This window comes from Pseudonaja textilis, chromosome 4, assembly GCF_049901715.1.
Source record: "Pseudonaja textilis isolate UNSWEBS1 chromosome 4, rPseTex1.2, whole genome shotgun sequence".
Lineage (NCBI taxonomy): Eukaryota > Metazoa > Chordata > Lepidosauria > Squamata > Elapidae > Pseudonaja > Pseudonaja textilis.
In genome coordinates this window covers 19,067,765-19,128,620 of record NC_141993.1, presented here as the reverse complement: position 1 = coordinate 19,128,620, position 60,856 = coordinate 19,067,765, and the positions used below count along the sequence as shown (strand labels likewise).

The window sequence follows — 60,856 nt, the reverse complement described above, 5'->3', positions numbered from 1 at the left end:
CTTGAAAAGCGTCTGGAAGAGTCAGTTGGTTCAAACTGCAGGGGCCTGCATGGTTTTGTGCAGACCCCGGTGTGCACATGTGTCATCTCTCCTGCAGGAGCTGCATTGGCTACTAATTTGCTTCCAGGTGCAATTCAAGGTGCTGGTTGTCACCTTTAAGTGGGTTATCTGAGGAACAGTCTCTTCCCAATTACATCCACCCAACCCACTAGAGTGGAGAGGCAAGGAATGTTGCGGGTCGAGTCTCCTAAGGAGATACATCTGGTGAACCCAGAAGAAGAGTCTTCTCTGTGGTGGCTCCCTTCCTTTGGAACATCATCCCTGCAGAGATTAGACTGGTCCCTCACTTTAACTCTCTTTTGCAAGGCTCTGAAGACCTGGTTCTGCCAATGGGTCTGAGAAATCCAGAGTGGGATAGAGCCCATCAAGTAGTTTTGTTTGATTATGTGTTGTCTCCAGGGGATGGATGGGTGGCAATATTGTTTTTTATTCTTTTATATTGGGTTTTTATTGTTTGTAAGCCATCCAGGGACACTGAAAATGAGGGGAGACCATATAAATCTTCTAAACAAACAAACAAACAAACAAATAAATATCTATTTGTAGATTTACTTTTAAATCTATTCCACCTAACATCACCTTTAGTCTTACAGATTCCCACAATGGAAGAATGGATGAAGTTCATGGAACTGCCTGGGATGACAAAATTAACTACCTCGGTTGACGAAAAACTTCTCTGTTTCCACCTGGAAACCACATTTGATCTTTTTGATAAAAACCAGAGGAAAGGCTATATCAATTTTGTGATTTGATGAAATGTTTATGATTATAGAAATAGAGGGCGTTATTGAATTTTAGATCTAAACATTAATGTATTTCATATTTGTACCTGTACCGAAGAAAGGTGGAAGCTAATCAGAATCACTGCGGTCCAAGAGCCGAATGAGGGCCAGAAATACTTTCAAAACACGCATAAAATATTCATGTTACTTATATATAAATACAGCAATACTATCCTCATGCTGTTCAACTTTCCCAGTGTCTTAGCACATCAAGCCAAAACATTAGAAGGGAAGAGAGCCTTTGGCTGCCAACATACCCATATGTTTCTTCAGTATCAGCCCAGATCAAGAGGAACAAGAAACTGAAACGTTGATGTTGACTTAAAATAGGCTGACCAATATCCACAGATGTTGAATTGATCATTGCAGCGATGACCACAAACAGTGTTTATTAATGAAAGCAATTGTTGCCCAAATCCAGTTAAGTGGGATTACGTCAAAGCAGAATTTCTCAACCTCAACTCTGAAGATGTGTGGACTTCAATTCCCAGGGTTCCTCAGCTACGGTTGTTAAAGCTGAGAAAGGATCGTCTAATGCTGTGATGGTGAACCTATGGCACGCGTGCCACAGATGGCACGCAAAGCCATTTGTGCCAGCACGCGAGCTGCAAACTTACCTCACTGCGCATGTGTGTGCCTCACAGCTGATTTTTGGCCAATTTAAGGCCTTTTTCAGCCTTCCAAAGGCTTGAGGAAGGCTTCTGCAGGCTTCTGCAAGCTTTGCAGGCTGAAAACGAGCCCTGTTTCGTCACTTCTGGTATTTTCAGAAAAACAGGAAGTGACAAAATGGGGCTAGTTTTCGACCTGCAAAGCTTGCAGAAGCCCTTCCTCAAGCCTTTGGGAAACCGAAAAAGGCCTCAAACCCGCCGAAAATCAGCTGTGAAGCACAGTGCACTTAAGGGGGTGGCAGGGGGGTGGATTGCACGTGCATGCGTAGGGGGGCATGGGGGGTGCGCATTGCCTTCTGGGTGCTGGCACGCTAGTGCGAGTGTGCAAGTGCACACACAATTTTTGGCACAGGAGCCGAAAAAGGTTAACCACCGAAAAAGGTCAACCACCATTTGAAGACCTTGGCAAGTTTAAGACTTGTGGACTTCAACTCCCAGAATTCCTGAGCTAACATGACTGGAGGGGAAATTCTGGGAGTTGAAGTCTACAAGTCTTAAAGTTGCCGAGTTTGGACTAAGGGGTACCAGGAGAGCTGCTACTAGGTTGCATGCATCTCTAATACAACTTGGGAAAGAACAAATTTCCTACGTTTAATCCTTCCAACTCTTTCTTCTTCCCGCGTTAGCAGCGCAGTTTTTCTGCCATTTCAGAGCTAGAGGGAGACACACACACACCCTCTCTCAGCCGTAGATATTATCTTTGCACTGCCGGGCTATTGGCGAGATTATGACATCCTGCGGCGCGGCTATTCCAAACAATACGGCAAAGTTTGCCGCCTGACAATTAGGGAGTTTCCAGTAGGGGACGCTATGACCGTATCATCGTGCGCCGGCGCCTTCCACCGCTACCGCCACCATGGAATCCAACAGGGACGAAGCGGAGCGTTGTATTGGGATAGCGGTAGCCGCCATCAAGGCCAACCAGACCGAGAAGGCCCGCCGTTTCTTGGAGAAGGCCCAGCGGCTGTACCCGTCTCAGCGGGTCGGCGGTGAGCGGGAAAGGGGGCGGGGGGGGGAGGCCTGGACGACTGAGGCCTGTGGTAGCCGGTCTGACCTCTCACCCGTACTGCGCGTGAGCAGAAGCGAGCGTGGCGTGAGGCACTCTGGGATTTGAAGTCTCTTAACTCGCCGTGAAAGGAAAACGCGCGTTGTGAACGGGGGTCTTCGAGGGAGATTTTATGGCCGGCGCAGGGAACAAAAGGAACCCCGACTCAGTGAGCCGGGTTTATGTGGTGCACGAAAAGAACACGACGATTGTCTTTCCCTAAGCTGAACTGAGGAGACTACAACTCCCAGCGAGCATTGCGCCGAGGGTGAAGGGGGCAACCCCGCACCTGAGTGATAGGCATGGCCCCTGGAGTATTTCCTTTTGCCCCCCCCCCCTCCCCCCCAATTGCAATCGCTGCCGATCCGTGTAGCTTCTCTCCTTCTCCCCTTCCCGCCACGTTCAGGGTTCCCTCCCCGTTTGGGACAGGCGCCGTTTAAGCATTCTCCTCTCCCCCTCTCTCTTTGGCCTTCTCTGCTGGGGATCCGTGACCCACTTTTGCCAGCTCCTTGCCTAGATCCGCTGGAGGACTGTGCCCTCACCCACCGCCACCTTTAGCCTCGGCCCTGGCTCCTTTCAGATGATGTGGACTAAGCTCTGGGCCTGCTGGGCATTGGCCGGGGCGGTTGGGTAGGCGGGAGTCAAGGGAAGACTCTCTCCAGCTGGGTGGGCAGGAGTCAAGGGAAGACCATCACCAGTTGGGTGGGCAGCAGTCAAGGGAAGACCATGTTCAGTTGGGTGGGTAGCAGTCAAGGGAAGACTCTTTCCAGTAGGGTGGGAAGGAGTCAAGACCCTCTCCAGTTGGGTGGACAGCAGTCAAGGGAAGACCCTCTCCAGCTAGGTGGGCAGCAGTCAAGGGAAGACCCTCTCCAGCTAGGTGGACAGCAGTCAAGGGAAGACCCTCTTCAGCTAGGTGGGCAGCAGTCAAGGGAAGACCCTCTCCAGGTAGGTGGGCAGCAGTCAAGGGAAGACCATCTCCAATTGGGTAGGTAGCAGTCAAGGGAAGACTCTTTCCAGTTGGGTAGACAGCAGTCAAGGAAAGACCCTCTCCAGTTGGGTAGGCAGCTGTCAGTTCAGTGAGCAGAAATCAAGGGAAGACCCTCTCCAATTGGTTTGGTGGACATACCAGTGTAATGTTCATGGTAGTAGTTTGGAAACTATTTGCTGTTCCCTTCTTGCAACGTATTTTTTTGAATAGCCCTCTCTAGCTTACAACTGTTTTCCTAGTCTTCTGTTCAGAGACTTCTCCCAACTTTACAAAAGTTTCAGGGTTAGCCAAGATGGGCTGGATGCTGTCCTCCCTACACACACCCTAGATGGGTTAATGGCAACAAGGGATCCAAAAGTTGTGCTCAGCTGCCTAACCCTGCTTAGTTTTTATCACTCTAATCTCTTACCACACTTGAGTGTCCTCATTCCACTGGGGAAGTATTGGAACAGCATTCAACCTAATTGGACTTTCTGTATCCCAAACTATACTGTGTATTGTACCTTTTGAGTACATGATGTTACAGACATTGTAGGAAGTTGTTGTTTGTGCACGTCCCAGAGACAATTCGAAGGATGCTGGAATATTTCAACTCTCCGTTTGTATGCAGCCTAGATTTGTGAAGATAGGTAGTTTTCAAATAAATGCATTGTTTTGTTTCAAAGTTTTAATAGATGCTCTAGTGTGCCGCTTCCTTCCAATTGATCTTTTACCTCAATGCCTCAGTCCTCCATGTGGATTGTCTGAATAACAGAATAGTAGAGTTGGAAGGGACCTTGGAGGTCTTCTAGTCTGGTGACCCTAATTCTGCCTTATCTTCCCCCTTTCCCATCTTCTTTGACTTTCCTGCTCAATTACTCACTTCCACTGACTTCTCATAGCACAGTTATTTTTGTGCCGTCAACTAAAGAGCTCTTGCTGCAAGTTCTTAGTTCTCTAAATAAACCTTCCAGTCGTAACAGTAATAAATGCAGACTTACATATCTCTGATTAACAGCTATAATAGAAAAATTAAAAAATATAGCCTTATATGAGAAAATATTTAAACGCATTGTATAAATGCTGCCTTTCAACTTCTCAGATACCTCAGGAAAGACAGTGATAAGTGCCTCCAGAAAAAGGGCTGTGCTCTGAATACTTATTCTTTTTTTGTTAGATTTATATTCTGCCTTTAGGTGAAGAGCTGAAGTTGGTGCCCTGTGAGATAGGCCTCTCCGGCAGTGAGACAGTGACTGTCCCAAATTAGTCAGTGAGCTTCTGTGGTTAAGGGTGGACTAGAACTTGGATCCCACTTTAACCTCTAATCACACAGGCTTATATATGGATGTTTTTTGATCCACTGGTATTTGCAAGAGCAGTTAGATTTGGCTGTTACAACTTTAAAAAACCTGAAGGCTGCTACATCCAACAATTCATTTTATTTATTTCTATCAAGAGAAATACTTCTGTCACCTTTCCACTTGCAATTATGAGAGAAGGTTCATCTGCATGCAGAATTATGCATATTTACAAATTTTAACTTGGATTGTTTGGGGTGTAAATAAACTAGGAAGGCACTGTGAATCGCTGTAATTCTTTGTTGTATGTTCATGGTATAATGATTGTAGGATTTGACGGTTAAGGGTTTTTTGTGCTGATTCTTTGGAAGAAAATATTTTATTTTTGAAATTCAGGAGAGCTGTAATCTCTAAAAAGATAATAGCTCATTGAAATGAATTTTAACTGATGTGCTTTGAATGTCATAAATATATGCTTACTCTGCCTTTGATTCCTGCTACTAATGCTATTACTACAATTATTATTACTGTTTACTAGCACATTTTTTAAACATATACTTTTATACTGATTATTGCCTAATTGAAAATTAGTCGGTTGGCAAAACAGCTATGAAACATTGTGAAGGCTTTAATAAGATATTTTTATTCTGTAAAGGTATAATTATATGTTGTTCTTGAACAAACAAAACCAGTGTTGAAACCTTTGGAAGTAACATGCAGTACAGAGAGATTTAAAACAATCTGATTAATCCCTTGCATAACATATTATTGCAAGACTTTTTACAAATGGGTTTTTTAAAATCACTTTCTAAGGACATGAAAACTCCTGCGTTGTGCCTCTCTCAGTCATCCTCAGAATCAGCGTGTTAATTTAAACTTTTTGGGGATGCTATTTCCAATTATTGATGTAAAAAAAGCCTGTAGAATCTGGCGTAAGCAGAATTGCCTGGAGTAATGATCACAGTGCTTGGACAGGTTTAAAGTTGTACAGATTAATATCAAAACTTGAAGCCTGCCCATTTCCAAATCAACAGGTGGCTCAGTATTTTCAGAAGACATGTTTGTGGCAATGGCTGAATTTCACAAACCAGTTTTCTTGCTCTTTCCCGTTGCAGCACAGGTGGACCACTTAGCGAGTTAACAACAGTTCGTTTAATGAATATTCAAAGCTACAACAACACTGAAAAAAGTGACTTATGGCCATTTTCCACAGTTACAATCATTGCAGCATCCTCATGGTCGTGTGATCAAAATTCAGATGCTTGGCAACTAACTCATGTATGATAGTTGCAAGTGTCCCGGGATCATGGGAACATCTTTTGTGACCTTCTGACAAGCAAAGTCCATGGGGAAGCCAGATTCACTTAACAACTCTATAACTAACTAAGCGACAGTGCAGTGATTCACTTAACAAGAAAGCGATTTCACTTATGGCAAGAAAGGTTGTAAAGTGGGAGGAAATTCACTTAACAAATGGCTCGCTTAGCAGCTGAAATTTTGGGCTCAACTGTGGTCATAATTCAAAGGTTATCTGTAATTGTAAGTTCTAGACCTGTGGTGGCTCACCTTTTGGGGCTCCTGTGCCAAAAATTGTGTGCGTGCTTGCATGATCACGCTCGTGTGCCAGCACCCAGAAGGCAATGCATGGCCCCCCACGCCCCTTACGCATGTGCGTGCAATCCCCATCTACTCCCCGCTGCTCCCTTACCCGCACTGTGCCTCACAGCTGATTTTCAGCTGATTTGAGGCCTTTTTCGCCCCCCCAGAGGCTTCAGGAAGGCTTCTGCAGGATGAAAACTAGGCCCATTTCGTAACTTCCGGTATTTCCGGAAAAACAGTAAGTGATGAAACGGGCTAATTTTGGGGCCCCGCAAAGGCTGCAGAAGCTTTCCTCAAGCCTCTGGGAGGCTGAAAAGGGCCTTAAACTGGCTGAAAATCAGCTGTGAGGCATGCGCATGGGCAGTGAGGTAAGTTTTCCTGCAGCTTGCGGTGCTGGCGCAAATGGCTCTGCATACCACCTGTGGCACACGTGCCGTAGGTTCACCACAGTTCTAGACCATATTTAAGAATAAGTCTCACCTAAAGTACATAGCAGCAATTGAGACCTTACTGAGTCAGCAAGTCTCAGCTGTCCTTTCATGGAATGGCAACAGGTGATGTTCCAAAAAGGAGGGAAAATGTGTTCACATTATTAGCTCTCATTATGAGTGGTGCAGTGGCCTTGAGGTGGAGCTCTCTCCTCACAATCAGGAGGCTGTGAGTTTGATCCTAGGTAGCGGCCGATATTTCTCTCTCGGCACACAATGAGTAAATACCATCTGCAAACTCTGCACTGGCGACAGGAAGGGCACCCGGCTAGCAAACACTCAGCTCCATTCAGTTGCTCCGACTCCACCCCGATGCAAAGGATTACGGGGCCAAAAAGACAAACATTGAGCCTGTCAGACATTGGCCCTCCAATCCTCGAGTCCTCTTCTGACCCGTACACAGGTAGTTCTTGAGTTACGACCATTCGTTCAGCAAAGTGCCAGGCTAGGTATGCTTGGTCAGCCATGAGGACAAAGAAAATGGTAAAGACCAGCTGGGCTGGCAGAGCACAGAGAGGCATGGGCCTTGGAGTACAGGGTGTCGAGGGGCACCACGTCTTAAGTCTCTGCATTATGGTGTTGGGCTAGATTGGGGGAGCCAGGATTGAGCCAGGGTCAAAGGCTTCTTGTAGCTCCAAAGAAGCTCCTGGACCACAGTGAGGCAAGCAACCCCTCAGCCAGATTTTGGGGCTTCCTGCTGCTCCTAAGGGGGATGTGGGACTGCCCAAAAGGGCAGTGATAGAAGTCCATAGGCAGTTGAGGGGAGTTGAAAGGGAGGCAGCCCCTTGAAAGAACCGAGGCTCAAGGCTGAGAAAGGACCAAGCCCGAAACGGCGTGGATGGGCGTGGATCCTCAGCTAATGACCAATATGATTTGGTTTATGACAGCAACAGGGAGTGCCAGGATCACTGTCACTGTGCAATGCAGTCAGGTGATGTCACATATGATGACTCCATCACTTAACAATGGGAATTCCAGTCCTAATTGGCACTGTAACTTGAGGACTACCTGTATCAAAGAGAAATACTTATGGCAGTGGGCTCCAGATCTCTTTAATGACTCTTTCCAGCAAGCTCCTGCAGGCATTAAATAGCATTATAGACAAGGTGGCATTTTGTGTGGCCACCAATCTAAAACTAATGACTTTAAAAACGGTGCTCTACATCTTTATAGATTTATAGTTCAGTTAGATGCCATGGTTATTTCCTTGCCAAGCTTAAAGCATAAAACTCTGCTATTATTTTAAGAAAAGGAAGAAAGTGGCAAGCTTTTTTTCATGACATTGTGCTACCTTTAACTGATCTGCATATGCATGTTGCTTAGTAAAGTAACTGAGTAACATATCTTGCTGGAAATGTTGAGTAACCCTTTGGAGTATGATAATACATACGGCAGTGCAGTGGAGGCAACAAGGACAAAATAATCCAAGCAGAATACAAAATGGTGTGGGTTATTTCAAGCCCCCCCATTGGAGAGTTGCTACAGACCAGTCAAACTCTGCACAACTTGTGGTTCCATCTAGTTTTTAATCATGCGATAGATTTGTTGGGAAAAGTCATGAGAACTAAGTATATTTTATATAGTTTCACTTCCTTTAGCCAGGGAGCATTGTCAGGGGTCAGGTATGTTGGAATTGTAATTCAGCAGCATATAGAAAACTTCAGCCTTCTCTATCCCTGATACTATGCCATAGTATCCACCTGCAATTGTAACTCTGTTGGAAGAATTAATGATGAATGGTTTGCGTACAGTAGTTTATTTAAGTCAGGGACCTCCAAACTTGGCAACTTTAAGACTTGTGGACTTCCAACTCCCAGAATTCTCCAGCCATCTGTGCTAGCTGGAGAATTCTGGGAGTTGAAGTCCAGAAGTCTTAAAGTTGCCAGGCTTGGAGGTCCTTGGTTTAAGTGAATCGGGTACTACAAAGTGAGAAAAATACTTTCTCCAGAACTCTGGAAAATCATAGCCAATCCAAATAGACAAAACTAGATGATCTGTCTCTGAATAAAGCCATTTCATATAGACTGGTTAGGGTTTTGGTTTAGGGCCATGATTATTGTTGCCAATTAATAGGGAAAAAATGAATTTTTAAAATTGCTTTAATTGTTGTCTTTGAATTTGGCTCTGCAAGAACATTAACGTTATGGCAAAGCTGGATCAGATGGGGCTGTTATAAACTCTTGAGATTCATGTTCTTTGCTAAAGTGGAATTAAAGTACTAGAATTTCTCAATATTACATCAGGCCCTTGTGCATTTAGAGAGCTGGCAGCCACTGAGGTTTTGGAAATGGATGTAGCTAATATTCCCTCTGCGATTATTCCATTATACGTGCTCTCTTTTTCCCCTTTATTTTAAACACTCCCCATTGTAACCTATAAAAATCCAGAAAACCATTAGATGGTAGCAAAGAGATACAGAAGACTCATTGTTGTTTTCTACTGGTCATCCATATTTTTGCCACCCAGATAAATGTCTTCTGTTTACAATTTGTTTACAAGGTTTACTCATAACATTAAGCCAGAATGTAATTAGTTTCTGATGTGACATGAATTCACCCTTGATAGTTTAGTGTTACAAGTTAGCCAAATCATTATGGTTTGTTCAAAGAAATGTGATTTCAAACATCCTAATCACTGTTATGTATAAACTCAACATAATTCTTGGCTTCAAATAGGATAAGTGAGGATCTTACCAGCAATATTAATTTAGGTGTTTTGTTTGTTGCTGAATGCTAGTTGCTTATTTGTTCTGATTCCCAGTTTTTACTATGCAGGCTTTTTTATTAATTTTAAAATTTATATGTTGCTTAAACACATTTCTAGCAACTAACACCCTATCCACAAAAACCTGGATATAATAAATATCACATGAAATACTAAGCACAATTAAAATATTCATAAGGATTAAATATTTTAACATATGTATCCAATTTTAATTTTGGAAGGTGTCCTATTTCAAGAATGTAAAGGAATAAATATTCTGAAAATACTGTATTGGTTTTAATGCAAACGAGAAATTTTAGGGTATCAGAAAGCAATCTTTCTGTTTTGAGTTTCTAATGTTTTTCAAGAAATCTTGAAACCTGCCCATTTATATCATGCACATCTTTACGCTGCTCAAAAAGAAATGGAGAAACTTCTGGAGTCTTCTGGATGAAACCAAACAAAAGCTTAAGGAATGGTTGATTGGTTGCAATGAAAAGATTTGTCAATAAATGATACATATTTTATTTATTTATTTGTCAATAGCTTACAAGATAATAAACCTAAGTATAAATACAGGAAATGGGTAGGAGTAATTGGGGACAATAGGACAGGAACGGTAGGCACGACTGTGTGCTTATGCACAATCTTTCTGTTTGGGTATCCGTGCAATGTAATTCAACCTGATTGACACTGATATTATTGGAAATGGATGAAGTCCAGCAAAATGTATATTTGAGGTGTGGAATGAGAAGTTTTGGCAATGACTGGGCGGGGGATGGGGGGGGAGAAAAAACATAAATTTGTGAGAATGGAACCACTGGATCTATGCTGAATGTTTTTCCTTGTAGCACTGTTGGACTCGCTCATCAAGGGCAAACAGTCAGCCGATGACCATTCGCAGCCCAAGGAATCCTCCAACCTCGGCAGTCAAAAAAGGACCGAGGATTTTGCTTCGGCCAACGGAGAAGCTGGGGGTGATACCAGCAAAGGTTACACACAGGATCAAGTGGATGCTGTGAAGAGGTAAGCCTTAGTTAAGATTTTGACCAACAGACCACAGTTGCAATCATAGAACAACTTGTCACTCATAGTTGGAAGTGCAACTGTGGGACGTAGTGGCAATCTCATAGAATAGACTACTTTATTTGGCCAAATGTGATTGGATGCACAAGGAATTTGTCTCCAGTGCAGAAGCTCTCAACGCACATACAAAACAACAGAGTAATAATAATCGTAATGATGATACCAATAAGAGAAGATAGTAGAAAAGATGAGAAAGTTAAAATGCAGCCATACTAAATGGGTAAATATACACAAAGCAGGTATTACATGTTGATCAATGGCAGCCTCAGTCTCTGGGGAAGGGAGAGGGAATTCAGAAGACATCTGACAGGATGTGTTTCCTAAACAGGAGTTGTCACTATGGGTAACTGACCAACGGATTAAATAGCAATAGTAATAGCACCGCTTCACCGTGCTTTTTACAGCCCTCTCTAAGCGGTTTACAGAGTCGGCATATTGCCCCCAACAATTTGGGTCCTCATTTTACCCACCTTGGAAGGATGAGTCAACTTTGAGCCTGGTGAGATTCGAACTGCCAAATTGGAGGCAGCTGGCAGTCAGCAGAAGCAGTACTGCAGTACTGCACTCTAACCACTGCCACCATGTTTGTTCCTTGTAAATGATTTGTTTTGGCTTCTTATAATTTGCTTTTTAAATTATAATTAATGTGGTTTGAAGTGGAAAATACACTGCTGTTATAGAGGATAATAATTTTAGTGGTCTTTTAATCTAGATTTCCAGGGTGGGTAGGGGTGGGGGATAATGTCTAAGGGTATTTTTTTAAAAAAGCTTTCCACTCCTGTTTATATTTAGTTCCCCAAGTTCTTTAAAGTAATGTAGGTGTGTGCCACTTGAGGGCACCGTTTTCACAGAGTTGAGTCTGATCTTTAATATTTGAGTTCTATCCAGAAAAGGGGACCAAGGGACTTTATTGCTGTGAGTTTTAATTCAGGAGAAGCAGAACCTGTAATTTTAAATACATTGTCAAATGAGGTGTTTTGTCTGTCTTTTCAACTTTGAGGGTGAAACAATGTAAAGACTATTATGAAATTCTGGGCGTCAGCAGGGATGCCTCTGATGAGGATCTGAAAAAGGCCTACCGGAAATTAGCTCTAAAATTTCATCCTGATAAAAATCATGCACCGGGTGCCACAGAAGCATTCAAAGGTAAAAATATCCTTTTTCTTCCAAGAGGCGTGTCTTTATACCTTGAAAATGGTACCTTTTAGTGACAGAAGTCCACCAAAGGAGGCTGTTGTTGGTTTGTGTAATCGTTAAAAAGGAAGTGGAAAGTGTATAGTAAATTGTCTCTTGCGTTAAATGGTCTTTAAAAAAATCAAGTAAAAAGTTGTAAAATAAATGTACATGTGATTAACTTATTCACTTCATGCATTTGATACAGAGACTTCTCAATCACTTTTAATAGCTGCTGCACGAAAGGGAGCAATGGGATCTACATAGCCTTTGAATGGGTTGGTGCAGGGGAGGGATTCTACAGGTTCGCACCTATTCGCTAGAACCAGTTGTTAACATTCTAAGCAGTTCGGAGAACTGGTTGTTAGAAGAAATTACTGGCCTAATCCTGTAAGGAAGGCAGGAAGGAAACATTCTGGTGTTGCTTACAGAAACTGCCTCTCCGTTAACCCTTATTACATTCTTGGCAGGACTAGACTTCCTGTCTCTGGAACCTCTCTGGAGTTTTTTCCCCCTCCTTTGCTGGTACTTTGCTTGTGTGGAGTGACTGTTCAAAGTTACAATGGCACTGAAAAAAGTGACTTATGACCATTTTTCACACTTACGACTGTTGCAGCATCCCCACAGTCATGAGAGGCCAGGCGAGGAAATGCGTGCCTCAATGTGAGTGATGTTGAGTTGGCCACGCCCAGCCAGTCACATGACCACCAACTAAACCACACCCACAGAACCAGTTGTTAAAAAAATTGAATCCCACCTCTGGGTTGGTGGTATTTATTGCAATCCTTAATAATTTGGTGCATAAATAAATAAATGAAGACTCCGACTTATCTATAAGTGCTTAAAAGAAACAGATACCCAACTGATTGAAAGTTTTATTTCTGTGCTAAAGGCAGACACATGATACTCCCTTCTCCCAAGAGTTAAGCTCCATTGCAAATTGATAGGTCTTCTTTCTAAAGAGATGACGAAAGACACTCAGTCTGGCTACAGTTTTAGATGCATTTATATTTACAAGTGTGAGACCCTGAATGTTCTTGTCATCAAGTGTCAATCAATCTGAGTGTATCCTGAACACATGGACATTTTTTGTCTGAAAAGTTATATATGGGTTTATGGGGCAAAAACTCCTTGATTTTGCTATAACAGTTAAGATTATGCCTAAATAGTAAAATGCTGAAATGTTCCCTCTGTGATCTTCATACTTAATTAGTGCCATGGATTGCAAGTAGAAATTGGTAATCAAAATTAAAACACAGCTTTAAAATTGAATTTCAGTTTGTCACCTGAGGAAAATATAATTTTTTTCTTCAGACAGAAACTACTAATTTTTGTTTGTGTGATTGTACCCCACCTTTATTATGTTTACAAATAAAGTGGTGAGAATATCAACACACCTTCCTGCTCCTATTTTCTCCACAACACCCCTGTGAGGTGCGTAAGGCTGAGAGAGAATGACTGGCCCAAAGTCATCTAGCTGGCTTTCATGGCTAAAGCAGAACTTAAACTCAAGGTCTCCCACTTACTAGCCTGGTGCCTTAACCACTAGACCAAACTGGATGTACTTTTTGACTAATAATACCGAAGGGTTAATTGCAGCCATGAAATCGGGAATTTGGATCAGGATTTTGATCACAGCACTGTATTTGTCTGTTCTCTTTCAGGTTTTAGACTCAGCTTCCAACTCTTCTTAGTTGGAATTAGATTAAAACTGTCCTTGTCTAGACATCCACAGTATATCTAGCACAAAGCTAACACTTGACAGGTTTCTTCATTTGTAGACTTTATATTATTATGTTTATTGAAGGCTTTTCGAAGATCCGTATATCACAACTGTGATGCACGAGCTAAATAACACTTTAGCCTCCTTTTACTGGACCATCTTCCAGGACTTTATCTTTAGCTAAGCATGTTTTATTCCTTTTGTTTAATCTTCCAAGAGTTTAGTATTCTCTCTCTGGAGATGCCTTGGTTAATGTTTTTCAGTCACTGATGTCAGTTGATCCTTTAATTTTCCATTTTGCAGTGCCAGGTGATAATGGTGTTATTTTTATGTTTAGATCTTGTTTAAATTAAGCATGCCTCTCAGTTTTGCAGAGTAAACTCATGTAAGCCAAATTCTGCACGTAGATAGTTTCAGCATCTTTTAAATAGCTGTATTTTTAATAAATAACAAGAGTGTAAGAATGCATCTAGCTTTGATAAAATGGAAATATCATGTTTTACATTTTTAGCACATTGTATTTTGAAGTTTCAGGCTTCTGTTCCCTTTTATAACTCCTTTTTCAGTTAAATTTGATCATTCAGACAAAGAAAATTAATAAGTCTTACCACTCCATTGAAAACAATGAGACCAGACATGATATGAGTATGCACCGAATATATTTCTTAAAGATATTTTTGTTCTTTTTCATCAAATATAACTAGAATTTCTTTTACACAGGTACTTAATCCCTGGCATTTTTCATGTTGATTGTTTTTAAGTTTTGTGATTATAATTTATTGCATATTCCTCTTCTGATCATGCTTTTTTGGTAATGCTGTGAAACTGTCAGTGCTGTATTGTGTTACTATGTTTTTTCAATATTGTGCTTAATACAATATTGTGCTTATTATAGCATAAGTCTGAACATCTGATAATTATGGATGGGAACTGAAGTCAAGGACAGTTTCCTATAAATAGGAAAATTAATTTGAGGAATAAAAATATTAGATATAGAGGAAAAGAAATATAATTTATATTACCGGTAGCAATGAACCTGAAACCAAAGCAAACAATAGCAACAATATGATTTCAGAGATGAATTTGGATTTGGCCATTGTATTTTTCCATAATAATAGTAATGTTGATGATAGCTTCTGTGCCTCAACTAATTATAAACTTTTTATTCGCCCTGCGTTCATGTCTGTTGCATCACAGTTCTTGCCTTTTGTTTTGCTCCCTAGTTGTTTTCTGTTAATTTGCATTTCTAATTATTCCAAAATGAAGGTAATTTTTTCCAAAGAAGAATATCTACTTTATTAAATAAATATAGTGATGCAACCAAATTGAAAAGTCATTACCAAAGGAAGGGAAAGTAAGAATCAAAAAGAGAAGCTATAATAAAATGTAAGGGATTAATGTGAATCTTCATTAATCACACTTAAATCAGTGTGAAGAGTTCCTCCCCCACATATTTCTTACTTAATTCCCAATGATTGGTCCAGTCTAGATCCTGTATTAAGCTGTATTTCATTTCGTTTTTGAGGAGCTGCCTTTTTAAAGATTCACCAAAAGCCAGCTCCTGTGTATAATAAGAAAAATCCAATGCATGCTAAGGTTCCACTTTTAACTATTATTTCGGAATACAGCTTTGTATAATGTATAAATTATTGGCAGGGCCACTAAAGAAACCATGTCTCTCAGTTATCTGGACCTCAACTTTAATAGTATGACAAAGACTTGTGAGAAGATTTCAGACTTTCCAATCCATAGTTGCAGTCTGGAAAATAATGGGAGCCTGCTTGCAATCTAATGTTAAACAATGTAAGAAAATTAATGCTGTGCACCACCAATCACCTGATAAGTGCAATGGTCATGTGACAAAGGAACATTTGAATACAGCTCCGAAACATAGCCAGAAGATCCAGTCTTTGCACCACCAATGCAGTCTTTCTTTCCTCTACGTTTCCCTTGGAAATATCTCTTATGGAACAAGTTGAGCTGAGTTTCAAAAAAAAAAAGATGGGATGTGGGTTATCATTTATTATTCAGATGGTTTCTTAGGTTCTCAAGATGTGTGATTTAAATTTATCAGTAATCTTTTCTCTAGAGATAGGATGAACACCTACAAAACACTAGAGGCCACAGGCTGAAAGAAATGATGTTGTGAATGATGAGTTTGAATGTAAGGTGAGAGATGCTGGACTTTTCCTGATTTGTTCCCTCATAATCACCAATTAACACCTTGGCCGTTGCTAAAGGAACGACTATTTCCTTCTTTCTTACATTTTAGCCATTGGGAATGCATACGCAGTCTTGAGCAACCCAGAGAAAAGGAAGCAGTATGATCAGTTTGGAGATGCCAAAGTCAACTCTACGCGACACGGTCATGCGGACTTCAACCGAGGCTTTGAGGCAGACATTTCTCCAGAAGATCTCTTCAATATGTTCTTCGGTGGTGGTTTCCCCTCTAGTAAGTCATGAATTTTATGTGCCTGGCTGGCAAAGGGAAGGCTGTAAAGGAAAGGGGATACCTCTGAGTTGGCTTTTCTCCTGATTCCTCAAGGAGGGGAATCCAAGATGGAAGTGTACTCATTTGTCATGCCAGAAGGAACAGTGCTCATCGAAAGGCCTAGGCCAGCCTTTCTTTACAGGGCAGTCCTTGAAACTTCCTTAAAATTATAATAGAAATTTGATAATGTATTTGACAAATATATGTATGCGTGTCCTGTAGTCTGCCATCAACCAGCTCATGGGGCTATCCAGCTGGACACAATGGGAGTTGCAACCTCCAAAAGATTGTCCATGTGTGTGTGGGGGGGTGTTGACCGAGGTCTATAACGCTATGAAAATTTCTAATAGGTTTCACATGCTGGACAGATAACAAGTTTGTTAGAAAAATGGTTATCGGAGATAGAATCTGAGTCTGAGGCCAGGGACATTTGGAGGAGAAAAGTATTTTGAAGTTATTTTCTGTTCCTCGGGCCCAGACTTTGAGAATGTAACCTGATCTAAGTGTCTTCAGGCTAGTAGTAGAGGTGCTGTTGCAGAGTTAACACGTTATAGCTAAGAATGAAGCTATATAGGTAGGAAGGGTCTCCTGTTGGGTGAGTCCTGTGCTTTGCTATGGGGAAGGAATGTTCCTTTCCTCACACTATTAAAGCATCAATTGAAAAAAGCAAAGCTTTTTGCTGTCTTTCTATCTTGAACTTTCTTCTAATCCCATCTAAGAGGATGGGGGATCACCTTTTTGGGGATCCAGAAGGCATTTTTCTTTGGGTAAAATAGTCTAGACCAGAGGTCTCCAACCTTGGCAACTTTAAGACTTGTGGACTTCAACTCCCAGAATTCTTCCTCTGGTCATGTTAGCTCAGGGATTCTGGGAGTTGAAGTCCACAAGTCTTAAAGTTGCCACAGTTGGAGACTCCTGGTCTAGAATACTGATTTGGGTGATAGAGTCCAGGTGAGGTTGCCTTCTTGTAGCATGTAGCTTAGCCTGTTTGTTTGCTCGAGTTGTTTGGAACAATTTGCTAATGCTTTTGATCGTAACCGAATGGGAATAACAGAAGAAGAAGAAACTCAGGAGTCTTTGCAAATTTACCATTATGTGGAAATCTAAGCCAGGAGGCCAATGTCCTATTTTGATGTTGGTGAACAACTCTCATGTTTTGTACCGAGATTCAGTATTTGAGTTTTTATCATCATTGTCGCAGAGAAAAAGTTCCACTCTTCCAAGCGGTACCCTGCAATGGTTTTCCATATTCCCCCCAAATCATAATACTAATCCACAAAGAAATTACTTGTTGAACGGCAATGTACCGTATTTTTCAGACTATAAGATGCTTCAAAGTATAAGACCACTAGATTTGGGGGAGGAAAATAAGAAAAAAAAAGTCTGCCTCTACCTCCCAGCAATTTTCCTCCTTGCAGCAAACAGCCTGGTCAGCTTCGGCACAGCCTAATTAGCACACACAGCTGATTATCGGTTGGATCGGCCTCCTGATGATCAGCTGTTTTAGGCTGCAGGGATTGCCTATTGCTGCCTCCAGGTGCCCCATTTTTGGCTTCCACATCCCGTTTTTTGCCTCTGCGCACCCCATTTTCAGCCATTCTAGGCAGCAGGGATTGGAACGGGCAAAAATGGGGCATGTGGAGGCCAAAAACGGGACACGCGGAAGCGGCAACAGGCGATGGCAATCCCGACAGCCTGAAACAGCTGATCGTCAGGAGGCTGATCCAACCAACAGCTAAGCAGGTGTGCCGAAGGTGACCAGGTTGTTTACTGTTTGCTGCAAGGGGGGGAAATTGCTAAGAGGCAGAGGCTGAAGGGTGGGGGGCCAGCGGGTGGGCGGGGCTTTGGCAACATTTGCTGTATAAGGCGCACAGACATTTCCGCCCACTTTGGGGGGAGGGAAAAGTGCATCTTATGCACCGAAAAATACGGTAGATTTATGTCCAATGTCCCAAGTATCCACAAACGTGCATTTTGTGAGTTTCACCCCCCTTTGAACATTTTTATAATCAGAATTGCCAGCAACTCATGAATTGCATGTGTCCGTGAGCTTCTGCCCAGGTGCTGATTTCAGCTTCAGAATCACCTTGAAAACTAAGCCCAGTATCCAGATAATATTCTTTGACTTTCCGCTGTCCACCTTTATAACCATCTAACCTATTGATAACTTTTTGTGGCCTTCCACTTGCAATCCCAGCAGGTTGCTATGCTCTCTCCTAAACCTTTATAGCCTGCACGGCATGCCTTGGCTTGGCTGTTGAAAGCATTGATTGTCCATTAAAAGATGAACCACTTCTAGAACAGGATAATTGTGAGTGATTCACGGATAGATTCCTGAGTGGGATCCAATTGCTAACTTGAGTGGGAAAAATGTCCAGGGGCGGGGCTGACCCAAGGCTTACCAATTGAAACTTGGTTTGATCAAGTTCCATCCGGCTTATGGGTTTATTTATTTTTTTAGTGGAGCGAGGGTCAAGGAGGAGATGTAGAGATGGCTGGTCCATCCCAAGTGATGGGAAAGGGAAGGGAGGATCACCAGCTAAGGAATCAAATAACAGCAACTCAATCTGCAGGTGTTCAAGAAGTGAGGAAGGGGTTTCCTGAGAGGCTGGGGGGCATACTTACCTGAGTCTCCCTGGCAGGCTCCACCTTTAATAGAGAGCCCAAAGGAAGAAGACGCTGCGATTACAACATCTCAGTCCGCAACAGAAAGCCTCCGAGAGTGGTGGAGCCTACTTGGAGAGAACACCAGGGAGAACCGCGTGAGATTATCGTCCTCTGGGAATCCACACCCTTTGGCTAAGGAGTTGGGGGGCCCAGAGCAGCCATCTGAGGCTGCTTATCTGAGCAGCCAGATGGTGCAGCAGGTGGGGGAGAGAGAAAGAGAGAGAGAGAGGGAGGAAAGGGCTAAAAAAAAAAGTCCCCGGACTTCACAATTTTCACCACCACTTTATTCCCCGAATCAAAAAAACAACTGACACCCAAGAGCCTTCCTGGAGAGCGGAAAATAAGGGTCAAACGATGCTGAGGCTACTCCTTCAATCTCAGTGATTGGAATTTGGCTTCTATGCTCCATGGCCAGGAATGGAGGGTTCAGCATTTTTATCAAAGCCAGTGTCCAAATAAGCTCCCACACCCCCACCCCACCCTCCACATACCCGCCCCAAAGAACCCAGTCTGCCTTTGTTATTATTACAGTTACCGTTCTTCCATTCATCAGTTACCACCTTCTAAGCTGGTCTTTCCTGAACTTGCTCGCTACAACATCCACAATTCGCAGACAACGTACGACACTTGGATTGTGTTCAGTTGAAAGCCACCCTGTTAAACTTAACTTTAAAAGAGGGACAATTAGGAGCTTCTCTCTACGACATTCGGCTGATGGACAGTCTTCAACCATTCTTAAAAAGTCCCTTTCTCTCATAGGTAACGTACATGTATATAGCAATGGCAGGATGCGGTATACCTACCACCAACGGCAAGAGAGACGAGAACACCAAGGCGATGTAAGTTGAAGCAAGGCAGAGGGAGAAAATTAAAATATTTCAAACGTGCACAGATCTGTTTCGGTCAAATGGCATTTTGCAATATTGTTTGTATGGGTCTGTTCTTTTTTTTTTTTCTTGGCTAATTCCAAAGTGCAGGACGATGCTAGATTTTTGGTTTTTAGTTAACTATGGCTTTCAGAAAGGCAGTTTTCATTGCTGGTTAGGTGTAGGAGTACAGTTCCTTGCCTAATACTAAAATAATGGCATTATTGTGCTTTTGTAATGCATTGTGCTGAGTGTCTCTGAAAATGTGTTTTGAAAATGATCTCTGTTTTGTTGCAAAAGTCTTCCACCAGAACACTGGGTGCCCATGAGTCGCCTATGGAAATCTGCAAACAAGAAAAGTAAAGAGTCATGCTTTTCCACTAATCTTCCTTAGCACCTAATATTGAGGAACAGTCTGCCTCTGCTCTTGGAGTTAGCATGGAGTCATTCTGATTGCTATCTGTGACCAGATTCATCCTCCAGAAAATAAAACCTATGAAGCAGAATGCCATTTGTTCAATATCAGCCTCTACCACAGACTCTCTAGAGTCATTAGGCAAGACTGACTTCTACCATCCCTAGTTATACCCATTCATAAAATAAGCCAAATGTCACGGGTGGAATTTACGGTTGCATTTCTATCGGAATATTGTTTATTAGAGGATATGAGGGGTCCTTGGTGCTCTCTGAGCTTGCTTGTTTTCTTGCAGACGTTTCATTACCCTAACTAGGTAACGTCATCAGTGCTATTAGAGGATATGTCTGGTCCATTCACAGATCGTTGTTTTTCTCCTGGAATGTTCCAGTCTAGATAGGGCATGAATATTTGGTTAATTTCCAGAAGTTAATCTTCAAGAACAAAGAATGGAACATGTAGAAACAAGACAAGAGCCATAAGACACCAGGCTAGAGAACAAAAGATCATGAGTTCTAGGCCCATTTTAGTCATGAAAGCTAGATGGGTGACCTTGGGCCAGTCACTCACTCTCAGTCCAACTCACCTTACAGAGGAGTTGTGAGGAAAATAGGAGGGAGGTGTGTTGGATATGCTTGCTGTCTTGTTTGTGAAAATAATAAAAGCAGGATGTAAATAAATAAAAACAGGACTAACTTGAAGTCACTTGTACTTCCTTCCAGTTTTTTTTTCTCTCTGGAACAGAGTTCAGGGAAGATCAAAAGCTGTGGATAAATGTACAGTACTTTAGATTGTTCTCAGAACTTCGAAGAATTGTTTAGAAAGCTTCTGGGTTCAGCAGTATGCTTGGTCATAATATAAGTTGATTTTGTTTTTAGCAGGTTATGGGTGGACCCAACCATCAGGCCACAGCTTGGTCTGTAACACAGACACAGCTAGTACATGCAAAATACTTCAAGCATTTGCTGAATTGGTTTGAAACCATAGGGCCTTTCAGAAGCTAGTCTTCACACACCATGCTAAGCCATGGTTTGACTAACCACGTGGTGTTGACTAAATCAAATGTGAGCAAATTCGCATGACATCCAAAAGCTTAAGTTAAAAATAACAACAACCCACATTGTGGGCTACCAAAGAGACCATAGATGCAAGATTTGAGCCAAAATTGTTAAAGGTAAGTGGTTTGGAAGATGCAAATGATTGATATTTTCGATTCTTTCTTCCCAGGGTGGCCTTGGGCTGTTTGTCCAGCTGATGCCTATCCTCATTCTCATCATCGTGTCTGCCCTCAGCCAGATGATGGTCTCCAGTCCACCTTACAGTTTGAGTCATAGACCGTTAGTGACCATTATTCTTGTCCCTATAGTTAACCTGAGTAGTAAGGTTTTGGGAAAGACTGAAGAGCATAGCTTATATTTACCAGTGATTCCTGCTTCTTGGTGTGTTTTTCTCCATTTTTCTTTGTTTTCTTGCTTTCACACCATGCCTGCTGGGATAAGATTGCTTAAAACCATGATGGCGAACCTATGGCATGCGTGCCACTGGTGGCACACAGAGCCATTTCTGCGGGCATGCTAGCCTCAGGCAAACTTACCTCACTGTGCATGCACACACCTCCTAGCTGATTTTCGGCCTCTCAGAGGCTCGGGGGAAGTCTCTGCAGCCTTTGTAGGCCGAAAGCCAGGGCCATTTCATCACTTTTTATATTTCCGGAAATACCGGAAGTGATGAAACAGGCCCATTTTTCGGCCTACAAAGGCTGCAGAGACTTCCCCCGAGCCTCTGAGAGGCCGAAAAAGGTCCCCAAAGACCTGAAAATCAGCTGGGAGGTCAGGGAAGGGAGCGATGGGGGGAGGGGGAAATCATGCGCACATGCACAAGGGGTGTTGGGAGGGGCACACACATTGCCTTCTGGGTGCTGGCACGTGAGCTCATGTGCAATTTTTGGCACAGGAGCCCAAAAAGTTTAGCCACCACTGGCTTAAAACATCCAGGTATTTATGTGGTAAACATTTACATGTAAATTGTAGGACTTCACAATCTATGGAAGTAGAACTCATTTAGCTGAAACCTGACCCAGCCTATCATCTGTCATAAAGGGTACTATTTCACACATAGAAGCATTTTTGTGGCATCTGAAATCCTCCACAGATTGACTGTGCAGATAAATGATATTGACCATGTAATTAGAGGATGCCTTTCGGTTGCCATTTTCTGGGTCAGAAAATCCTCAGTGTGGAATTTTTCTAGTGACTCTAAATGCTGAGGTGACAATGACCGAAGGAGGGGATATTAGGTAGGGTACTTACCTCAAGTTACAACCCCAGAGTTCCCATCTATGTCAGAAAAAGCAACTTCCTGAATGCTAGGAAGGCTCCTACCAATCAGTGTTCATGGTACCAGGAAAGATAGACTCAATTCATGAAAATTGTCCAAAAAGGAAAGTAGAAGAGAAAGAAATGTGGTTTTTCTATAAGAATGGGCTGCCCCCTTATTATAGGAAGGGCTTTAGGTGGTTCTGGCAGAAGATTGGTTTGTTGTGCAATTGTCAATTTACAGATGGAATGACATGTAGGATTGACAAAGGTAGGGCAGGAGATATTGCCTACAAAAATTGCTTATTCTGTGAGGTCAAGATTTTTGGTTATTGAGGCTATAGGTACTTTCCCATTCTTTCCATACCGTCGTCGTGCAATGATGAGTTGGAAGCTGCAACCTTGAGGCATAGTCTGGTTTTTCTGCGGGTCCTTCTCCAGCCTGGCATTGAATCGTCCAGAAGGGAAAGAAAATGTGGGCACTTGAGCCCTTGGACTGGAGGAGACATCCATCCTTTGACTGACAGGTTTTGGTTCCAAGTGGTCTGCTGGTAAAAAAAGTCACAATTAATAGTCATAAGAGACGATATAAGTCTCATATGTTGTATTGCATGTTAGGATGCCACCATGGTTAACTGGATTTTAGGAAATGTTGACTGCACAGGAATTATATTCTTTAAGGAGGTGGTTAGGTGTAAACTTCTCATATCTGGTGCCATTCTAAGATTATTATTTTTTAAAAAGGATTATAAACTGTACATTCAAATTGGCACTTTTGACATCCATATACTAATTGTTTAAATTGATATAGCACATTTTTATGATAAAATACTTTCAGTTTGGACTTCAAATTTTGTAGATTCTGCATGTCTTAAATATCAAATTCCAAAACCTAACTCAGATCTCAAAACAACTGATTCAACAAATCCATGTTGGAATTCAGCATTAGACAAATGCAGAATTCATGAATATTTTTAAAATGCAGTTTTAAAAACTGTGTGTGGTGGTGGTGATGTTCTTTGACGCTCCCTCCTCCTCTAGCTATTCATAGCAACATCGTGCTGTGATATTCCATAGATTTTTATCAGCTGGTGGCATGACTATAGGCCCTTGTGCAAGACCACAGCTTTGATAAAAACTCTTAGTAGCTTTCCATGTCATACTCTGGAAGAAGCCAAGATATTTCTCTTTGTCATTAGATGCAGAAGTCCTCTTTTTCCTGAAACTCAGAAGAAACCTTCCCTTTGTTCAGTCTACATCTCCTTCCTCAGTAGCTTGCTTCCTTAATAATTTATTGATTAGTCTTATACTGTATGTTTAGAAAAGTCAATATAGGAGCTACGTAGTTCTAGGATAAAATAGACAAGAGAAAATACAGTAATAAAATACACATTCATAAGAACGAACAGATAAATATATCACTTTTACAGGATATAATGAGTTCTTGTATACATTAGAGCCCAGGAGGAAATAAGACAATCTGAAATCCAGATCCCAGTGTTGGGCTGTTCTTTCAAGTAGTTAAGTACCTACTTAAGGTACCTATGTAAGAGCGGCATATCAGTCAAACAACATGAGCAATATCATATATTGATGTATGTCATAATGTATATAATATCTGGGGCACTGCATGTACACATTCTGTCATGATATGGCAGGTGGCAGAAGTGTCCATATATGGCCATGGAATCCAACAACTCAAATCTTGCTCTAGAATAGCCCTTCTTGAGAATTGTGTCAAAACTCATTGATAGGTATTTTTCAAATTGAAAAAGAGTTTTCTTCTTAGCCAAGCAATTTTTTTCCCGATGCCAAAAACTCTTTTGTCATTTTGCACGCTGATATCTGGGACTCCTATTTAAAAATTTCCAATAAAGAAGAATATTTGTAGCTCATGGTTGGTGTGAGGGGGTCCTTGACGCTCTCTCAGCTTGATTGTTTTCTTGCAGACTTTTCATTACCCAAACTAGGTAACATATTTTTAGGGAACCTATCTGGGGTAATGAAATGTCTGCCAGAATACAGCTAAGCTCAGAGAGCGCCAAGGACCCTTCACTGAAAAATCCCCTCGCCTGGGAGACAGCTGAGAGTAAATATTTGGTGTGAAATAACGTTAGTAAATCAGTTTACTTGGGAAGTAGGCTGAGGCAAATTTCCCTGGTCCGCTCTACATATTTTGGGTAGCCTATCAGGATCCTTTGATTAAATCCTCTGCCAGCCATGTGGGAATTTTATTATTCTGTGTGTGGGGTGGATACCCGTTTCTGTTCTGATCATACGAGCTGGTGTGTTCTTATCCATTCCCAGTATGCTTAAACAATGAGCCTGAACTTGTTGAAGTGAGGTGACTTTTATAAGACAGCCCTACCCCCACCCCCCCATCCTTCTCCAGTAGAGACTCAGAAGGGAAACCAAATGGATTGAGTGCACCGGCTCACTGCAGATAAGTCCGCAGAATTAACCAAATGTCAATCATTTTGGAAGCAATGGCATCCCCTGCCTGAGCAACTGAATGCATTTATACAGGCATGGCACCAGCCATTTGTCGCTAGAACACAGCAGATAATAGGCCGATGTATATGGATAGCCAGAAGGGGGCAATGCTGCCTTATCCGTTCTTCCTTCCAAGCAGACAAAGTTGTTAGAAGAACCTGACCTTGCCAGCTGCCTTGGTGGAGGAAAATGTATTGCTGCTAAAAAGGCTGGAGTTCAGCCATCTAAGTGGTAGATTTCATCCTTGTTTGGATTATCACCCATGTAAACAAACCTATCAAATGGGGGGAAAAAAGATTTGTCTCCAATTTGTGTGCATAATGCTTGACTGCATGTCTGTCTTGGGTTAAGATATCATCTTCTGACACAAAGCCCAGGGCACTAAAGTGTTCCTTTCTCGATGGCATCGGTGGGGGAAGTGGGTAGGAACATAGACAGCCAACTAGAGGTTTAAGTGTCTGTTGCAGAGGAAAAAAACAACATCCCATTTCTAAAAATCCCATCGTGTGTAGAAGAAATCTCTAGTATTCTAGAGCCTTGGTGGCTCAGTGGTTAGAGTGCTATAATGCAGGCTACTTCTGCTGATAGCCGTCTGCCTGCAATTTGACAGATCGAATCTCACCAGGCACATGGTTGACTCAGCCTTCCCTCCTTCCGAGGTGGGTAGAACGAGGACCCACATTGTTGTCAGCAATAGACTGACTCTAAGCCATTTAGAGAGGGCTGTAAAGCACTGTAAAGCAATATATATAAGTCTAAGTGCCTTTGCTGTTCTCGTATGTGATGCAGACGGATGATTTAAGGAGCAAATACATTTTTGTTTTACAGTACTACCTTGATATTCAACTGCTTTAAAACTCACCAAATTTGGTACTCAACGGCATTTTGACGTGAAAATTTTGTCGTGTTCATTTGTTTGATACTCAATGCACAAATTAGAACGTATTGATGTCGCTTGTCTTGAGACTCACTAAATTATTCCTTGTGGAAAAAAAATGTTTGTTACAGTTTTTGGTGCTCATTGTTAACTCACCAGTTAACAATGAGTACCAAGGTATCACTCTATATAAACGTTTATGGATGCTTTATCTTATTCAGGAGGAAATAGCAATTGTTTGTCTGAGACAGTACTATCTCTGCGGAGTTGAGGATAAGGTATAATAAGTAGGGTGAGTTGGATAGGGTTCCTAAGCTAGGCTAGGAAAGCCAAAAGCACTATTTCTTTGTAAATATCTAGCAAGTAGATATTTCGCAAGAATTCCTCGCTCAGAAAAGGTACTCAAAATATATTGAAATTAGATATGATAAGAGTAAAACAAACAGATGGAACTAAACATAACATAGAGCGATAGACATTTCTTCCACAGAAAACCAATCTTTGCAAATTCTAGCTCAATCCATAATATTGTCATTTTTCTGTAACAATGAGAGTCAGGGCACTTTTGAAATGGAGGGATTCTGTAAGTACTCAAGATATCAAGAAGAGGCTCTAGCTTTGCATAAAAACGTGGCTTTTGATCTGAAACAAAGAGAATGAATAATTTGCATTGCCCAAAAACTGGGGGGGATGGGGGACGGATGGGGACATATTTAAGACAGAGGAATTAGTGATTTGCAAAGCCTGAATAGATTATCATTTCTGTCGCAAGGGCTTATACATAGTCTTGAAGGCATTAAAATAAAAGTCTTTACTAAACATAGGCGCAGCTTTCAAGAGCAACTAATTCCTCACCTCGAGTGCTGAGAAACTTGGGGAAAGGCCTGTAGACATTCTGAAACATGAGAATTACGGAATACTTTCAGTAAGAGGAAAAAGTCTTCTCAGCAGATTACTTTTAATTTAGCCCTGTAGCAAAGAGAGGATCGGATTCCTTTTTTTCTCTTTCCAAAGTAATAAGGAAGAGCTCCATCTCTTTTCAAGTTAGCACAAGTTGTTTCTTTCAGGGTCCCTGACATAAGAGACAAAAGTGCCCCTTGTTGCTTCAGCCGTAGGGAAACCAATTGGTTGTATCAGAAATTTGTCTCGTTGGGAGCATCTGCAGCAGGTTAATTCAGACCTTTCGTTACTGGTGACATGCTTTAACTTGCAGACCAAAGGCCTTAAATCAGGGGTCCCCAGACTTGGCAACTGTAAGGCTTGTGGACTTCCAACTCCCAGAATTCCTGAGCTACCATGACTGGAGGAGGAATTCTGGGAGTTGAAATCCACAAGTCTTAAAGCTGTCAAGTTTGAAGACCCCTGGCCTAAACTGAAGAGGTTGCAGAAGGTCTGTGGGATGTCAGTAGCGGTCAAGGACATTGGAAAGAGGTGACAAAATGGGATTTTCAGGAACAAACCATTGAGATAATGGAGAGATTGTTGAGGCAGACCCCTTCCTCTATTCCAAATCACATTCATTATTCTTATACCAAGGCTTATGTTTATTCAATGTCCTCTATCAGGCTCCTTGTCCCCTTGTTAAATTTCCCCTTCCCATGAAGTAGCTCTTCTTAAGCTTTACATTGTTTCTGCCTGTGGATAATCCACACCAAAGGGCCTGACAACCACTCTGTTCTTGCAAGAGCAGCATGGCAGAGGATAAAGGAAGATTTGGGTAGCAGAGTTTGCTTTGGGGTGGGATTGGCTGGTATTGGGTCTTCGGTCTCCTCATCCAAACAAATGTTCCTTTGCATGTGGGTAGGGTATGCAATTTTGACCGTTGCTTTTGTTCTCTTTTTTTTTCCCTCCAGGTCGGTGGGCCATGTATTTAAACGAATGACTGAGCATTTGAAAGTGTCTTACTACGTAGGTGACAGCTTTGCAGAAGAATACACAGGCACGAATCTTAAAAACGTAGAGAGGAGCGTGGAAGATGATTATATTGCAAACCTCAGAAATAACTGTTGGAAAGAAAAACAGCAGAGTGAGTAGCTCAGCTTTGAAGACATTGGACAACGAGATGTGCAGGATCCAAGGCATTGTAGACTGCACCTCAAGAAATTCTGTATTATCCCTTGCTTCTTTGTTATATTTATATCCCATTCCTGCAGATTGGGCCTGACAAAGATGTTGGAAAGAGGTTATTGATAGTTAAAATGAAGCCCCCTTTATAAGTGAGGTGCATTTGACAATTTAGCTGTTGCAGCTCACGTGTGATTTATGTGTGCCCATATGTACAAACAGACCCTGCAAAGAGCCACATGAGCTTTCCAGAGGATATAATGTATTTATGCTGAGGGGAAGAATGTTTGACTTGTGCTAGCATGCCTTGCAAAGCGTTCCTTTCAACTGCTTTACACAGCCCTATTGATCATTACAATCTGCACTAATTCTATTGTCCTGTTTCCCTGAACTTAAGAGTTTAAAATATCCAAATGGAACAATAGTTCCCAAGCTTTCCAGCTTTGCACTCAACCTCCTTTAAAAAATTCTGCTCAAGCCAACCTGTAACCGCAACATCTGAGGCAGGGGTTTAAGCCGTGAATAAATATTTTTGGCAACTCCTTTTTGCAGCTCCCTCCTGAGGATGGCAGGTGACAAAATGAGGTAACCGTATTCTCTCTCCAGCGAAATCCACAGAAGTAGATCAGAAATACAATACAAACTAAAAAGTTGCAAAGCTCCCTGGACTGTTACTTTGATTATTTGGCTTTCTTCTTTTACAGAGGAAGGCTTACTTTACCGGGCCCGTTATTTTGGTGACTCAGATCTGTATCAGAGAGCACAGAAGATGGGCACACCCAGCTGTACCAGGCTGTCTGAAGTTCAAGCATCGATGCATGGATAGCTGTGGCAGAAAACAGTCCCTAGAGACCTAAGTAAGACCTGGCAATTTCTGTTTCTGAGACCTGGGAAGTTTGGTTTTGGGAATGCTCATTTTCCAGGGTCATTTAGAATCCGAAGCTACTTACTTGTTTTGTGCTAAATCGTGGTTAGTTTTAGCATAGTTCGCCAAATAAGCAAGCGTTAGGGTTGCAGACAAAAAAGATACCTCTTTGGTCATTCTTAGATCATCCTCTCCATTCTTTGCAACATATGCATCTCTCTGAATTAGTTTCATGTTCAGTTTGGGTACATTTAAAGTCAGTTTAATGTCAGGGTTCCAAGTAACACACCCATAGCAATCAAAACTCCAAAGCAGTTATATCCCTCAGAGATTGGACATGTCATATTAGCATGAGCTGGTGAAAACCAATTCTAAATGTGCCAACGGTTTTCACCTAATTAAAGGTGAAAGTTCTTTCACTTTGTCCAAACAATCAGTCACATGGTCCAATCAGGATACAGTCCAGTTGCTAGATGACTCCAACTCCCTTCTTCTGGACACCTGATGGCAATATGTTTGGTTCCCAAGAGAAAAGTATGTTATTTGGGCTACAGCACCCCAGCTGTCTCTACTTCCCCACCTCCCTTTCCCATATCTCCAGTTGTGGCAGCACCAAAGCCCCAAAATGGCTGCAACCAAGTCAGCTTCAGGGTTGACAAACAAATTGGCAATAAACAAAATGCTCCTATTTACGCATCATGCTAAGCCATAGATTTCGCTCGAAAGCCAACATGAATCATGGTTTCAGCAGTTTATTACCCAAAACCCATTTTTTAAAGCTCACTGACCCCATTTGCGTGTTATGTTAAGACAAAAAAAAAAAATCAAATTGCATAACAACCAACCCAAAACGTGACTTCCTATATGCTGTCTGGTCCCTCTTGATGCTCATGCGCTCTTGTCTTCATGTCTTTGCCAAGCCCTTTAGCTTAAGTTAAATAGCTGCACTTTCCCGATCGTCAGCAGTGTCTCTGGTTGGTGGGCAGTTGTCAAAATGAGCAAGGTGGCAGATGGAGCATTATGGTGCAAGGCCCACCCCTTTTCTACATGCATTGTCCACAGGTATCAAAGGGGCGGGACTTGCTTTGTCTGCCATTTTGAGTGGCCTCCCCCTCTCTGCAAACACTACTGGGGGAGGGGTCCCTTCTGTTTCTCAAGAGCAACGTTAATTTCGGTGCAGAAATAATTATTGGGAAGCTGATGGGCCTGTTGCACAATGGTTGGGGAACATCTTCTTAAAAGCACTCACTGATAAAGCTTTTCAGCAGCAGTGGCTTCAACGAAAGGTAGAGTATCAAGAATCAAGTTGTGCAGTCAGCTGTGGATTGTTGCGGTAGTGTGTTAAAATACTAGTTTTGCAAACTGAGTTCAGAGGTGGCTTAAAGGCTCCTGTGATTCTTCAAAATTATTTAAGCAATTAAATCACTTCACCCATGTGTGCTTAGCCAACTTGCCTTACTCTTCAAGTCAAAACTAATTTAGTCATAATATCTCAGGCATTGGACATTTGGAAGATGACACTCTAGTTCATTTTAAGAGTTAGCATCAATGCAGGAATTTACAAAAAAAAAAAATCACACTGATTTGTCCCTCATAGTGAGAATTTCCTACCAATAATGATAGTTGGCCATAAAATTGTAAGCGTTGAAATAATACTCAACAGCTTCAAAGAGATGAGAACATCTGTTGCATTTAGCCCTGGTTAAATGCCCTTAAAAGAAAACAAAAACTTGTGTAAAATACACAGCCACTGATTTAGGATAGTGATGCTTCTGTAACTTTCCAATTAGAATTGTTTATCACCTAAAACTGTTGTCTTTGTCACCACCCTTCTTTGTCTTGTTTCTTGTATTCCATTTTAATATGGGTCAGTTCTCCACAAAGCAACACACAACATCCACATTACACAATGAACAGAGAAGCTTTGGGGTGATTGCTTAACAAATCCATAGACATTATATCACCTTATTTATGTGAATATTTCTAAAGTTGAAACAATCTTCAAACACTTCATATCGGGCCCACTGATCAAAATATAAAAAAATAATTTTAAGCACTGCAAAAATAATACAGTACATTGGAGTGTAAGAGTCATTACTCCAGCAACAAACTCTAAACCAAACTCACGTTCACACAACTGAGAAGGCAAAAAAACCCAACCCAAAACCATAGTGAAGATATGCCCCCTATTTTATTCCAAACATGCACACCGTTGAACTGTATTTTCTACCCCAGAAGCAATTATTATTTGGGGGAGCGGGTTCCAGAAACTGGAATTCTGAAACTTAAAAGTTTTGGAAGCTTCAAATGGAAGTCTCTCTAGGATGTTAATCCCACTAGCTAATGGGATTAAGATGGTGGTTAGGTGCACTTATGGATTGGGTGCTTTGGCTTAGCCCAGAGATCTCCAAACTTAGCGACTTTAAGACTTGTGGATTTCAACTCCCAGAATTCCTCCTCCAGTCATGTTAGCTCAGGAATTCTGGGAGTTGAAGTCCACAAGCCTTAACCTTGCCAAGTTTGAAGACCCTTACTGTAAGAAATAGCCCACAAGATTGTAGGCAGCACAAATGACAGTTGCATTAGAATCTTCCAAGGCTCTGCCCTCCCTCCCAACTGGAGCTGAGCTAGATTAATGATCATTGATCAGGTGAAACCTGGCTAAAAACTTAACTGACTTCTAGTCGCACAGCTTTTAGCTCTTTTTCTTCCTGTGGCATGTGTTTTATGTTGAGTGAGAAAATGGAACAGAAAGAGTTAGATTGCAACTGTATTTGACATAATGGTGTTCCATGCTAATACACACACACACACACACACACACACACACACACACACCCTTCCTTCTGGAACCAATTTGACTTGAATTTCAAGCAAACCATCCCAGCCATAGCTATGCTTCCTTGGTGAGCAAAAGATTTTAGTCATTTTTTTAATAAATGTTAGAGAGGCTTAACAGACTTCTGTTTAAGGCATCCTAGATATCTGAGGCTGCTATAGGTAAGGCTTTTTGTTTAAGACGTTTGTTCCTAAGAACAATGTTCTGAATGTTGATATATGTTTGGGAATAAAGGGAGAAACATTTGAAGAACACCTGAGAAGCCCTCTGCAGAGTAAATACTAAATACTCACACTTGTCTGCGGTGATAGTCTTCATTGACCAGTGTTCCTTTTCAGGGAAACCCATAAAAGGAGAGAAAAATAGTCAAGATGACAGAAAGCCATATAGGAAGAGTTATATTTGATAATACATGTCATCACTGCGGCAGGAATGGTATTTGCCCGGAAGTGGAAGGAGAAAGAAATCCCTAGTGAAGACAAAGTAATAAATAAATTTCTGATATGCGCTGAAATGGATAGGCTAACCGTAGAGATGAAAAATAAGGATGAATTGGAATATTATATAATTTGGAATAGATTTTATCATTGGTGGCGACAGAAAAAAAGGACGGAAAAAAAGATGGAAGGCGGCTGTCAAGAGGATATCTGTGACTATGAAACTAAAATAATACTAAGAATGTGGGAGGATGTAATTAAGGATGAATAAATATATAAGAATATATATATATATATATGTATGTATGTATATTTGTATATACACACACACACACACACACACATACATACACACGCACATATGTATATAGGATCTATATTATATCATGTTATAATAAAATGATGACCAAAAGTTATGTCAAAACGATTCCACCACGTTCAATGTTTTTTTAAATGTTATGTTTAATAATAATATTAATAAAAGATGGCGGAAAGAAATACAACTGTGTGATTGAAGGGGCTCCAGGTTTTGTAGGCATTCAAGGCACCTGCCTTCAGTCAATGTAGTCACGCCAGCTTCTCTTTTTTTGTTTGTTTTTTAATCTTACCCTGCAAATGCCCCATTATGCATTTTATTTCAATGTTTAAAGACCAAAAAGAAAAAAAAAGAATAAGAATTGGCTTCTAAATTAACACTTCCCGTTCTGTCAGTCTGTTCTTTAATGGAAATGCCAGTCCTGTCGCCCTAATAATGGCCTAGAGACTAATGATGCTTCTGCTATTTTTTTCCTCAGACTCTTCAAATGCCTGAAGACTTTGGGGGAAGTGCACTGAGCCAAGGAGACAGACTTTCTATTTAAAGAATCAGTCCTTAAATTAAAATGGCATTGGAGTATTAACAACGCACAACTGCCCTCTCCTCTCTTTATCTGTCCAGCATTAGACTTGAACATCTCTTAAGACAAGGAGGGAAAAGACGGCTGGTCTTATTTTTCTCTCTCTCCCTCCCTCCCTCCCTCCCTCCCTCCCTCTCCCTTCCTCCAAAGGATCCCCTCCCCGCAAGAACAGTTGTTGAGTTGCTTTGGTTTCCTTTCAAGATCTGCAGAAAAATCAGGAGCAGTGGAGAAAGTTCTGCGATTGCACTAGTCACTTCAGAGAGCAAGGGAGGAACTGGAAGAGCTAGAAATTAAGATTAATTTTAAAAGACATTATTTAGAATTTAACTCACCATTGTAAATATGTTGTACTTCTAAACTATGCAGGGATAGAATTAAATTATTTCCATTTTTTTTCTTTTTCTTTTTCTTTTCTCTTTTCTCTTTTGCTGAACTTCATAATTTACTATCTCTGAATTCCAGCTTCTTTTTCCCTGCCTGGGCCCTCGTTCCCTTTTCTGGCCCAATGTCCTGTTTTCTATCAATGGCAATCTTATCTGACAATACAAATGTTTTATATTTTATAATGGCTTGGACTTTCTGGGAAAGAAAAAAAAAAGTAAATTCACAAACCCTGAAACTGTTTCCTTTTTTAAATGTGAAATACTGAGCCCAATAGATATATTTTCTATGGACACACTTTTTGGCCTAGTTTCGGACTTGCAACATATGGCGGCTTTTGCTCAACGACTCGTTCTTCCTAATAAACGGAGAACAAATTGTCTCAAAATGATCTTCAGTTCACCAGGATGGCTTTTGCTGCGTGAACTTTTTTGGGGGAAGTGGGAGTTAGATTTTGCAGACTTTTCATTTTTTGCCTTCCAATCAGGGTTCATTTTGCTACCCAGAGGTGTGCTATTGTTTTTTTCCCCCGAAGTGATATCCCTTTCTGCCTTTTCCCCTGCTCCCCAGTCGGATTTCCTCTTGCTCTACAAAATAGTTTTTCTTTGACAAAATGTTGCCGCTGATTTCATTCCAGGGACCTGCTGTGCGCTGGCGTGGCCTACCAAGTAGTGATGCGTAGTAGCTAGCGTACTTTTCCATTTGGTGAGACTCTATAGAGCAGGGGTGTCTATGGTTGGCAACTTTAAGACTTGTGGACTTCCACACCCAGAATTCCCCACACTGGTTGCGGAATTCTGGGAGTTGAGGTCCACAAGTCTTAAAAGTTGCCAAATGTGGATACCCCCTTCTCTAGAGTAAGGAAAGGCTGTGTAGCAACAATGCTCATAGACTCTGATGAGAATCTTCCTCAGGAGAACGGGACTCTTAGATCCCTTTCCTCAGGAAAGAAGGCCATCTCTGTCCAAGAAGCTTTTGCTAATTTCCGTTATTTAAGCCACCAAAAGAGGCAAAGAATAATTCTTATTACTTGACTGGGCTGTGAAGTCCAACAAAATGCTACATAATGCCAGACTTTTTTAAAAATCTTTTTAACTCCATACAATGCTGTCAGAAGAGCCTTAAGAGAAGTTACTTCAAAGAGCTGAGCCATTCACTAGAGTTAGCAGTTAATGCTCCTAGTTCCAATAAGCCTCATCATCTTGAATTAGCAGTAATCTGAAGATGCTTCCACCCCTGCAAGAGGTTTTGTGTTTTCCTTAGTCAAAAAATATTCCTTTTGCAGGCATGGCTCAACTCCTACCATCAAAGCAAATCAGCCCTCAGGATCAGGGTAATAGGTTAAGAAATGGCTTAGTTATGCCAAGGAAGTAGCATTACTATTAATTACTTCACACTGGAACCTTCTTTACATTGCTGTTAGTTTTGTCCAGAAACCTTTATATTATTTTGTTGGTGAACACCCATCTAAAGACCTGTTCAGAATTGTTCAAGTACCAAATGAGAGTTGATGGATTGGGGCGGTCTCATAATTGTGCCATTTCTTTGGCATCGACAAATGGATCTTGATTTGAACTGAGTTGCTGGCTTCCCTTTTTCCTGTCATAAGCAGCCATCTTGATGGACAAATCCACTCCATTTGTCTGCGACCCCAAGGAGATGCCTTCACTCCCGGAGAACATACCGTGACTCAAAACCTCCTGATTAGCATTCAGTGATCCCTCTGGCCGTTTTGTAGGATCACTTGTCCAGCTGCACAGAGCAAAATTACCAGCTTGTGAGATGGCAACAGGAGCCCCAGGCCATAACAAAATCAGATCTTTTTGATTTTCTTAAGTAGATAGCTGGGGATGACTGAGCAACGTGCAATAAAAAGCATAGGTCTTGAAAGATATTGAAGAAGGCTGTATTTCTTAATTATATAATTGTACATCTATAAATAAAGATTTATAACATGAAAGTTTGTTCTTAGTGTTTGTGTCACCGTACAAGCAAAGGAGTCATTCCACCAAATGCCATGATGGGGTCATCCCAGCAGCTGTCCTTAAACTGAATTGGTGCTTGTTTTTAGTAATGAATATATTTCTGGACTCCACAATAGGCAAAGCTTATTTACAAGAATCCATAGAAACTGAATGTTCTGCTGATCCAAATAACATAAACCTTTGAAGCTCTCTTTATGAAAAGCTGCTATCCTATACGCTGAAAATGGTCGTCATATTAGCTAATGAAGAATACTCTTCCCCGACATCATTTCAACCACAATGTCTCCTAATATTTTAGCATTCTTAATGATACCATGAATTCAGAGATTCCAGAGACAACGAATTGTAACACTGCACCTAGTTGGGGAGGTGATTCCCACCGTAGAAGATAGCTCTCATGCTTACAGTCAAGTGAATGGTTAATACTGCCATGGAATAAAAAAATAATATTTCAGAGGTGATGGAACCTACAAGTTACCTCTGGAGCTGATGGTTGGCATTTCATGTTAAAAATTATGTGGAGAGAAGCTATGCATAGTGCCTCACGGGATTCCAGAATATATAGACAAGACTTTCAACCTTCCAAGGACAAAATTAGGTGTGTTAATTTTGGAGTTTCTTCCAGGGATATCAAAGGTTGCTATCAGATATGATGGCTCTCCCCAGGGTATAGATCCTGGATGTGATAAACAGATTATTGAGACTTGTCAAGTTCATGGATAGTGATTCATATTCACTAGATTGCATGGAAATGAATAATACTTCCAGGTCTTGTGAATGTGTTTTGTCTGACTGAAACCCTGAAGAGGAAGATAATGGACCTGGTTTGAGTGTTTCTATGTGTATAAATGATAAGAGGACTATAAGAAAGTTCTAAAGTTAAATGATGGTTACAGGAGTGATGATAGAAAAAGTTCATTATTGAACCACCAGCCAAGTTCACACCTACCTTTCATTTGCTTTGAGAGCTTGTGCAACATAAACGGCAGAGATGGGAATGCAATAATCTATTCTAACCTCCACTCACACGCACACATATATATATACACACTATGAAAAAATGGGACAAATACCCTTTCCTAGACCCAGAAATATTCTTATTTCTGGAATATTTCCTACAGCCAATTAGCTCATCGGGGAGATAGATTGCAGACTCAGCCTGAAAGAAAATCAACCTTAAGAAAAACTAAGGTGATATGCAGATAGCTAGAAATTTTCCAGGAAAACAGTTGAGAGATATTGATACTCTGATGCAATACAGTTGGAAAGAAGATGAGCTGATCCCTGTTGGAAATTGAATATGATAGAAGTCGCTGAAGTTTGACAGGATGATTCCCCAAATTGGAATGTAGCAGTGGAAGGATGTCATTACAAGTAATCCTCAAATTATGATCACAATTGGGACTAAAATTTTGTTCACTAACTGATGTGATTAAGCAAGTCATCATGTGACCAGACCCAATTTTATGACCATTTTCACCATGGTCCTTAAAGCACATGTGGGTTCCCCATTGACTGTTAGAAGCTAATTGAGAAGGTGGCAAATTTTAATCATCTGACCTCAGTGGTGATGTGGCAGTCATAACTTTTGAGTTGCAAGTCCCATTTTAGTGCCTTTGCTGTATAACTTTGAACTATCATTAAGTGAATGGTCGTAAGTTTAGGGATACCTGTAAGTAGAACAAATACAAGAGAAGTAGCATTATATGTCACACATTTACACCTGCAAAAAATAATAAAAATCAAGCAACTGAATAATGGCTGTGTGAGGAAATAAAACTAAGTGGAGAAAGAAATTCAGGTGGCATTTTTAAGAGCAAAAGTGGATGATGCTTTTTTCCGAAGTTATACCCCTTACCGGAAAGCAAAAACTAATAATAATGTGTTAAACAATCTTGATATCTGAAGCGGGTAAGAGCTAATGGGTTTACAGTAAGTTACATTAGAGTGAGCTTCAGGTGAACCTAAAATGGAATATATCGATGCTAACAATCCTTCACAATGCCATGAATGACCCACTGGAATAAGTGTGCTCTCTTTTGGAGGCTTTTAAGTAGATCGGAGAGGTTACTTGCTTATGTTCTGAAATTCTGGCAGTGAGGTTAGGGCCTAGCCTAAAGAGTTTACAACCCACTACCCACTCATAGATTATATAGACATTCTGGACATTATCCTGAAAGATTTTGTAGCACTTCATATAAATGAAGAGTTCATGAATGACTTATGGGGACAGCCTTCACTCGAACAGCTTACCTCTGTGCAACCCTCAAGTATCATATGAGGGCAATGTGGGTAGTTCGACTCACAACCACAATTGAGCCCAAAATTTTCACCGCTAAGCAAGACAGATGTTAGGAGAGTATTGCCGCATTTTATGACTTTTCTTGCCACTGTTGTTAAGTAAATCACCCCAGTTGTTAAGTTAGTAACAACATTGGCCAAAAAATGAAACTTTGATTTTGGGTTTTACCAATTGGATAGATTTGTAGTTATAAAAAAGGGCTAGTTTAAATTATTATGTAAAGGTAAAAAGTTGAGGTTGGATATGAATGCCTTATTCTACTACACCGAAGGGAGTTGGACGTCAATGCCTTTTCTTTCTTTTTCCCTTTTCTTCCCCACTTTTGTCTTCCCCTTTTCCTTCCCTATTTATTTTTGTATTTGCTTTGTAGGCTACATTATAAACTAATAAAAATTGTTATTGTAAAAAATAAAGTCACATGACAATGGGGATGCTGCAACAATCGTGTGTAAAACAGTCATAAGTCAGCTTTTTCAGTGTCGTCGTAACTGAATGATCACTAAACAAATAGTTGTAAGTCAAGACTGTACAAATAGTAAGAGATATTTAGCTTCCTCTCTCTTAACTCCAGGAGAAGATTCCATAATATCCTTAAGCATCTGTTGTTCCCTCTGTGCTTTCCGCTCTGGGTTTTCTTAGGGTGATGAAAAATACAAAAATTGTTACTGTGCCATGACAGTGTGTCTCATCCTTTGTGACCACACAACTACCCCACCCACCCCCCTTGGGCTGATTTCCTTTGTGTTAACATTGTCCAAATTACCTACATTACCACACATATTTTCCTTGTATCCTTTGGCCAATTGAGTTTAAATAAGTTGAAGACGAAATGGTTGTACCTGAACCATTTTTAGGGTGTTCTTTCCCCAAAGGTCAAAGAAATAGAATAAAATGTTGTTTAATGAACCAATTACACAAACCGGCTTCCGTGAGTCTTTTTTATTTATTAATTTCCCCCTTCCCTCTGCCTTCACCAAACACAAGCCATTTCATTTCCTTTTTCTTCTAGAGGAAAAAATATATACCGGGTGCATATTACAGGAGGAAACAATATGCATATGAATCACTCTCCCTAAGAAGTGTGGAGTGGACTTGTGCAATTGTAGGTGGGTCTTGGAATGACCTGTTTAGCTACTAATCAATCAGCCTTCTTCTGAAATACTGTGAAACTTTTGTCCAAAAATAGCCTAGCTGGTAGGTTAGCCTGAAAGGGGAGTTTGTCAGCTCCCGCTCTTGCATAGCAAAATCCCTGGCTAGGCCTGCTCAGCCTAATTGCTGGAGTAGTGGTGGAGTTTCCCGAAACTGGTGGTTCTGGAGAACTCCAACCTACTTTTCCTGGACAAGAAGTCTAGAGTGACCCAAGAGTTCATGACCATGAACTATGAAACTGAGCAGTGGTGGGATTCAAAGTTTTTAATTACTGGTACAGTGGGCATGGCTTGGTGGGCGTGGCGAGGGGGTCATTATGCGTTTTCTTCCTGAGGCACCCAAAAGGGTTGATTTTTTAAAAAAAGCAAGCAACACCATTTTAAAGCATGGAATTACATCCCAAATATTGTCCTGGTGTCAGTCTTTGCATTTGCATTGAAAAAATATTCCCCCCCTGACCCTCAGTACCACTTCGCCAGACTGGTGTTTTCTTCCCTGGGGCACCAAAAAGGCTCGATTTTTTAAAACAGCAAGCAACACCATTTTTAAGTATGACATTCACCCCGAATGTAATTCTCTGAATTACTCCAAATTTCTGCTACCGGTTGTCCACAACTCATCAGAACCTGCTGAATACCACCTCTGGACCTGACCCAATTTACTGAGAGCCCAACATGCATAAGGGATCACACCCTTTATCTCAAGTCTGTCAAACTCATGGCCATCATGCACTGGCCACACCCACGCCCAGTTTAGAGAAGGGGAAAAAAGTCCCGAAATGTCATGTGATGCCACCGTGACCAGTGGTGGGATTCAAAAATTTTTTACTACTGGTTCTGTGGGCGTGGCTTGGTGGGCATGGCATGGCTTGGTGGGCGTGGCATGATTTGATGGGTGTAGCTTGGTGGACATGGCAGGGAAAGGATACTGTAAAATCTCCATTCTGTCCCCACCCCACTAACCTGCTTTCCAGCTCCGTTCTCCTGTGCAGGGCAACAAAACAAGACCCAGCCGATCAGCTGGGACTCAGGAGGCAGAGAAGAGATGAGGGCAGGGCCAGTCAGAGGTGGTATTTGCCGGTTCTCTGAACTCAAAATTTCCGCTACCGGTCCTCCAGAACTGGTCAGAACCTGCTGAATACCACCTCTGACGGTGACGTCATGAGTTTGATACCCTGGTCTATCTGACTGATGTTTGAAGACAGACACCAAAAGATCTGAAAGCGAAGAGGATTAAATTTAGCTTCTAATCATGGACTGATCTCTGATATCTATGGAGCTTCACAAAATGAGTCTCCTCCACAGTGGAGTCTATTGCATCAATCTTCCCTAAGTGCCTTATTGATCCAATCGGTTTCAGAGTGGGATTGAGTTAAAACTCAGGTTCACGCTGGAATAAGAAGGTGGTTAGGAGTCTTGATCAAATTGCACTAGAGTATTCAAGGAGGTGAAGCAGCAGCGAAGATGCTTGGAACATCATTGTAGGAAGACACATCTCAAGTCTGACCAGGTATTGGAAAGTTCAAGTCCAACCCTACACAGTGGCGGGAAGTTTATGTTTTGCGATATATTACTTGCTATAGATATTGCATAGAAAGTAGAGCAAGAAGCTATTTTGAAGTATATAACTATTTACCGGAAGAGAATGGAAAATGGCAAATCCCTCAGTAGAGACCGATAGATGGTTAACAAATGCTTTTATTTGGAACAACAAATAAACCTCTGGTTGCAACAACCACGGCACTTAGGTTATGATCATTGTATGATATTCTAACTTTTGTTTGCAAAGCAATACGATGTGACAAGGATCAAGAATGACCAAGCTGAGGAAGAAGAACAAAATTGAAATATAAGTGAGGGACAAGGATTATTGCTACCATATTCCATTCTTTCCAAAGTAGGACAGAGATTGTGATCTTTCTTTGCAACTGAAACTATAATGGTCTCTATCACTCTTTGAACCAACAGAAAACCACAGTGACAAATACCAATTTACAGCTCCCCACATTTTTTGAACCATCAGGGGCAATGCCAACAAATGGTAGGGTTCTTATTTGTGGTGTGCATGTTAAAGGCAGAAGTTTATAAATTGTTCCAGTTGCTCCCTCTTCTTTCACCAAATATCACCAGTAATCACTTACCTTAAAATGTGCTGGGTGGGTTGGGTAAGAAGCAGGCTTTGACAGATGTCTAGACCAGCAAATTGAGCCACGTATCCCAATTCCCTCTGGTTTTGAACACTTTTGTGGGATGAGTTCAAAAGGAGACCGATCATCTGTTAAGTTCAGCTTATAGTTGACATTCCATCTGGCACAGATTTAGCTCTATGCCAGTGAAGTGCCTGTGTTGAACAATAACTAATACAGTAAATACCTAGAAAATAGAGGGTGGGATGTGTCCCCCTTGCCTCTCCCCTATAAAAACCTAAAAGACGTGCTGAACTGGTGACTAAAGGCTGGCTAGAAATTTTGGAAATTGAAGTCCACACATCTTAGAGTTGACACAGTCAAGAAATCCTGTCTTAGAGGTCAACCTGGGTGCACCATGATTCAGGTTGTCAGTGAAGTTATCTCCAGTATGCTAAGGATGATTCATAGCTATCTCAGGTTTGGACTAATCGTCAGGTGAATGCAACTTCATGAAGACACAGAAGAGAACAATAACCTGCTTGTAGTACTCTCATTCTCATAGCTTCAAGATATGAACTGACAAATAAGTATATACGTAAGTATATATATAATGAGCATGAATAAATGGATAAATGGGAACAGTAGGACAGGGATGATAGGGACGCTGGTGAGCTTATGCACGCCCCCTTACAGGCCTCTTAGGAATGGAGTGGGACCCACAGTAGACACCTTAAGGTTAAAGTTTTGGGGGTTTGAGAATGTAACAACAGAGTCAGGTAGTGAGTTCTAGGCATTGACCACCATTGCTGAAATCATATTTTCCGCAATCAATTTTTGGAGTGGTTTACTTTGAGTTTGTATCTATTGTTTGCCCATAGGATGTAAATATAGAGATGATTTTTTTAACCCCGTACCTATTTGCTGGTTTAATCCTGCAGGCACCACCAACATTGGCCAAATGTTGGTGGAGACAAAGGGGAAACTAAATACCATGAAGGATATGTTCCCCGCATGCTCCCTAAAATTATTCCTATGTACAGGATTCACCCAGAAAAAAAAAACAGAAATATTCCACATAGAAAGGCTTATTCTTTCTTTGTGCATATCTTGTTTTATGTGAAGATTTTAAAAAAATATTCCAATCAGCAAAACAAAACATAATCATTGAAAACGGTGCTATTTCTTCTCAAAATCTAATCCCCTTCAATTAAGTTCTTAAAGAATAAATTGTAAAGGATTTGGAAGAATCACCAAAATAAATTCTTTTGTGGGTATTTAAAAACAAACAAACACCAATGTCTTTGTATAGAGCTCTGCTTAAATAGCTGACTTCCCTTCACTGAGGCGAGTCCAGAAATCTACCATTTCATTCCGAGAGAAATCTTTGCTTCTCTTTTCTTATCTCGATGGTATTGCAACCCCCAGTGGCTCATCAAGACCAGAGCTTCAGATCTTGATTGAATGGACGACAGGCTGTGGAGTGGCTGATATGAATCAGGAAGCAGCCCTAGGAACATTCAGTTTGGCATGATCTGAAAGGGTGGAGAAGCAGGCTTCTGACCTGCCTTTGTTAAGGGAGGAAACAGAGGTGCCTTGAAGTAAGATACGCTTCCTTGTTGGCCAAAGATACAAGCGAAGTGATATTCATAGGAGGGGAGTGGGAAGAAGAGGTGAACTCCTGGATTAACAAGCTCTGTTGAAATAGTTGCAGCCTGACCCAGAAGCCTTTGTCACACACTATCCTGAAAGATCTTAGCACCCTGTTTCTCTATGGTAGGAACATCGAATGAATAATGCAGGGGGCCCCAAACTTGGCAACTTTTAAGACTTGTGGGCTTAGCTGGCTGGAGAATTCTGGGAGTTGAAGTCTACAAGTCTTAAAGTTGCCAAGGTTGGAGAGCCCTGGAATAACGGATGGGAGAAAACAGAAGATCTGCAGTAGAAAAGGTGTGGTTTTCTCTAACCCAAGTGCCTTTATTTCTGAGCTTCCACTAATTCTTTATTAGAAATGTCTCCTGGGAACTCAGGCAGGATGCTGTTCTCTGGGTTATCTTTTTTTCCAGTGGGTCATGTAGCAGCAAGGGGTGTAGAATTGTGCATCTGGCTAACTGCCAACCCTGAATCTAAAAGTTTAATTGTGCTGACAGGGAGGGGATTATAGAGAGAGAAGACGGAAAGTTTAGCCTACTAAGACAACCTCCTCCCACCCCCACCCCAATTTTCCTATGCAAACTTGCAGAACCAGAATGTGAACAGATGGAAACCATTCAGTGACTACTACGTCTTTCTCGTTTCTTTTCTTCCTATCTTTTCCTCTTTCTGCAATGCAGGTGGTCCTCGATTTATGACTGCAATGGAGCCTGGAATTGCAGTCATAGGTCATTGCGGTTGTAGGTGGAGACATCATCTGAGGGGATTTCAAGTTACAAACATTTTTTTACAATGGCCATTAAGCAAGCGCTCCAGTTGCTAAGTGAACATGATGGTCATTAAATGAATCCATTTCTCTCAATGAGCATTTTTCTTTTTTGCAGGAAACTAGAAATAAACACTGGAAACCAGGCAAAAACTCTCACAAAATGCAGTCACGTGTTTGTGGGATGCTGCAAATTTGCCATAAAGGTGAGCCGGTTGGCAAGTGCCCCAAATGTATTCAAGTGATTGCAAGTTTGTGTGTGTGTGTGTGTGTGTGTGTGTGCAGCAATTGTAATTCTGAAAATGGGTCATAAATAGCTCTGAAGTCCATTGTAATGTCCAACAGTTATTAAGCAACTGTTTGTAAGTTGAAGACTACATGAACTGATGGTTCAACTATTCTTAGATATGGTTCAAGAATCCATATATCTCACCTAACCTCTATTTCCTTTAGATAAGGAGGTAGGCAGCTCTTTGAATTAATGGACACATGGAGGAGGCTTAAAAGGGTTTGTGTAGGTTTTCCATAAGATGGTTGTCATGAGGGGGAGGCATGTCTTATTCACAAAATGGCTGCCATACGAGGTACATCAAGCCACCAGATACCCATTAAGTACTTGATTACAAACTGATGAGAATTATCCTCACCACTCCTTTAAGCCTCCAAGGAGGGTCCTTGCTAATCTCTGTCTCCTATACCTCCTCTATAGTTGGGCACCCTTCCATATAAAAGCCCTGGATTATGGCCAAATTGCTTCCCCCCCTCCTGTTTTAAGAATGCCTTTCAGGCCTTGACGAGACTCAGAGGCATTTTTTGCAAGTAAAGATACCACCAAGAGCTGGAACTTTGCTTTACATCAGCCAGCCAGTATTTCCACTTATTTAGTTTCCTTTTAAAAGAGGAAAAACTGCTGAATTGGACGGGTGTTCCTGGCTGCGTGTCTGTGATTTCAGCTCTGTAAGTCAGCCCTACAAAGCCCATTAAAGTCCCTGAGTTTCAGCCAAAATTTTATGTGGAATATTTTTTTGCTCTCTTTTACTTTTGAGGTTGTTTATCTTAATAGCCCCATGCTGCTTTGGATTGTTTTAATTGGTATTTTGTAACTGTACAACATGCTGTGTGTTTTGAATAGCTATTAGATAGCATCAAGTCTGTATATACAAGCATTCACAAAGTCTACACAGTATGAAACCAATCCTACAAATCAACCTACCACTTTTAGGACATATTCAAAATACCTCACTGCCAGGTATTGGAATCAGAATCTCGGAACAACCTTCCCCAACCAAGTCTCAAATATGTTAGGACTACAAGTTCCAGGATCCCCAACAAATATGCTCGTCAGGCATCCTGGGATTACGAATCCATGCAAATCTCAAGGATATTGGGTTGAGGAACACTGGCTTGTGAATTTAACCTTCCAGCATTGTTCTTCTTCCTTTTGTTAGCAGTAAATTTACTCACAGAGTTACTTGTTAATGTAGTTGGGTTTTAGAACAAAGACTAAAAACAAGAGGGGAATGGGTGAACCTAGCAAAGCTACCACCATCCTGGTTCATCGGTGTCTTGACATCATACTAGTGTGTAATGTCACGATGCAGCTTGAAAGCATAGAGCTTGCATTCTGACATCATAAGGCACATTGTGTTATGTCTGGCATCCTTGTAGTTAGCCAAGGATACTGTGATTTTCTCACTAATACATTTTGAGTTTCTCACTAATGCATTTTGCGTCTTTCCTGCAACTCCACTGTGAAAACCAGCCAACCAACCAGCCTGTAAGGCACAGGTTGTATATTTTAACCTATCTATTGTACAGCATTGTAGATAGCAAGGAGTATCTGCAGGAAAGGATCAAAAAAGTCAAGAAAATGGTGCTGTGCAATTGAGGCTCCAACCTTTTTAGCTGCGTTGCATTTCAAAATGCTTGCCAAAAAATAAGGCAGTCAGTCCAGCATTGTGATATTTTTGATACCTGCCCTCCATGGATTGGAGAAGGAGTCACTCAAAGCCACTGGTATGTAAAGAAATACACTGCCTGAAAAGCACACTCTCTGTGTTTTTATTCCTGTTTGGTACAAAGACCAGGACTCTGTATAATACAACTTGGGATATACTGATAGCCAACATTTTGCCTTGTCTATTAAACCCCTGCAGGCTTTGCAAATGAAAGCTGTACATCCTTGGTGGACCTGAGCCAAGGCCTGTGTCTTGGAGGGTTCCAGGCAGCTCTGTGAGCAGCTGCATAGAGCCCCAACCCCCTTCCAAATTTCTCTAGGGTCTTTGAACAAGCAGGAATTCATTTGGCAACTTCTGGAGTTTCCCACTGTATCTGAACTTGCTGACTCGGCGGTTTTCTTCCCCTTGCATTGGCCAGCTGCAACCGAGCTTGTGCTGCTGGGTTTTCCTAACCCTTCTACTTTCCCCAAGCCCCCTCCTCCTCCTCCCCCATTTCATCTTCTCCATGTGAGACATGTGCTACGTGACATTTTTTTCCCCCAAACTTGGTTGGAGCAGTCTTTCTCGCTCTCCTCCCAACCCCCAGCAACAATAAATCCTGGGAAGCAGCTTGGCTGCAATTGCTGATACCCATCTGGAGGTCTCTGTTGCATCAGGCATCTTGTTGCTGGCTTAAGTTTGACTTTGCTTTGCTTTGTTTTAGCTGACTTGAATTATCTGAATTTCTTCTGTTCTTTGCCCTTTGCATTTTACATCATATTAAAGAACAAGTGTGACACACTCTAATTTTTTTTTTCAAAGATGTAAACATAAGGTTTAAGGAATTAAACGGAGCATCTATCAGTGACAAATTACAGGAACAACTTTCCAAATTAGTGTGGAAATAAATTTGTTTCATACTTTCCAGATGTAAGTACCAGTGCAGCTAATTTTTTATTGCTACGGTGATAATTCTGCGTGCAAGTATATATGTAAATATGTGTGTTAATGCTTGGTTTGTGGTTTGGCCCAAAATCAATCCAGAAAACATCTAAGCCAAAATTCACCCAAAAATAGTTGATGAAGTTTCTCAATCATCCAGGTAGAGTTGTCAGAAGGTTGTTTGAAGATGTCTGAAGGTTGAATTAGACTCTCTGCCTAACTGCCTTGCCTGACTGAGGAAGCTACCTGGATGGGCAGTGAAACTCTCTCAAATTAACCACAACAAAATTAGTCCAGTTGCAATGATTCAACCTTCAGGCATCTTCAGATAATCTTCAGGCACCAAAAAGTAGGTTAATTCCTGGAATGGATTGTTGGGAATACAGGAAGCAAAATGGTAATTTGGATGAATACTCTTTACTATATGCCTCAAATAAAAATCTATCCCCCCCTCTTCCCCCTCTCTCTGTTATATGTGTATATATGTGTTTGTGTGTGTAGAATTTCTTTGACATTGTTCTGAAATGTATAGAGATAATAATGTTTTTCAGTTCTAGTATTTTTTTTTCTTTTAGCACTTAAACATTTAAAAAGTGCAAATATTTTTTTAAAATACACTCTTTGAATCAAGATGTGCTCATGAATATATCCATCATTTTACTTGAGGTTTGTAAAGGAAGACATATTTTCAAATGTTGACTGTGGTGAGTTTTAAAGTGTAACATCACTTCACATCTCAGAGTTATTTTGTATTTGTAATAATGGTATGTCTCAGGGTCTGGCAAAAATAGAGAATGCAATCACACCAAGGGTGAAGTCATTTCACAGCAGTTACTTGGGATTCAGAACTAATTAGATATGGATTGAGCTCAAGTAGTTTGTATCTTTGATACTTTTTAATTATGATTTTTCCCTTTATATTTAAATTTCAAAAAATTAAAGGTTAACTATCTACTATACATTACTAAAACTCTTGTGTCTGTTTGTAACCTAAAACTGGGCCAAACAATGCATCACAGGACAACAGTTTTTGAACCAAGGTTACCTCAAATGGGCAAACCCATGGAATACATCCAAAAACCAGGACCCATCATTCTTTTGGGACTGAAATTTGACAAATTGGTGGCCTCTTCAGTGCGTTAGTGCTACCATGCTGCTGTGCCACTGTACTGTGATTGGTGATTCTGGAGACCAGTCCCAACATCAGCCATCAGAGACTGATCAGCAATGGTCCAATGGCAGGAAGTCAAAAGTCACTCACATTCCTTGGTCATTCCATTTCTCTGTTTAAGTAAGGAAATATCTCTGAAACAAGATAGCGCTAGCTAAAAACCAACACCATCAGATGTGTTATTCAGCAGGTTCTGACCAGTTCTGGAGAACCGGAAGTGGAAACTTTGAGAAGTTCAGAGAACCGGCAACTACCACCTCTGATTGGAGATTTTACAGTATCCTTCCTCTGCCATGCCCACCAAGCCACAGAACTGATGGTAAAACTTTTTGAATCCCATCACTGAACAGCAGAATAATATAACTATGTCACAATTTTATAATAATAATTTTATAATAATAGCTAAATAGATAACTAAACTATTTTGCATGTACATATATAAAGATAAAATTTAAAAAAGTAAACCACTAAATTAAATAAAAGTAATAAAACCTAAAATAAAACGAAATGTTAGCAAAGGTTGAACCCCCCGCTATATTAAACTAAAAGAAATCAAGTTAACAACCAAACTCCTAAATATTTAACTTACCTCTTTTTCTAAGTAAACAAAAATGTATATAAATGAACAGTGAAGTGGGTCACAAATAAATTTAATAAATACAAATAAATAAACTCCGTTTAAAGATACAGAGTTACATAAATACTAGATGTGCATCAAAACAACTAAACTTATATGGCTTATTTTTTTCCAAGCTGTGGTTCAATTTTTAAATTATTATTTAAGGCTAGACCATATGGAATGATATTCCCCAGTCCTGCCTCTTTGTTGATATAAAGCTAATTCAAATGCAGAGAACTGAAAAAGTCCATTAAGCCAACATTTAGCATTAGCTGTTCCTAAATTCAACTATAATTTCTGTTTTGCTCCCTTCCCCTCTTTCTCCCTTGTGGTTTCCCTACCAATGATTCTGACATTGCTTTCATGGGGGGAGGGGGGGAAGGGATGGAAGGGGGAGTTTTTGGTAGTTAAAAAGGGAGGAATTATCAAGAATCAAAGATTTACATGCAACTGATCCTAGACATTGCCAAATGTATCATGGCCCACATTTTTAAATGTTCAGGAGCCAAGCCTGGCTGCAATTAATTGCGCTAACTTTGCAGTCAGACAGAACCATATAATTCCCAGCTGAAGAACAGGTTCTCCGGAGCAGCTTTCTGACTCTGTGATAATGGCGGTAATGAGCAAAGGGAAGAAGAAATGCAGCTTAATATATGGGTATGAAGGACAAGACTTTGGAAAGCTTGCTATTGTTTGGCATACTGTATAATTAGGATTGCTGTCTTCTCCTTGAAAAAGGCACCATTTTACTGCAAACCTGCAGAACAATTCTGTTTAAAATTTAATCATCGCTAAATGTTTAAAAACAGTGGGCTGACATCATAGCAGAAGTGCTGCCTGTTGTTGTTGGGCAAAGCTCTGATGCCTTTTAATTGCAGAGTGCAGACAGAAGGATATCAAGGGGTCATGGGTAGCTTGGAGGTATAATGATGGAAGAAGCTCATCCATTACATTACATTTCTGCTTAGTGGTAGATATTACAGCAAGGAGGAAAACTATGTTTGTCAGCGATCTGGGAGTCGAATGTGGATTATTGAGAGTGGGATACAGAATAACAGAGTTGGAAGGGAGCTTGAAGGTCTTCCAACTGCCTGCTCAAACAGGAGATCCCTGCACCAGTGATGACTAACCTTTTTGGGCTCCCGTGCTAAAAATTGTGCATGCACCAGTGCATACGCAGTCATGTGCCAGCACCTAGAATGCAATGTGCGCCCCCCCAAACCCCCTGGGCATGTGCGTGCTATCCTACCATGTCCCCCCCTTACCTGCACTGCACCTCACAGCTGATTTTTTCGGCTGGTTTGAGGCCTTTTTCGCCCTCCTCTGAAAGGCTTTTCAAGACGAATAATAGGCCTGTTTCGTCACTTCTGGTATTACAGGAAGTGGTGAAACGGGCCTATTATTTGTCATGAAAAGCCTTTCAGGGGCTTTTCCCAAGCCTCTGGGAGGCCGAAAAAGGCCTCAAACCAGCTGAAAAATCACTGGTGAGGTGCGCGCATGCACAGTGAGGTAAGTTTGCCTGCAACTCATGTGCCGGCACAAATGGCTCTGCGTGCCACTTGTGGCACACATGCCATAGGTTAAGCCATCATGCCCCTATATCATTTTAGACAAATGGCTATCTAGTCTCTTCTTAAAAGAGAATTTTAAGATTACTTAAAAAGATACCTATTACTACTACTATTAATCCTCCCATCCTTTCTTTCACCCATCCCCTCCCACTTAGGACTGTATGACCGTAACTTTGTTGCTTGTATCCTTATGATTTTCATTGGCTGTTTCCTAGTATGATTTGATTGCTTATTGTACCCTATGACTATTATTAAATGTTGTACCTGATGATTCTTGACTCTTGATGAATGAATCTTTTTTTTTTATGTACACTGAGAGCATTTGCATCAAGACAAATTCCTTGTGTGTCCAATCACATTTGGCCAATAAAGAATTCCATTCCATTCCATTCCATTCTATTCTATTCTATTCTATTCTATTCTATAAGCCTTCCAATGGTGGAGCACCCACAACTTCTGAAGGCAGTCCGTTCCACTGGTTTATTGTTCTGACTGTCAGGAATTTTCTCTTTAGTTCTCGGTAGCTTTGCTCCTTGGTTAGTTTCCATCCATTGCTTCTTGTCTTGCCTTCTGGTGCTTTGGAAAATCATCCCTTCTTCTTTGTGACAGCCCCTCAAATATTGGAACACCGCTATCCTGTCACCCACAGTCCTTCTTTTCACTAGACTAGACATACCCACTTCCTGAAACTGTTCTTCCTATGTTTTAGCCTCCTCGCCTTTTTTAGCTCTCACCCTTTGCCTGACTGCTGTCACGGTTTCGTCTTTCAGTCTCTTGGGGGGCAGCCCTTGGCCGCTTGGTGGTGACTTCTCTAGTAGTCTCATCCTCCCTGCCCTGGATGCTTGGCACAAATCCACAAACCATTCTGCTTTCAATAAATGGCGGGATCCCACTTTCTGAGCCAAGCAAGCTCCAGCATCATTGGTCCGATCATCCCTGGCCCCATGATGAAGCTGATGGCCTCTGTGCGGGGCTCCATTTTTAATATTACAAGCTCGGTAAAGAGCGTGACAGGAGATTATTTCATTGTGTCTAAAAATCTATAGCGTGGATTGGATGTCAACTTTGTTCTTCATAGTTTAATTCCATTGAGATCAATAGGAAATGAATGTCCCATTGATTTCAATAACAGTGAAGTGCAGGTAAGAGACAGGATTCAACCAAATGTAAATATTTTCCTTGAGTTTGGGCAAAAAGCCAAACTTTTCCTGTTTAATGCTCTTCAGGTAATTTGAATGCAACCTCTGTCAGCCTCATAGCTTAAAGTGAGAAAAGGCTAATTCTCACTATAATCTAATTTTTGTAGAGGAGTAACTTTGTTTATGTCCAAAGGATTCATTCTTAGATATACCTATCCCAGATTACTGCTTAATATATTACAACTGAAAAAAAATACGGCCTAGTTCATATTGAAGTAACACAAAGGTTGGTCAACTCTGCTTCATCTTAAATTGTTTCTTCCTCTTCCAGCATTTGTATTGTAATAGCCATTTTGATTCATTGCCTTCTGAATGGGCACAGATTAAAATGTCTTGAACTAAAAAGTCATTAGGGTTTCATGAAAGACAAGAGTTTGGGGAATGGGGGTGAGCTGATTTATATGGGACAAATTCTTACCCAGAAAATGACTTCAGGGTTGTCACATTGCACTCTTGGACTTTATTCTACACCCCTATCTTCAGTTCCACTTAAATTAAAATACTATACAATTTCCAAGTAAGCCATGCATCCATGCCATTATCATACAAAGGCATAGTTCACAAGTTGACCCAACTAGCATGCTATGCTTGTATATGGGCATTCATCAGATTCTTTGCTGAAGCCAAGATATATTATATCTACAGCATTCCCAGAATCTATTACAGAAGTCTCCTAATTAAACAGGATATAATCTGACTGACTTTTCTCCATTGCTTTTGGATCAGAGTGAAAAATTGATATAAGTTGTGAGTTTCAATGTGGTGCAGTGTTGCTCTTTCTGTAGTGTTCTGTGTTCTGCACACATTAAAAATATGGGATTGAGTTCTGATAATCTGCTATGGAATGAACAATAGTTCTGTGTTAAACTCAAACTGTGTGAAAAAATATATATAATCTTTTCCTTCTAGTGCTTGGTAAGGATAATTTTGTTTCGGTTAATTACTTTGGTTTTTCAAGTCTGACATGCAGTACAGAAATACGATAAATAAATAATACTGAATTTGTTTGCCGTTTTGTTGCTTGATTTGTGTCTTTCTTGCTGTTTTTTTAAGTAGTACCTTTCTGATGTTAATGTTGAGTGCTATTTTAGAGTGCAGTGCTATTTTAGAGTGTCATCTCAACGATTAAAGAAATCCAGTCCAATCGATCAAGTGTCAATGAGGCATGCATTTCAAACCTCAGAGGCATGAACATTTCAAAAAAAAAAATCTCATCTGAAAGCTTTCAAGAACAAATGACATGTTGGCAATGGTTGCCCTGGATTATCTCCATCTGAGTTGTAAATGGTGGGCGCCTTCTGTGTTGACATTTGACTCATCTTTGAAAGGGGATCTCTGTCTCTTTTCCTTTCTTTGGAGCCGTAGGAACACGAATTGCTGGAAGGAAGCCAGATTTTTTTATTTTAATCTTGCAGGAAGAAATTAAGGGACAGAACATCTAAAACTCGGCTGAGAAATCTTTACGTTTGGCAGTACATATTGCATGGCCCAGATATTATTGTCTGGATTCTGAGAATTACAAGTGTGGTTGTGTTCAGGGAACTATCAGAATGCTCTTGAACATGTATTTCTCTGCCAAAAGGAGGAATCCACAAGAATTAGGCATTGGTCTTTGTGAAAACAATGTGGGGGCTGGAATGCTGTTTTCTAGGAATTCCTCAGTTCAGTATGTGGTGGTAAACTAGGAATGATTTATGGCTTTTCTTGCCTCTGCAGACTACTGGCAAAGCAAAAGTTTTATCTCAGAATATACATTTAAATATGGGGCTATGCAGGGAGCTGGCATTCTTTATCATGGGTGTCCATAAGGTGTGTGCTGTGCATGTATGTGTAAAAAAGTCAAGATGGCAGCACAACTATGTAATCAAAGCCTCACCAATTTTTTTTGCGTATATCATGTGTCACAGGGTTATGGTTGACATTTTGGCTTTGATGACCCCCCTACTACGTATTTCTGACCTCTCTGAAAGCTTCTTTAGGAGAATCAGCTAATTGTCTGCTTACTCTCCAAGGCAGGAAGGATCCTTGAAGGTCTTCTAGTCCAACCCTTTACCCATGATATACCATCCTGCACAAATGGTTACTCTGTTCCATTAGCTAATTGTTCTTACTGTCAAAAAGTTTCTCCTTAGTTCCAGGTTGGATCTTCCTCTCATAAGCTTCCACCCATTGCTTCTTGTCCCATTCCTGAGAGTTTTAGAGAATAAGTTGACCTCCTGTAACAGTCTTCATCTCCATCTTTAGTTGTCATTCTGCTACAAAGATTAAGTGATATTTTTTTTTCCTGCCCTGAAATCTTTTCTCCCCAGAGGATCTACATTTTACAAGAGTGGAGTAACTTTTTCTGTATGATAGGGTGGGTTTGTGACAGGCTCTTAGATGACAACTAAGTTAGAACATCATAATTGAAGAAGTTTCTTAGATGAGAAGTGAAATATCTTTAAGGAAAAACAAAGAAAGCCCAGTTGCCCACTGAAAAAAAACACCTTTGGGACAACCATGGCCTGGATGACTGAGAATCTCCATAGATGTTTTAAATGACAAACAGTGGAAGATAACAATGCAAGACATCCTTGAAATTTAACAATCGTTTTTCCCATACGAAAGTGATGAGGTTGAAACAAATTTAAGAAAACTAACTGAGGGATATTATTATTGATGTTACACTAGTGGCAACTTCAAATCAGTTTCGGCTAATCTCAAAAAACAGCAAAGTTGGATATACTTGGGTGGACACTGCAGATCAAATTGAGAAGTTCAACTTTGTCCCCCCAAAAGGATATATATATATATAAAACTTTAACCTTAGACTGTCTACTCTTGACCTCATCCCCTTCCTAAGAGGTCTGTAAGGGGCGTGCATAAGTGCACCAACATGCCTACCGTCCCTGTCCTATTGTTTCTTTTTTATTCGTATCCATTTCATGTATTCATAACCATGTTTATACTTATACCTGTTATCTAATATTTGCTTGACAAATAAATAAAATAAATAAATAAAATAAAAGTGAAATACCACTCCTGCATCACCACAAAATCTCCAGAACTACAAAGCCTACAAACTTGAAATTTGGCATGTATGTTCCCCTTGGCTCCTAGGTGCTCACTAAGAAAGGATTATTCAAAATGACCCTCAGAGCATTAGTATTTCTTATATTATTATTAACATGTTCTGATGCTAAGGAGTTCTACTCCCACTCCCCACCTGAAAAGAAATCTGTCCCAAATGCAAAGCACAAGCAGAGGAGAGGAGTTTCAGTTTTAGTTTCACACCACCAAGCAGCTTTAGTACAGAGCAGTTGAGTTAAGCCACGCCAAGGCTCCTTGCTGTCTCCTTCTTGCTCACACAGCAAATACTGTTTCACTTTCCAAACAGCCATCAACTCTCTCACACATTGACAGGACCCGAGCCAGATGAATACTGATGGATGCTGGTAGGCAGAGGCAAAAAATTTTCCTCTTATTTTCCTCCCCCAAAACTAAGCCCAACCACATAGTTTCATAGTAAAGCACAGGTATCGCGCTAGTAACAAATAAACAAAATATTTGTAGCTCAATGTTGAAATGAGGAGTCCTTGTGTCCTCTCTGAGCCTGATTTTTTTCTTGCAGATGTTTCATTACTCAGACAAGGTTAGGTAACATCATCAGTGCTAGTCAAGTAATTAACAAACTACTTTTGTTTTGTTGCCCAAATCCATCCCATGGTTGTGTCCATGAAATCACCAATAGCCAGCTGTTCTTGTGGGAGACTTTTGTGTTTAGTGTTGTTTCTTTATTTTCCGGCTTCCCAGTCTTCAGATTTGGACAGCATTTCATTTTGAGATTTTTTTTTTATTCATTTCATTTACTCTTTATTATTCTAGCCAAACTTTGGTCAGTCTTGGAAGACTTGAATTGCAACTTAATTTCAGTCTTATAACCTAGTTAACTCACTACCTTCCCTTAGATTGGCAGCAATTCCTAGAGAGGTCTGGGTCAAGCTAGTTTTTTTTTTTGGGGGAATATCCATAAGATAGGGTCAAAAAAGTCACAATGGCAGCTGCAACTATGCAAATGAAGCCCTACACCCAACCCTTTGACTTCACCTCATTACAAATGCCCTTATTGATCATTAGTGCCACTCTTGCTATAGTATTGGTAGTCTTTGACTTACAACTCTTCATTTAGTGATTGTTTGACATTACAAAGGCACTGGAAAAAGGGACTTTTAAGACCATTTTTCATACTTATGACGAGGGGTCCCCAAACTTGGCAACTTTAAGACTTGTGGACTTCAACTCCCAAAATTCTCCAGCCAGCATAGCATAGCTGGCTGGAGAATTCTGGGAGTTGAAGTCCACAAGTCTTAAAGTTGCCAAGTTTGGGGACCTCTGCTTATGACCATTGCAGCATCTCCATGGTCACGTGATCAAACTTCAGATGCTTGGCAACTGACTCATATTTATGATGGTTGCAGTGTCCTGGGGTCATGTGACACCCCCTTGAGGCCTTCTAACAAGCGAAGTCAGTGGAGAAACCTGATTCACTTAACAATCAAATTAAGACTCTGCAAAAGCTAGGAAGGTTTCCACATTTGCCTGTTTCTGGATCTCAGACTGAAACAAGAGAACTTGTATTTCCTCCTATATGTAAAAGAGAGCTCCCTGTGGCATCAGGAAGAATTTTCTTTGCGCTGCAGTGAAAGGAAGTTTTCACTGCCATTTTCTCTGGAGGAGTTGTTTTAGATGGCTTGGGAGCCCATCTTGGCCGGAAAGTTGAATGTAATTCATTAAACCTTTAAAGCAGGCTGAATATCCTGAAAAGTAATTCTGCAGATGTAATATAAACATAGTGTGTTTACCTATTATTTAACTCCACACAGCCATAACATGAACATAACCCAGGGTGGATGGGGTACCTTCACCTCTAGAAAAGAATACTTGTAGCTCAGAGTTGAACTGTAGGACCTTTGTTACTCTCAGAGTTTGGTTGTTTTCTTGCAGACGTTTCATTACCCATCTTGGTAACATTATCAGTGTTAGAAGGGAGCAGGGTTAGGTCTCACAAGCAGTAAACAAAAGCCCAATCCCGGAACTACCAACTCAGACAAACAATGAAATAGTAAACAACAGCCTAAACAAGGAACCACCAAGAGGAAAACACTCCCACCAACACTGATTGAGCAAGTCACTTGTATATCAACAGAGGCTACAAATCCCACTCCCTTCTAGCATTGATGATGTTATCTAGTTGGATAACAAAATATCTGCAAGAAAACAGCCAAGCTCAGGGAGTAGAAAGACGCCACATTCTCACCTCTACACCCCGTTGGCTTTGTGAACTTCAGATAAAAAGTACGATGTAATGTGGTAAAAGGTAAATTGTGATATTAGATTTTGGATAGCCCATTGATAGATAAATTACTATAACTGTGCATCAGGACAAATAGGTGACTGCTTTCCGATCGTGTGAACTGATTTCATTTAATTGCCCAACAGTTTGTGTGAATACAAGGAAGAGTAGAAAATTGTTTCTCCCCATTCCTTGTCATCCAGTTCCCATCAACATAGATATAAAACCCACCAAAAATGCAGTTGCCCCATTTGCAACCATCACTCGCAATGAACTTTAGGTTTATTTCCAAGTTTATTTCCAAGTTCCACACACACCACACACCTGACTTCATATGTGACATGAACGTGTGGTTCACGCATTATTTGTAAAGCAGCCTTTGTAAGAATTCCTAAGACAAGAGACTTCTGTTCTGGCCAAGTCAAATGGCACCCAGAGATACAGGTTTCCTGGTCCCTGCCTAGACAGCTCACTTGAGAAGCATTTGGTTGTCTTGTTTGAGGAAGACTTACAGTTTTGTGTGAGAAATGGTGTGGAGAATCCCAGATTCAATCTGTGCAATAGTACCTCAAAAAGATCAGGTAACAACAGGTGCCCCAGGCTAAAATCTTAGAGAACTGCAGTATGAGAAAGTTTGCATGCTGGTTGATGGCACTGAACTTAGGTTCTTCTTGAATTTAATCATGTCTTTCTCCTTCTATTAATGTGTGTTTTTCCTCTGTTGCCCCTTATCTGCCTCTATTGGCTCTGCCTTGTTAATCTTTTCTGCTGTGTGTTTTCTGTTGTTTTGTTTTTGCCTCTCTCCAGCAGGAACACATTAACTCGCCCTTTCTTAGAAACCTGTGGGAACAGCTCCGCCCCTGTCCTCTGCTCCATGTGTGTGTATCCTAGTCAAGAAATAAACAAGCCCTTGTTAGCAGGCAGCCGACTCTGCAGCCATTGTCGTCACAGCTGCCTCTCTGCTTCACAAACCCAGCTACAGAAGGGCTTTGGCTGGGAACACAGTGTATGCAAACTGCAGGAACAAATACAAGCCTGTAGGGAACAGGTCAGGAGACAAGCGCAGGTCTTCTGTCGTTGGTATATTTGTGGATTTTCCCTTTGCAGGTTTTTGTCCAGGCAACACTACTGGGCTTGTTGCTACAACCCAAACAGCCTCAGTAAAATTTGGTATTACATCCATTTCCATTTTGGGATCAGAACTTTTTTTTAAAAAAAAAAACCTCTGATAAAAATAAACTTCCTGACTTCTGTGGCTTTCTTTTGAGATACTCAAATTCACATGGTACAATCCTTTCCAGTGTTTCATCCCACTGAACTTGCCTAAGTTTACTTCTGAGGGTTCACGTAAGATCTCCCTATCAGTCCTTAAAGATTTCCACAAAATGGCTCTTGAGTTGCCCAATGCAAGAACAGGCAGAGCTGTTTAGTTTTAATTCCCGGTTGAAAAGTTTCCTTCCACACAATATTTTAAAGGCAGGGTGACCTTTCCTTCTTATTGCATTTGGAAACCCCAAATGCCCAGGGAATAAAGATTTATGCTGATGGGCTTGGTGTTTTTTTTTTTAGATCCCACATGCTTTGCCTTCTAGAGCTGACGACTTATCTCCTAGACAATATTGTGGACTTCAGCTCCTTCCAACCAGATGCAAACCGAATGAATCTGATTTGAATTTCAGCTCGCTGAGAATTATGGAAGTTGAAATCCAACACATCTGGAATGAGCTACTTTGTGGGAAGTTAATGCACCAAGCCAGTTTGGTTTAGTCATTAAGGAAGGCACCAGGCTAGAAAGCAAGAGGCCGTGAATTCAAGTCCCACTTTTGATATGAAAGCCAGTCGGGTGACTTTGGGCCAGTCACTCTCTCTCAGCCCAACCTACCTCACAGGATTGTTTTTGTGGGGAAAATAGGAGGAGGAAGGTGTGTTGGATATGTTTGCCACCTTGAGTTATGTAAAAATAATAAAGGTGGGATACAAACAAATAAATAAATCTGATAGATGTCACAGAGCTTCTTCTAGCAACTTCTAGCTAACCAAGAAAAAGGAATGTTGGGAGCTACGGTTCAGCAACAACTTTAGAACCACAATTTTCTTGTCCTTAGCATAGCAAGAATTCAAGTTATCCTCCAGCCATGAAGGTCACTATAATACCTTGGGTTATTTATGATCTTTCAGCCTAACCAACCAAGCACGACTATTATGATATAATGGGAAATAGACTCAATTATCCCACCAGGAGTGGATGAATGGGATATAAGAAAAAAAAAATAACAAAAGGTTTCGGTGGAAAAGATGACCACAGTTGAAATGTTCAATATGCTTTGGATACTGTTTGCTTGATTATGATGTGCTACCCCATTGTATAATTGTCTAACAGAACAATGGACAGTGAGATCAAGGTTGTTCCCAATGGAGCTCAGGAAACCCAGCCTTGGAAACAAGGGGAAATCTACAGGATTTAGAAAAAGGTCCAAAGATTGATCCAAACTGGTTGGTAGGGTTTTTATTCAATTTGTTTCTCATAATCACATCCAGAGGTGGGGCCATTAGGATTGTGATCAGTACCTGTTTACCTTCTTCAGCCATTCACTTCTCGGTTACCTCTGAATTGCCCTAGTAACTACAGCTAAAGTCCAATTAGTCCATATCTGATAAGGAAGTTCCCAACTAGGTATGAAATTATGGCCTCCCTGTGTTTGATCTTAGCCTCTGATAGTTAGAGATAGACTCCTTGTCTAGCCCTGTTGTCTGCTCTGAATGATAGTAGCTCTGCAAGACAACTAGCAGGTGGTGTTCCAATGACATGACACCTGATCCTTGTAATTGAAGGCATTAAGGAATGAAATTGCATCCCTTCCAAGGCCCATCACCATGTCACCACTTTGTTCCCTGTAGTTCTTGGCACTTGGAAAAATAGACTATAAATAATAGTAATTTAGCGTACAGGCCTTATCTATTAAAAAAAAAAAAGGACAAGATTCTTCTTATTTCTTTTCTAACACATAGCAGAGTCTAGTGCTGGTATCTGAAAAGTGTTTGTTTGTTTCTGTTAGTTTATTTGTTGAACATAATGCCAAGGAAAGGGCTCATCCAGTCATACGATCAATGAGCTGAGGAAATTGAGCTGGTTTCTTTTCCTTTTTTCAGACTGACAGTAGTGTATAGTCATTGGAATTGCACTGAAGGGAGTTTATATTTAAAAGGATTTGCTTTTTTGAGAGAGAGAGAGAGAGGGAGAGGTTGATGGGAGCTCCATTCTCCTGCTGCTTTGTTCATCTTCCTGAAGAGGGTCAGACGATACTGACGTGAGGAGTTGGTAGGTCACTTTCAACAGGGTGCACAAAATAAACAGGAGTGAAATTAACAAGAGTTTTGTCAGTTTCTCCTTCTCCCCAGCCTGGGTCAAATCCAACTTGCATAATGCCAAGCTACTGTTTCTGTTTGGTTGCAATAGTTTGGAAAAACTGGTTTTAATTCTTTGTTTGTCTTCCTTCTAGATGGGCAGAAATTAAGACTATGGCAGATGCCGACAAATTGCTTCCTGATGGTTTGGTAGTGAAAATGGAAGCGCTATGGAAGTCCCGTAAATTGAGTAGACATTTTAATTTCCTACAATAGACATACTAGGGGAAAACCAGACATGTAAAGGATTAGTAGATCTAACACTAGTACCACAATTACATCTACTCACTAGGGTCTTTTGGCCATTCATAACAAGTCATTTGGACCTTTAGAGATCCTCTCAGGGTTGGAGTTGCCTCTGTTTAGAACTTCGACAAAATGGCGTCCAAGATAAGGCCCAGTTATTTAAAAATCCCAGAGCTGGATTGCTGGAGATTCATTTTTACTTACTGAACTATATAACTATTCCAGCTTCTGAAACTATTCAGAAAAAGGAATAATTAACACCAGGTAAGGTTACCAGAGCTGGACTACACAAATAATCATTACTCGGCAACAAAGAATTAGGGTTTTCTGTATCTTCTTGTACCCATCTATTGGTATCTGTTATCCGGATTTCTGAAGCCAGATCTGAAGTACTAGTGTAATTCTAGCCTCAGATTAAAAGCAAAGATGGGGACGTCTGTTACTATTTGATGTATTTTACATCTTTAGTTTTTTACTGTGGTCTGAAGAAGCACAATGGATGTGGAGGATAGAAGCAATATGCCTCCTTTGCCAGAAATCTCCCAAAATATAATGTGATGTTGTGGTTTGCCAATTTGATTTAACCCAATGGCAAATCAGATACCTTTGTTTGCTTTGATGAAACTGACTGGCCTTTTATTCAAAAAGAACAAAAACAAATTTGGATTCCTATATTTGCTTTAGTGGTTAAGGTATCAGACTGCAAACCAGAAGACTGTGAGTTCTAATTTCAACTTAGGCATAAACAGGGGTCGGCTTCTAAAATTTCAGCGACTGGTTCTCTGCCTAGTTGCTGGCTGGGTGTGGCCATGGTGGGCGTGGCCTAGTCAGCCTCTTGGGCCACGGTAGGGGGGCATTTTCACCCTTCCCGGGCTCTGGAAGCTTTTCTCGAGCCTCCGGGAGGGCAAAAACGGCTCCAGAGGCTCTCCAGAGACCAGAAACAGGGCCATTTCCAGCCTTCACAAAAACTTCCGGGAGGTCCATCCCCCACTCCATGCAGGCCCTGTACTCACCTGGCATCCAAAACGGGCCAGGTGGAGACTCCTGGGAGGGGAGGGGCAGGGAAGGATGGGCAGGGCCAGCCCAGCATGGGATTTGTGGGTTCGCCAAACTGGGCAGAATCCTAGCTAGAGGATTGCTCACCCCTGTGCAAACCCGCAGTAGCCCACCCCTGGGCGTAAAACCAGACAGATGACCTTGGGCCAGTCACACACTCTCAGCCCTAGGAAGGAGACAATGGCAAACTACTTCTGAGA

General features: G+C 41.0%; 1 protein-coding gene and 1 long non-coding RNA gene across 3 annotated transcripts; one reads left to right on the top strand and one right to left on the bottom strand.

Moving 5' to 3' along the window:
• The first annotated feature begins 2,315 nt into the window (after window positions 1-2,315).
• Window positions 2,316-35,158, top strand: DNAJB12 (DnaJ heat shock protein family (Hsp40) member B12). 2 transcript variants are annotated; one of them, XM_026713473.2, is made up of 10 exons: window positions 2,317-2,499; window positions 10,462-10,636; window positions 11,697-11,842; window positions 15,865-16,044; window positions 18,726-18,845; window positions 19,510-19,589; window positions 21,259-21,368; window positions 27,570-27,742; window positions 28,485-28,637; window positions 32,716-35,158. In XM_026713473.2, exons 1-9 carry the CDS (start codon window positions 2,367-2,369, stop codon window positions 28,604-28,606), a joined length of 1,239 nt encoding a protein of 412 aa, XP_026569258.1. In that variant the 5' UTR covers window positions 2,317-2,366; the 3' UTR covers window positions 28,607-28,637; window positions 32,716-35,158. The 2 variants fall into 2 exon arrangements, with proteins under 2 accessions (XP_026569259.1, XP_026569258.1); XM_026713474.2 differs by lacking the exon at window positions 18,726-18,845 and having other exon boundaries at window positions 2,316-2,499.
• Window positions 19,584-56,732, bottom strand: LOC148125764 (uncharacterized). Its single transcript, XR_015743416.1, has 3 exons — window positions 56,462-56,732; window positions 22,714-22,894; window positions 19,584-20,795 (listed from the first exon to the last, which is right to left on the bottom strand). It is a non-coding gene; the product is annotated as an uncharacterized LOC148125764 (long non-coding RNA).
• Window positions 56,733-60,856: the final 4,124 nt, after the last annotated feature.

What these genes read in the sequence shown, in the direction of transcription:
- DNAJB12 (XM_026713473.2), top strand. Translation starts at nt 2,367, where the DNA reads ATGGAATCCAACAGGGACGAAGCGGAGCGTTGTATTGGGATAGCGGTA. An exon ending in TGCCACAGAAGCATTCAAAG is followed by an intron (nt 11,843 to 15,864) that starts GTAAAAATATCC and finishes CTTACATTTTAG; the next exon opens with CCATTGGGAATGCATACGCA. An exon ending in AGAACACCAGGGAGAACCGC is followed by an intron (nt 18,846 to 19,509) that starts GTGAGATTATCG and finishes TTTCTCTCATAG; the next exon opens with GTAACGTACATGTATATAGC.